The 70,290-nt window shown below is 50.8% G+C and overlaps 1 protein-coding gene across 1 annotated transcript; it reads right to left on the bottom strand.

The window, feature by feature from the left end:
* Positions 1-20,127: 20,127 nt before the first annotated feature.
* LOC110472627 (gamma-aminobutyric acid receptor subunit gamma-4) lies at positions 20,128-56,002 on the bottom strand. Its single transcript, XM_021534474.3, has 9 exons — positions 55,851-56,002; positions 50,585-50,733; positions 50,317-50,384; positions 32,815-33,035; positions 32,334-32,416; positions 30,607-30,744; positions 29,012-29,164; positions 26,118-26,320; positions 20,128-25,029 (listed from the first exon to the last, which is right to left on the bottom strand). Exons 1-9 carry the CDS (start codon positions 55,904-55,906, stop codon positions 24,736-24,738), a joined length of 1,365 nt encoding a protein of 454 aa, XP_021390149.1. The 5' UTR covers positions 55,907-56,002; the 3' UTR covers positions 20,128-24,735.
* Between the last annotated feature and the right edge of the window lie 14,288 nt (positions 56,003-70,290).

Genomic DNA, 70,290 nt, shown 5'->3' with positions numbered 1-70,290 from the left:
AGCTATTGATGATCCTGAGACTGTAGAAAGTCTCTGTCTGTCAGCCCCCTGCCAAAGCAGAAGCCAGAATTGGTCTGTGCTGGTTTCCAGGTTGTTTATTCTGTTTATCTCTCACATGTTCTGCTGCCCTGCCCAGCTCTGTCCTGCAGGGCAGCGTGTGGGGCTCTGCCCTCAGTGGGATGTGACAAACATTCAATACCAGAAACTCCCTGGGCTGGATTTACAAGAACGTGCCAATATCTGTCACCTACGTTGGACAGTGTGTCCCCAGCCTGAACCAACAGAAAAATGCCAACACCACAGTGAAACATGGAGGGCATGAAGAAGGAGAAAAAGGACAAGGCACACCCAATTTCCTCCATCTTGTCTCCTTTGGACCCCTAATCTATAATCCTGAAATTTTACTTTTGCACCCGTGCCACACTTAATTATTACTGATATCAAACACTCAGAGCTTGTAATTGATCCTGTAAGATTGAAAACTCTTTTCCATGGCCAGAGATCACAGCCAGTGTCTCTGGGGGCTCTGTCCAAGGGGTTCCTGACCCCTGCAGGGTCCCAGGGCAGCCAGAGGGAAGCCCTGGATTCCCACACTACTGCTAAGGTTAATGAACCTTCCTACATCTCGTGCTGTTTTGCATCACAGAACTTGAATGATGAGATTTTCTTTAGCTTTGCTGAGTGCTGCTGCTTTGTGCAGCCACTGGCCCAACTGGGAGGGTGGCAAGCCCTCATCTCTGGCCTCCACAGAGCTCTGAGGGGTTTAGTGCTGCCCCAAGGCAGTCCAGGGATGCTTGCCCAGCTCCTCTGTTGGGGTTTGGAGTCTCAAATAATGACGAGGTAAGGAAAGGACTGGAATAGGGAAGCAAAGACAGGTCCCTGCAGGTCTCTTCAGCCCTGCTGCATCCCCCAGGCACCAGAGATGTGGCAGGGCTGGGCTGGTGGGTCTGTGCTGGGGCTTGAGCAGCCACCCCTGTCCTGCCAAGCAGGCCCCTGCTCCTGGGGACAGCCTCCTGCTTTTCCATGGCTTTAACCCTGCTGCTGGGAAGGGCTCTTGTTAGTTTTCCCAGATTTTCAGAGATGGGGCCACTGAGAGGTGCTTTAAAAGATTTAATTCCTTTATCAGTCTTGATGAAGGGTAAAACATAAGAGATGTAAAACTAGATGCCATTCTATCAGAAGTCAACCCATTTCCTGCTTACAATACCTTATAAATGCTTTTCACCTTATTCGCTTTTGCTATACAAGGCTGTTAATTCTTCTAACAACACTCACCTATATTTTTACGCCATGTGTTCCTGCTACAATGCATCTTTCACAGTTCTAATTTCCCAAAATATCTGGTCTTTTTGCAAGGCCATATTTTGAAACTTGTTGAAACATTTTTCTAGTTCAATCTCTCTCTGAACAATGCCATCTCTATTCCTAAGTCAGCACACCTTATCTCGGTGTTTGCATACATATGTACAAAATGATGTAAACTTTCTATCAGATTTTAAAAATCCCTCATAAATCCATTTCTCACAGGCTGTGGCAGCTGCCTGCCGTGGCTGTGCTGGCCACAGGAATGCCTGGCACCACAGATGAGGTGGGTGCCACCAGGTGCCTTTCTCCTGCGGGCTCAGCAGGAACCTCTCGCTTTGGAATTAATTTCAGGATTATTTTTTATTCCCTTGCCGATTCATCTCTCGAGTTTTCTAGGCCAGCTGTCCTCCTTTATTATCCTCAAGCTATACCTATTTATCTCAGCCGTCCCCTCTCCTCCCCGCTTCCCTCCCCTTGCTTTGCCTGGCCGTGGCTGAGCTCCTGCCCGCCAGCAAAAACGAGGCATGGTGGCTTTGTGACAGCTCCCACTGGAGCCTCATCATCCCGACAGCGGGGTGGCTCAGTGGAGTCCCCTTGCTGTCCCCCTTGCTGTCCCCCCGTGTGGCACAAAGGTGCCCCAGTGTGGGGACGAAGGCGGTGACATCCCCGCCACCCCTGTGCTGGCCTGTCACGATCAGCGGGGTGTCATGATGGTTCCTTAGCCGTCCCCAAAGTGCAAAAGACAAACAGCAGGGGACTATCAGTTTAATCACAGCAAATGCACCTTTATTAGGGGCCAAAACAGTAAATGTGATAGTGTGGTCAGAAAAGAAATAAAAAGGATAGAGAGAGAGAGAGAGAAGGGGGGATGGGAATAGCTGCCAACACAGGTGAGGTCCTCACTGGTCCGAACCATGGGGATCCATCTTGTTGTGTTGGGGAGAGTCTCCAAAATCCTGCCCAACCCAGGGGTCCAGTTGTAGTCCACAGAGGGAAAAGGGGGGAACATGCAGAACAATGAGAGTCTACTGAAATTGCTGTGGGGGGAACAGGTGAATCTACTAAAAACCATCCAGGCAGGACAAACACAATGAAGAGTAAGTCCATTGGAGTTACTGGAGAAGAAGAGGTCATGTCATTCTCCCCCCCACTCCCTGTGGTAGGGGTCTCAGCCTCAGTCCTTGGGGACAGGGTTCTTGATCTCTGTCACAGTGGTAATGAGGCAAATGAGGGGTCTGCAGTGAGAGACCACCAGGGTCACCCCAAAAGTTCATTTGGCTTAAAGGTGGAGAGTGAAGTAGGCATTGCAGCAGCTGCCCTGTGCTGGGTCCGTGTTGGGTCGTCGCCAACTCCTTGCGAAGTTCTTGCCGGGCCTCGTTGGGAGCAGCTGCTGTGACGGTGCAGCGGCTGCACCTGCACTGTTGCCTTCTCCAAGCTGGAACTGCAGCGGGGGAAGGGAGTTCCTGCTCGTGGCAATCGGCAGGCAAATGAGTGAGGGTCTTCAGATGGCCTCTTACATGGCCTCAGCTCTGTCCCCACCCCTGCTGCCCCCCGCCCTCCTCTGACACCCCCCGGGCACAGCCAGGGCTGTGCTGGCCCCAGCAGAGCATCGCCCTGGATGTCCCTGCCTGTGGTCACTGCGCCGCTATGCATGGCTGTGGTGGGGACACAGCAACCTGTTTGCTTCTGACATGAATAATTCTAATGATAAAAACAACATTCTGCAGTTTTGTCTTCTTTTCTGGGCATCGTTTGTTCAGAGAGCTGAGTGGGATGGGGGAGATCAAAGTCCTGGCCAAGAGTGGCTGTGGATACAAAGCAGAGCCCAGGGGCTGATATATGGACAACCAACAGCAACAACAAAAAACTCAACCAAAAACAAATCAAACAAGCAAAAAAACAAACCGCAAAAGCCAGACCAAACCAACAAAAAAACACCCAAAAAATTCCCTTCAAAAAAACCAACAACAAAAAACCCAAACCCAGCCAAAAAGAATAATAAAATTAAAAAACAAACATACAAAAAAATCCCAAACCACCAAAAACTCAGTCTCTTGCAGCTGCAGGTATTACAAACACATCATTTACAGCACCCTGCTGTAACTTAACCCTTGTTTCCCCTTCTGCTGCCCTCCAGCCATGAACAAACCAGATGGAGCCTTCAGTCACAGGAGGACAATGGAAGTAGGTGTAGGAAACCCTGCACCAAAATACCCTGAGTATAATTTTATTCGCTCTTATCCCACATGCCAGCTCTATCCCACAGCAGAGCTCTCATCTGAAATCAGACCTGCTGAGCAGAAATAGCCTGATGCTTCAGAGCTGTGCCTGCAGAGCCTGGAGAGCAGCTAACCCTTCATTGCCCACAGCTGTAGGACACAGCTGTGCCTCAGCCTGGCCTTTCAGAGCCACGCTGGGCCTGTTTCAGAGCTTCTGGGGAGCTTCAGGCCTGCATGTGTACTGTGTGCCAAGGCAGCAGCACACACAGGTGCTGGCAAGGGCCAGAGGGCTGATGTAGGTGAGATGCTGTGGTACAGCTGAGTTACAAGCTCCAGGCCTCTGGGGCAGGGCTGTGCAAAGCCTCAGCTCTGCCTCCAAACCTGCAGAACATCGCCAAGCCCTCTGGCAAGGGGAGCAGCAAGGAAATTGAGATTGAACTGTACTTTCCCAGTCACACTGACTCCCTCCCCATCATTCTGGCACTGTCAAACCATGTCACGATCCTCCTGACAATGTTTTGGGGTAAAGGCAAGGAAAAGCAAGGAGTCAAATTTCTTTTAACTTCTGGAAGCAACAGGAAGGTGGCAGAGCCTTTGATGCCTTGCTCAGCTTAGCAGGCAGAGATGTTCCAAATGGCTCTGACTCAGCACAGCTGGAGAGCTTTATGAGCCACATGTGGAGTGCTCAGTGTGCCCTCAATGGCCAGCACAAAGGGCTGTGGGCAGTGTCCCACCTGCCTGGAGACAGAGAGGTACAGGAGGCTTAATCAGCATGAATCCCACTGTGGGGAACAAAAATCCACAAAAGCTGTTTGGCAAAGGCCCTGCCTGGTGGTTTGAAAATGTGGATGCCTGCCTTGGATGGGGCAGGGCAGGCATGGGAACACCTGAAGCATTTGGAGATATGAATTGTCCACCAAGAAAAGGACAGTCCAAGCCAAAAAGATCTGGAGAGGAAGCCAGCCTTGTTCTGCTGTGCTTCAATCTACTGTAGAGATTTAATTGTAGAGTAGACTGTAAATCTACTGGTAGAAGTAGAGAACAGAGTAACTGTGCTCCTTCTTCCCAAAATAGAAGTAAATTTGGGGTCTGGAGGGGGAGAGAAAGAGAGCTGGAGAGGCATTTCTGACAAGGAATAACCTTAAACTGAAGGAGGGTAGATTTAGATCAGATATTGGGAAGGAATTCTTCCCTGTGTGAGTGGTGAGGGCCTGGCACAGATTCCCAGAGAAGCTGTGGCTGCCCCTGGATCCCTGGAAGTGTCCAAGGCCAGGCTGGATGGGGCTTGGAGCAACCTGGGAGAGTGGGAAGTGTCCCTGCCCATGGCAGGGAAGTTGGACCAAATGGTCTTTAAGGTTCCTTCCAACCCAAACCATTCTCTAAATCCTTAGGTTAGGCTGTGCAATTGCAGTGAGCCATTCCAGTGGGTAAATTATCCAGTGTTCTTGTAGGACCTGATTTTATCTGGGGTGCTCCACAGGAGAGACAAAAGTTCAGGAGAAAAAAGTCAATGGAAAGTGTCTCAAGCAATGCAGAGAGCAGGACCTGCACCTTTTTATTGATGGAAGAAGGTGCCTCCATCTCTGCCCTCAGGGTCTAATTCCATCTCCAGAAAATAGGCTGAGTGCACCAATGAAGACATCATTTTTTAGGACCCTTGCACATGATGGCCTGCTAAAATTGCTTTTTTTAAGAGAGCCAAATTTTGGAGAGTGATTTAACAAATTTTACATTAGCAAGGGACTGCAGAGGCCGTGGGTGCCTGCACTGTTTGATGTCATTGTGCTCTGCTCGGGGCTGAGAGGGGCTGGCAACCTCTAGAAGGATTAGAAGGAACATGGAAAGGAAAACCCTGAATTTGGATTAAAGATGTTTGAAAGTCTCTTGTATCAGCAAGCTCTTTTCTCTGGGAGAGATTAGGAGTGCAGTTTCTCTCGACAGTTCTGTTAATCTGGTCTCCATGGAAACAGGATGATGTTAGTGCTGACACACTCCCCTGCATGGCTTCTCAGCACCAGTGTTAGGGGGGAGACTGCCTTTGGTTTGTCACCCAGATCTGGTTCGTTTGTCCCCTGGCAGTCCCTGGCAGCTGCTGCTGGGGGATTGTTTTTGCTGCTGGTTTTGTGCTGGTGGGACCTGCCCCAGTGCCCCCACGCTGCAGAGATTTTACTGGAGAATTCACAGGCTCAAGCCTCCACAGCGAGCCCAACCAGCCCAGAAGAAGCCACAGACTTCCACACAATCCCATTTTTCTGTGCTCCTCAACGGGGCAGGCTGGGGCTGTTTTGCAAATGTCTCCCACCCTCCTACACTGCAGGGTGACCGAGTGACCTCCTATGGTGAGGGGAGGACTCTGGGTCTGCTGCAGTGACCCACACCTGGACAAGGCATTGTGCTGGAAGTTGGGAAATTAGCCATGCTTTAAAGCAAGCCCAGCCTTGCCATGCCCAGCCAGCAACAACAGCTGTGCAGCTGTGCTCCGTGCCTGACTGTGCAGGGGACAGAAGGAAAGCCTGTCCCTGGGATTTGCCTCCAAATGCAACCTGGACATGCTGATGTGGCCATCCAGGCTGGGGGTGAAGCGGTGGGTGGCTTGTAAACGTTCCCTGCATCTTTGCAAATCCCTTTTCATCCTGAGTCACACGCAGAAGAGCGTGGGTGAGCGTGAGTAGGCAGAGGGAGAGGGGTGGTGGGGCTGCATGAATTTGGATATGCACATCAGCTATCAAACACAGTGCAAAATTGCTGTGAAAGCAATGAAAGAAGATAAATTTCGTGTCACAGTATTCAGAGGATGAGCTACTGCTGTTACTGCTTTCTGTGTTAGTGGAGTTGAAGTGGGACTTGCTTGTTGAGATTAGCAAGGAGTCTTCTGCACCTCTTCAATTCCCAACTCTTTCCTCTTTCTCTCCCCACTGCTCCACAGCTGTATTTCTCAGTGGATCTCAGCCAGGTGTGTGGGACTGCTGCTGCCTTTTGTCCTTTCAGATCAGTCATGGGCTTGGCTAAAGAAAGTTGAAACAAAGAAAACAAAGCCTAAATGACCTTTATGTCTGTCTGACTCCAGCTCATGCTTCAAAAACATTTTATGCCATCAGCTAATTCCACCTAGACCTGGCACTGTGTACTTATAAACATCATGAAAGTGAAGAATCGAGGCAGAGACTTTATCAGTGGTCCTGTTAGCCTCACTGTGTGCCCAGCCCTAAATCAGACCTCAGGGATTTTCATCCCAGAAACTTCACAGCAATCCCAGCTTCCCTCGCAGAGCAGCTCCCTGCCTTTCCTGGGGCACCTGGAATTGCACCAGAGCAAGTCCCTGGCTGTTCCCTGTAAATCCCATTGCTTTTTCAGCCCATGTGACAGTTTTCACAGAAAACAAGTATAGTCCAAAGAGCCACTTCAGATTTAATCTATGAATGATGATCTGAATTAAAACCAGCTACAGCAGTGTAACTAACACCAGGAAGCCTATGAAAGCCCTGGTCTGGCTGTGAGAAACTGGGCTCTGCACACCTGCCAGGGGGCCCTTTCCCAGCTGGAGAGCCCTGGGGAGGGGTCCTGCAGCCTCACGTATCATTTAAAGAGTCATTCTATTCCAGAAAGCAGGCAGCAGCTCCCGTGTGGGCTATACCTCAACAGTCATAATCCGTCCCAGTTTATAAATAAGATGCTTTTCCTGGACTGCCAGGTCCCAGTGACATCTACAAGGCAAGCTGTGATCTCTGTGGCCTGTGAATCATCTCTGATAATGGAGATCCTGCTGCTTGACTCCTGCTTTTTTCAGCTGTACAGAGTTTGTGGATGCACCCAGAGAGAGCTCCCTGGCACTATGGCAAAGGAAATGATTTCTTCCCTCTGGAGCAGAGCCCTGGTGGAGATCACCTGGGAGGGATGCTGTTGAGGACAGAACCAGGTGGTACTGTTCACCTTTGCTTTCCCTGAGAGGCATCCCTACCTCCCTGACCCAGCCTGGGGAAGATTCAGCCTTTTCTTCCCTCTCACCTCACACTCATGCCTTTTCCTAGCACCAGGGCCATAGCAAGTCTGAATTTTCCCCTCTCTTGCCCTTGGAACTGTTCAATGCCTGGCCCATGTGCAATAGCCTCCAGCAATAAGGGGAAAACTTGAGGTCTCAGCATCTACTTCTGCTTCTCCCTCTGGAGCATCAGCATCCTGGAATTGGTTCAGAACCCAGATAAATCTGCTTTGTGCACCACTGTCCTCTTTCCTGTGGTCAGTACTGTGGGAGTGTTGCCCTTTGGCAGAGTGAGGATGGCATCAAAAGCTGTGGGGATTAGCAATGGACATGAGCTACCCCCTGGAGGGTGGGAGCGTGTGCTGGGAGCAGCTCTCAGGGGATGGTGCTGGAGGCACTGCCTGGTGGGTGAAGTGTCTTGGTGCTCTGCCTGCCTCCCCCCGTCTGGCACAGCTGGCAGGGCGCTGCTTCCTCGCTCTGCATCTCCTTTGCAGCCAGGATAACAACACCTTGTGGGGTGAGGGTGGATGTTCCTTGGCATTTGTCACTGAACTGCCTGCAAGCACCCAGGGGGAGGCCTATAAATAAGTGAGGGGCTGTGATTCAGCAGCCACTGGAGGAGAAGCAGCTGCCACCGTGTCCATTTCATGATCACTTCAAAAACCTCGGTCCTTATTTGATTTGTGTTTTTGCATTACATGTGCAAGAGCCCCCTCCACAAGTGGAGCAGGGGAAGGGGACCTGCTGGGAGGGTGGGAAGGATGGTGGGGAAGGAGCCCTGTGTAACAATGCAGCCCCCGGGAGTGATTGCAGGCTCCAGCACAGCACCCTGCCTCCTTATTGACGTGCACCTGCTTTTATGTTTCTCTCCCCTCTGGTGGGTTTTCCTGATGCCTGTTATTGCTGGGCAGAGAGAGGCAGTAAAAGAAATTGTTCAGGCCAGGCTTGTGGAGAAACAAGCAGGTGTCCGGCTGTGTAATCGAGGTAACGACACTTTTGCATCTCAGTGATGGGACTAAAATGAGACTGAGTGATCGTTGCAAAAAGCACAACTGTGTTCACCTCCAGGCTCTGAGCAGCAAAATTGCAGCTTGGATTTAGTTCGGGTTGCTGAGCTTAACTTTACTCATTTAATTTGCCCAGTGCTTTGGGACCGTGTTGGCAGTCAGGCTTCCGTGGGGCTCTGTGGGGCTGCACCTGCTGGGACGTGCTGAGGTGAAGGTCCTCTCCCGTGTGTGTATGAACTTCTGGATGAAACGACAGGATTCTGTTTTCTGCAGGAATCTGTGGTCTGCCCTCTGCCCAGATAGCCTTAACGGAGGCTTTGGCTCTGTCTCTGGTTGGGAGGGAGGGTGTTTGTCTGTCCCTCGTGTCAGGGTGGGTTAAAATGTGCTGAGCAGGGTTGTCCGTTTCCTCACTGATGTTTTGTGGCAAGGGGAATGAGCTGGCCCACAGGGTGGTGAGCAGTAGCCACAGAAGCATGTCAGCTCTAGAAGATCCTACTGACTCCATGTGGGCTGAGCTCCACCGCTGGCTCAAAGCCACCTGAATGTCACTTCTGTGACATCTCTGCAGCTCGGTGGGTGACAAGCCCCTCTGTGCCCTGGGTGTGAATGTGCAAACAGTCACAGAGGCACCACAGGCTTCTTCTGAAGCACAGCCAGGGTGCAGGGAAGATCCCTGAGCCAGCTCACTCTGCAGCTCTCCCTGTTTCTCATGAAGTCTCATTCCTGACGGCCACTCAGCCCCTTCTGCTTTCAAGTCAACAAATTAAAAAAAAAAAAAAAAAAGACAAGTAAGAAGCAAAGAGGAGGGGGAAAAGACAGAATGATATATTTTTGTTCACTCTTCCTCTCCTTCTTCATTCCTTTGAGCCATTTTTAACCCAAGCTAATTCAGCCGGAAATATTAATAACCCCAGAAGGACGCCACCTCCTTGTAATGAAGTGTAAAGGTCACTTCTGCTCAAATCACACAACTCTTTCATTTTGTTCTCTGCAAGGAGCAGCTCCTCTCTTTAATTATTCAGTTTGCTTTTCTATTGCAGCTGCTGCTCTTGTCTCTAATCTCTGACACTTGCCCATTATGCAGGTCCCCAGGAGGCTGGACAGTGTCACCTGCGGGGTCAGCCCCAGGGCCGGGTGCTGGAGCAGCAGCTGGGGAGAGGCTGCATGTGGAGAAGAAGAGCTGGCTCCTGGGTTTCAGTGTTGTTTCTTTGATGGTGTGAGCTGGCTGGTGTTTCTTCAGAGTGTGGGCATTGCAAAAGATGTTAACTTTTGGTGGAGTTGAATCCTCGTGCACGAGGTGCCAGTTGATGGGATCGATAGGAGAGGGGCTGGAGGGGTTTGGAGCATTCCTGCCCTCCTGCTTTACCTGATGGAGGTGCAAGGCTGGGATGGGAAGTGACCTCTGTGTGGTCACTCCTCACTGAGGAAGGTAATTGCTTGTGAAGCCCTAAAATGAAACAAAACCTCTCAGATCAGTGCAATGCTCCCCATTCTCAGATGTCTCTTGGGCCATGATGTCCACAGCCAGGGAGAAGAGAGGGAGAAATCTGCAAATGTGAGCGCTGCGGGGACAGCCCCTGGGAGTCACCAGCACAGAAATGGGCAAAGGATTTGGGGAAGCCATCCTCTGGGGATGAATTTGGGGTCACAGGGAAGTTCTCCCCAGAGAAACGCCCAAGAGAGGGGGGGGGAGCAGGGCAGTAGGACCACGCTGGTCAGCCTGGAGAAGGGAAGCCTCAAGGGAGACTAAAGGGGCTCCAAAAGAGCTTGAGAGGGAATTTGAACAAGGATTTTTAGTGATGGGACAAGGGGTAATGGCTTTAAATAGAAGGAGGGTAGGTTTAGGTTAGATTTGAGAAAGGAATTCTTCCCTGTGAGCGTCGGAGGCCCTGGCACAGGGTGTCCAGAGAAGCTGTGGCTGCTCCATCCCTGGAAATGTTCAAGGCCAGGTTGGATGGGGCTTGGAACATCCTGGTCTGGTGAAAAGTGTCCCTGTCCATGACAGAGGGGTTGGACTAGATCATCTTTAAGGTCCCTCCCAGCCAAAATAATTCTGTGATTCTACAATTTCAGTGGCTGAGGTGATTATTGCACTAATTATTACTTATGTAACATCATAAATAATTAATAACCATAATTAATTGTATGGACCCAAGAGAGCAGAAATGACTTCTGTGGTGGCTGTAACCCCTCCCTCCCTCGAGCACTGCTCACTCCGGAACCTCTCTGCAGTGTTTTATCTCCCTGAATGTTTAAATGACTTGAGCAATTTGGGATTTCCTCTGTTTCCCCCTGGGATCCTCACTCTCTGCTCTGATGATAACACCACAGCAGCTGTTAATGCCCACAAACAAACACGGGTCCTCAGTAGCTGCAAGGAGTTAAGGTTTATATAATCAATCATGTGAAGATTTGAGAGCTGAAAAGCCTTTCTCTGTGTACTGCATTAATCATTTAAAAGGAGCCTGACTGATGATTTTTGCATGTGTGTGTGGTTGTTTCCTTTTTTCCCCTGTGGAGTCCAGCTGTTGCTGGCTACACGTGGTGTGCTCAGCACCAGCCAAAGCACTGCCAAAGCCACCACGGCCTCTGAAAATTCCTGTTCACCTCCATCTGGGCTTCATTCCTGCAGGACATGGGCTGTGCTGGCAGTGAAGAGACAGATCCAGCCTCTGGTGAGGATGTGCAGAGGTTGTGCTTAATGGTCAGATGTGTTCTGTGGTAGAAAAAGGCTCACACTGAAAGAACAGTGTTAGGGTTTTTTTTTTGTGTTCTTTTTTTTTTGTCATTGTTTTTGTTTTGTGGCATTTTTTTGTTGTTTTTTTTTTTTTTTTTTTGTCATTTGGTTCATTTTTTTGTTTGGTTTTTTTTTGGTTGAGATTGGGATTGAAGGTCTTTGAGATGACAGTTTGTGTTTAGATTTAGGTGCTTAGTATTTTTTATTTATAAGTTGTGAGTTTTATAGTATTTTACTAGTAAGTCATAAAATGGTTTACTATCTTTAGCAGGTTTTTAAAGGTTAAATTATTTAAGAAATTATACTTAAATTATCTTTATTTTTAATTTAATAATTAATTACCTAAAGTTTGTAATGTGGACTTTTTTGTTTAGTTACAAAATATTACTTAAAATTATGAAGAAGCAGGTGAAGAAGAAAGATTAGTTACTGCTTTAAAACTTTTATTTTAGTTTTATATATATTCATATATATTAAAACTTTAAGTTTTCTACTTTGTAATATTACACACTTTTAATTAACTACACACTTGTAATCTTAGTGTTATTAATTAATTTTGGAAGTTTTCTCTATGGTTTTAGTTCAAATGTAGTGTTTTCTTGGGAGTTAGAATTTGTTAGCACAGAAAATCTAAAATTCTCAACATTCAGAACTCCAACATCATGGAACTGACACGGTCATTTCCAAATTACAGCTGGCAAGTGAAGCACAGAGACATGGCAAGCCTGATCAGGAGCACAGCACTGCTCAGCTCTTTGGCCAAGCATGGAGAAATCCTTTTCCAAGCTGTGCCAGTGCCAGGGGCTTTCCCTCTCCCTGCCCCTCTTGGGCGTGCTTTGGAGCAATGGCATTGTGGCTAAATCAAGCCACAAAGGAAGCTCTGCAGCTGTTTTCTGTGTTGTTGCCTGAGCGCTGGGCAGCCATCCCTCACACAGCTGGCTCCAGAAGGAAACTGCTGTCCAGTTTTTGTGGCCCCATCATCCCTCCCTCCTCCCTCACCCTCTGTGACCACTCCAGAAGGAAACTGCTGTCCAGTTTTTGTGGCCCCATCATCCCTCCCTCCTCCCTCACCGTCTGTGACCACTCCAGAAGGAAACTGCTGTCCAGTTTTTGTGGCCCCATCATCCCTCCCTCCTCCCTCGCCCTCTGTGACACTGCAGTGGATCCTTAGCAGCAGTGCAATAGCAGGAGCACACACCAGACTGGGGCACGCTTTGCTCTCTGTGCAGCCACAGCTGTGGCTTGGTTCCAGCTGACAGGCTTATGCGACCTCATATCTATAAAACCTGATCTTAAAACATTCATTTGAAAAGCTCACACGGACATAAAACTCAGAGTTCAAAAGTCGCAACTTTTCAGACACAGGGGAGGGAAAAAATAGCTGTGAGTTTTTAGGTTAAAATGCAGAAACACTGGGCTGTGGCTCTGCAGATGTGATTTCCATGCGGCCACCATCAATGGTGGGGACAGTTCAGCACCTGCACTGCCACCATCCTCCTTCCAAGCCCCTCAAAGTAATGAGATTTAAGGATGTGAAGAAGTCCTGCCAGAGCTAAAGAAAGATAATCAGGGCTAGTGTGCTGACAGTGAGGGAAGAGGCTGAAAGTGGCAGGGGTGGTTGAAATTCCACTTTCCAGAGTCAACATTGAGGCAAATCAAGTCTTCTGGCTGAAGATGTGGCTGTTTTAATAATTAGAAAGGGGAGCTAAGACAAGGGGGCTTGCTGAGGTCTGTAGGTAGCAGTGCTGTGGGTGTTTGCTGTCCCAGACCTGTTTATTTGAAAGCATCTGTCTTGGTTTGAAAAGACAGGAGTCTGTGAAGGAAGGCAAGAGCCTCCTGTGAAATGGAAAAGGTAAAACCCCTCCCTACGAATTACCACAAGTTCAAAATTGAAAGGTTCTCAAGCAAAGATTGGGAATGGGAATAACAGTTCTTTACTAGGAGAAAAACTAAATAAAATTTTTTAAAATGTAATTAGTACAAACAAAACCAGTGATAGAGTCAGAAACCTGACACCCTGAGGAGTCAGGGTGTTGGGAATAGTCCAGTTAAATGGTGGCTGCTCCTCCTGGAGTGGCAGATGAAATGCTGCTGAAGAGGTGGTCTGTAGAAGGGCATAGTTTTCTCTGAAGGTCTGGTGATGGAATAGATGACCCTGGTCTTCCTCTGGGAATCCAGCAGAGAAGAAGCTGCTCCTCTGGGAATCCAGTGAAGGGCTGCTCTGATGTCCCAAAAAATGCTGATTTTATGCAGGTAGGGCTGCTTGGCTCCTCCCTGTGGGTGGAGCATCTCACCATGGGATGATGTAACTTTACCAGTCATGCAGTGAGCCATTCAATAGCCCATTAACAGAAGATATCTCCCCAGAGGGAGACTTTGTTCTTGGGAGAGACAAGAAAGCTGCCCAACCTCCAACAGACGGCAATAGAATACATGCTGATCTTACAAGTCAGGACAGCATCTCTGCAGATACCAGCAGGAACTCATTGGTAGCCACGTGTGCTGGAGCCTTCTGGCCCCAGCCAAAGGTGCTGCAATTAGGAAAAAAATGCTCCTGGCCTTCCTTCCCCTGCAGATGCCTGGTGCCTGCTGCACAGGGACAGCCCTCACCTGGTGCAGGCACTGAGCTGTGCCTTAGCTGCCTGCAGCCCGGGAACAGATGGCTCCCCTGACAAATGCACCTTTCCTGGACTGCCCTGCTCCTTTCCGCTGCAAACCGAGGCCTTAAAAAGGATTGATGGTGCTAACAACAACCTCATCTAGGAGGATTTTTGGAGGGATTAATGAGGAGTCGCTGGGGAAAGGTTTAATGGTCCAAAGAGATCAGCAGTCTCAAGCCAGTTTATTAATCAGCTAAGGCCATTACCACTTAAGGGCTCGGCCCGGGGGGAGGAGGAGGCGAGGGGTGGCAGTGATCCATCTCTGCAGAGAAACATGCCAGAGAAAGTGAGGAGATCCCTGGAATCCAGTGCACAAACTCACTGGGCTTCATTTGGTGTGGACTGGGATTTAGCAAGGAAATGCAAAGAGAAAAGGGAGCGATGGCCTTGCTTCATTTCCTTCTGATAACTGCAACCCATCTCATGCTCTTGTGGCTGCAGCCGCTCCTGAACAAGCCCAGGGGCTTCCAGCCAGACACCACACATCCCCAGATCCTGTGCTGTGGCCTGGGCAGTTGAGGACCACTGTTGTGAGAGGGAATTTATTTCCAACACCTTGTTCAGAGATCATTTTTCTGCCCTGGAGTGTGAAAACCAAGGTTCTTATTATTTTTATCACAGCAAGTCAAAGTGCAGAAGCTATTCTTATTCATATGAATGTCTAATCCTACTCTGATTCCTTCTGAGCTGTTGCATTTGCTGTGATTACTTTTTCCAGTTATAGCTAAGATAAAATGTGCAGTATAATAATCTGCCCATACAAGAAGCAATCCCTGAGATGAGGAGATGTGGGTCCTGCCAGGGACCTTCTCTTATTTCAGGGTTCAGGAAAAGCTTGGCTGTGTCCTGGCTGCCCTGGACTGAATAGAGGAAAAGCAAAGTGCCTCAGTCTATTTATTTCCTCTTCATGTGAGACCCCTTAGGGGTCATCTGTAGCTGGATGTCTGAATGCAGCATGAGTATAATGTCATTTTCTGGGGTCAGTGAGGGAGAACAGTAGGACTGCTGGGGAAGGAGACCTGTGTAGGGCCAGGCCTGGGTCTGGGAAATGTTACAGCAAGCTGCTATGGGTGGCTTGGGGTCAGGAGGCTTTTTAATTCCTTGAAAGGGAGGTGCTTTATCCTCACAGAGGCTGTTTTAGGCCACCAACAAAGAATCTGATCTTCTGAGGAGAGCTCTGGCTTTGCTCTAGAATCTGATCACAGTGAGAAGTTGTTTCTGTTCTGATACATTTTTAGGTGGCCGAAAATCTATATTATTTTTGGATATTTCCCCCCTCCCCCATGCTTGTTCCATCCAAAGTCATGAACTACATGTGAGGTCAGGTGCCTTACCTGCATTCATCAGCTGCCTTTTGGAGTAAAACTTCTCCTGAAGTCACATCCTGCTTTTCTTCCTTCTTCCTGCAAGCTCATGCATCAGCCAAATGAATTTCTGCTCCCTTGGGACAGTGCTCCTGGAGAGCCTGGACCTCTGGCTGGCCCAAGGTGGTAAAAGCCAGCATGGCCATATACTCCAGAGCTCCAGCACTCCAGGTCTCTCCTCCTGGCTTGGTATTTTCAAGACTCAGCAGAAAAACCACCCCCCCTGGAGAGGAGCTGGGACAATCAGCAGGTGAAAGCTGTCACTGCAAGAGGTACCTGGTGTCAAAAAGTGTTTTTGTGTCTGGATGTGGCTTAGGGAGCAAACAGGGTGATCAACCTCCTCTGTCTTTGGGTGGTTTTTGCACATCACTTAATACAGATTTTGCAGTTTGCAAGGACAGCAGCCTCAGTGTAAGGAGTCACAGAGCAGAAAGGAGGTGGCAGACTCCAGGGATGAGCTGAGTTCATCCCTTCTTACAGTGCCATGCCAAGACCTCACTTCTCTTCGTCCCTCTTTTCACAGGTGGGATGGTGTATGTGGACTCAGTTTTCTTCACTTTTGGATTCCAAGAGTTCCAAGCTAGAGATTTCTATTGCTTTAACTAATGAAAAATGGGGATAGTTTCAACCTGCCAAGGTTTTCCCTTACTATATACATGTACACTGGCAGCAAATTTGAATTCAGGCCCTGAATACTGTAGGAATGTTGGCCACCTATAGGTCCACAAGGAATGGTGACCCTATAACCCCTAAACCCAGCAACATTTATTAATGGCTTATCTGAAGTCTGTCGCAAACATTTCAGTCCCTTCAGCCAGGGAGAAGTGGGTTACTTTGTGAATATCAATGCAGATCAAATAAAAAGCATCTCAAGGACAAATGTATTTGTTCTGAAAATTTGACCAAAAAAATCATAAATGGTTCTTTAAAATACAGCAGCCTACAGCAAATTTTTATCTTTCTTTTTGAACAGTGAAAGTTGATGATCAAGCTATAATTTGAAATATATGGTAGGATACAGCAAAACCAATGCCACAGAAATTGCCTTGCAGTTTGAACACACAGAGCTGAAGATTTGACAAAAACATTTTCTTTGTTCTACAGACATGAGACCATTTTCCTGCCTTTTATGTGTAGCACCCCTGGATTGTTCTGCACTGATCACAACAGCTCTGGTGTTCTCTTTGATGAATCCATGTGTTTGGGTTGTTTCTTTTGTTGGTTTGGTGTTTCTTTTTTGGGGATGGTGGGTGGGTAAGCTCTTACTGGGCATGATGGGAAAGGGACAGTTAATTTATGTCATGGATTTGGCATAACTGGGCCATCAATCTCAGCAGAGCATGTACAAAGTGTCTGAACTAGAGAGACACAAAGATCCAGTTGCTGCTTTCTTCCTTCTCTTATGTGAAATGAAAGCAAAAAAAGCAGGAATGGTACCTTCTGGTTCCAGGCTTCATGGAGCAATCAGCAGTGCTGGGTCTATCAGCAGTGCTGCAAAAGGAGAGGGGAAGGAGGGAAGGAGGGAAGGAGAGAAGGAGGGAAGATGATGACTCACAAGACGTTTCCCTGTCTGTTATGATTTTGCTTCGTCGTTTTGTGTTCTCTGGATGACTTAGGGAGAGACGTTTTCCCCTCATCTCTAATTTGCTGCCAGATTAATATATTGAGTAGCAGGATATTGAGAAGTCACGGGAAACTAATGAGAAATGCCTGAGTGAACTCAGCATGTTCCTCCACTCGGCTGTTAGGCTTTAATATCCCAGTGGTGCTGGGCAGAGGGGCTACAGGGGCTGTGCAGTTCCTTCTGCTCTTTGGCTTAGTGCCAAAATGGGACAAGGAGTAATGGCTTTAAACTAAAAGATGGTAAGTTCAGCCTGGACACAAGGACAATTTTTTTTTTTAATATAATGAGAGTGGTGAAAACCTGGCATAGGCTGCTCAGGTAGAAGCCCCATCTCTGAGAAATCCAAGGTCAGGTTCTGAGGCTCTGAGCAATCTGATCTAGATGAACATTTCCCTGCTCATTGCAGGGAGGTTGGATTAGATTGAATTCAAAGATTCCTCCTAACCCAAACTATTCTTCAGTTCTGTGTTCCTACCTCTTTGGCCAATGTGTGATCATACTCAAGAAATTCAGTCACCTAGAATTGTTATTGTACCTGTTATTTTGAGTTGTGACAGTTCTGGCTCACTACAAATCCTTAGTACAGCTTTTCCTTCTCACAGGTTGTCTTGACTTCCTTTCCTGAGCTCCTGATCTCTGTTGGATGCTGGGGAGGTCTGGCTGTGACAGAGGGGCTGGTTGGTGAAGGATGTCCTCATGGAATGTCCTCATGGCAAGGACCACAGCAGATACTGAGCATTTTCAAGATGCTGACTGTAAACTCTTGGGCAGAGATTCCCTATCTTTCTGGCCTGGTGAGGCTCTGCTGATATATATATATATATATATATATATATATATATATATATATATTCTTTGAGGTTAGAGGTTACTGGGATTTTCTGTGGCTAGTATGGGAGGACACTATAGGCCCCTTTCTGCCTTAAAATATGTTTCAGAGCTGCCTGAACCTGGTCCAGCAGTCTATATGGCAAAGGACTTTTTCCTTTGTGATGGGCACAGCTGAGAGTGTGGCTGCCAGCAGGCCTGGGCTGCATCATCTTGAAAACCAGATTGCAGTTGAAGATTCAGTCCTTGAAGTGAAGCACTGAATTCAGTCCTTGCAGTGAAGGACTGAATTGCTGCCACGGGTATTTTTTGACCAGACCTAAAGTTATTTCTCCAGGAATAGGGATGTATAGCAGGAAACTGGTACTCCAGTCCCAGATGGGCAGTTCTGCCTTCAGCTCATCTCTGATTCAGGTAGTGTTTTACCCTGAGGAGATGAGAACACCCAGAGAAGCAGAATAATGTGAGGGAGACATCTGTGTTTCACCACACATTTGGCAAGGGGAGGTGGCAGCAAAAGTTCCCGAGGAGGTTTGTCAAGGTCAGTAACACTCCAGAGATGCAAATCAGCCCAATGGCAGCCTGGCAATGACTCAACCTTTCCCTGCAGCCTGTTTTTGCCTATGTGTGTGATAAAGGCGGCTGCAAAGATGGGTTTCATTTTTACAGACTTATCACCTTCCTTGGGCCTTTCATGCAGCAGAATGATGAAAGGCAGGAACCTTATGGCAGCTGAATAAAAGTCATATCCCAGGAGCTGTGAAAATGTCCCTGCCTTCTTTTCCTGAGGAGTCCATGAAAGAGCATGGTGACACCCATGGCTGCCACCTCCTGTCCACCTTCTCTTGGGGATCTTCAGACATTCATGGCATGTGCATCATCCCAAAACCTCACCCAGGGGCACCCAGCACACGCCCTGTGGGTTTCACACCACATTCAACTGGTGTTGATAAGATGGGTCTGTGCCTCTTGAGCCCAGCAAAGGTGGTGTGAACACAGGAGAGAGGCTGCAGAGCCATTCAGCAGCCAGGGTAGGGTAGGGCCCTTCCCTCAAAAATGGCTCTGCCATCTGATTTCAAAGTTGCCTGCCTTGACACACAGTATGCTGTGCCTTGTGAAGGGGGTAGTCAAGAGCCTTGAGTTCTCTTAGATAAAGGGCTCAGCTCAGAGCACTGTGGCTTGATGTTCCTGAAGCTTCTAATCCTAATTAACAGGCTTTTTCTGAGTCCCTTTCATACCACTCCAGCAGCCCAAGTGGGCTTTAAAGCGGATGGAAATTACCCCATGGAGCGCTCTCCCTGGAGATGTTGCTATGCCGACCTGTGCAGAGCAGCTGCTGAGGCTGCCCAGCTCCTCCATCCTGCATTGTTCTCACTGTCACAGAAGTGTGGCTGGGACAGAGAGGGCCCAGACTCTAGTATTTGCTTTTTCTGAAGATGTGGGTAGAAAGGGAAAAAAACAAGTAGAGAGGGGCAAAACCGTGTCAAGCATCAACAGCAACAGAAAACCAACCTGAAAGGCCTGAGAATCCTTCTGACAGAAATTGAGTCAATTTTCTCATGCACAATCCTTTAAAAAAAAAAACTTTTTTCTTTTTTTTTTTTTTTTTCACAATTGGAGGTCTGCAGGCAATTGTGTATTTCCCCTGGGTTTCCTCACCCCTTTGATTGATGGCAAGGCTGGGAACGAGGCGTGTTCCACCCCAGCCCTTCAGAGCAGGGACCTCCTGCCCCGCACGGGCTGCCAGAGGCTGTGGGTGCCTCTGGGTGATGGGGAGGCAGCTCCTCTCCCATCCCATGCAGGCAGAAATGTTCCTGTCTCCCTGAGGCACACAGCTTGGAACATTTCTAGCCACTCTCATTCTCCTTAAATTCAATCTTCCCAAGGCCTACAAATCCGATGCATTAAGAGGAAGACAAATTATAATGAATGTATATTAGGAATATAAAAAGTAACTACTTAATATAACTTTCCCTTCTCCCCTTCCCTCCCCCTTCATGACCTCATGTTTTTAACATTTTGGGCGCTGCTAAATCTTGGAGGGACACACGGTGTGCCAGGGAGAGGTGGAGGTGCTCCATTTGTGGGCTGGTGCCGAGCCAGGGGCTCTGCCCCAGGGCACTCAGAAAGCAGCACCTTCCCCCTGTGCCTCAGTGGTAAATAACATCACCTCCACTGGCACTCAAAAGTGGGGAACAAAGGGGGATAAAATGATTAAAAGGTTAAAGTGCTGCAGATGTGGCTGTGTGGGCTCAGGGACAAGAGGGCGGCTCTTGAGCGAGGCCTTCTCCAGAGCTGGGGCTGTCCTTTGGGTTATGATAGCTCCAAAAGTCACCAGCATGAATGGAAATATAGAAATAAACTCCACCAAATATTAATGCCAAACCCCCTCCACCCCAAGACACTGGGGGAAACATCAGTTATTTTATTTACAATGCCAGCAGACTGAGGGGAACAAGCAAGGCTTTCTGCTTTACAAATACTGACTTTAAATGGCAGAGACTGCTCCTGAGCAGCACTGACTTGAAGCAACTTCTGTCTTTCTTAAGGAAAAACAATAAACCCAAAACTACCCACCACCCATCAAAAATATCAGTGACATTTTTCCCTACTTTCCAACAAGATAGTTTTCTCTGGAAATAAATAAATTAACCAGCTCCAGTAACCCCATCATGAGAGGGGCAGGGGACAATTTTTACCCTTCTTACAAGGTGTAGCTAGACAGTGGTAAGGATGGGCAGTGTATAATGTTGTTTATTATGTATAATAAGAAGCATCCAGAAATGTCAGTTAAGGACCAAGCCCCAGAGTGCCAGCCCCTGTACAAACACACAGTAACAAAAACCCCTGTCCTGAAGAGCATACAGGCTAAAAATGGTTCCTTATGCGGCATAATTTGGAGGGGAAGAATAGGAATTTGAGGCAGAGAAATGAAAAATCAACCTTTTTCCTGATTTCCTTTTATATTCCAAACAAAGGCCACAAGACATGAATGCTGAGATCATAATTTCCAGTCCCCATCATTAGATATGAGGTTAGTGGAGTGATAGAATCACAGATCACTTAGGTTGGAAAAGACCTTTTATGATCATTGTGTCCAAATGTAAATCTAACACTGCCAAGAACTCCATTAAACCATCTCCCCAGGTGCCATATCTCCACATCTTTTAAACAGCCCCAGGGATGGTGACTCCACCACTTCCCTGGGCAGCCTGTTCCACAGCCTGCCCACCCTTCCAATGAAGTTTTCCCCAATATCCAACCTAAACCTGCCCTGGCACAACTAGAGTATGTTTTCTCTTATCCTGTTTCTTGTCATCTGGGAGAAGACACCGACCCACGCCACATCACACCCCCCTGTCAGGGAGTTGTAGAGCAGTAAGGTCTCCCCTGAGCCTCCCTTTCTCCAGGCTGAGCCCCTTTCCCAGCTCCCTCAGCTTCCCCTCATCAGGCTTGTGCTCCAGCCCCTTCCAAAGCTGACCCCAGGAGCTGAGGAGTGGCCTCACAGTGCCCAGCACAGAGGGACAGGTCACTGCCCCAGTCCTGCTGCCCTGGGGTGTGTTTGCCTTCACCAGGCAAGGGGATGTGCAGGGCTGGGAATGGGACTTCTGGTCCCTGGGAAGGGGAGGCAGGAGGTGAGGGATGCCCAGTGCCCACGTGGCTGGTGAGGCTGGCAGCATAAATCTCCTCCATCAAATTCCTGGGAAGGGGAGGTGTTGAAACCTCCATGAGAGGAGGAGGCAGCACAGCACGGAGTGCTTTGCAGCAGCCCTGGTGCCGCTGTCCTCCCTGCCCAGAGCAGCACAGCTCAGCCCCATGGCTTGATCCGTGTCTAATGCCAGCCTAGGAGGGCATGGAAGGGCTCCACTCCCAGGGCCATGCTGAGCAGGGCAGCTCACAACTACTGGACATCTCTGAGCTCCCTCCTGACAGCTGGAAAACCATTTTACAAGTAAGCTGGAGCCTTGCAAAGTAATTCCAAAAGAATGGCAGATTTTTCTTTTTGGCTTTTCTTAGCTTACCCCTTTTTTTTTTTTTTTTTTTGATACTATAGAAAATTAAAAACATGATTGAATATGTGCATGCCTTTATTTATTGTGCTATGGATGATGGGCACAGACTTCCCTAAGCCAAAAAGCCCCCTCCCTCCTCCTTCCCCAGCCTTAGTAATAAGCTTCCTTGTGCTGCAGCCCACGCTAGACTATTTTCCTCTGTCAAATCCTCCATCATTGGTTAAATTACCTAGGTGTGTGTTGGCTTTATCTTTTTTTTTGGTGAAATCTTACAATCTTTCAAGTCTACTTTGTCCTCTTAGGTTTTCGTACACCCTGTTTCTCTCCTGGCTGATTTTGTAAAAGGTCTAATTTCAACAAGTTGCTGCTCTGGGGGCTGAAGTCTGTTCTCCAGTGCCCATGACAATCATATGTGTTCACCGAGAGCTTTGAAGCTACAGCAGATTGCAGCTGTTGGGGCTCCATTGCGCAGGGCTGTTCATTTTTCCCTTCCACCCTCCCTTTCTCAGCTGCTCCCCTTCCACATTTTGCTCCCTGTGCTCAGCGCAGCCTGCACACCTTTCAAGCCACCATCCTGTCGAGGAGGCATCTGGCATAGACCCTGGCTTGCCACCGGGGCGTCCCCTCCCACACAGCCCCGACAGCTCCTTCCCAAATGCGAGGCCGTGCTTCACTCAGTCTCTAGTGTGAGCCACTTTTAATCTAAGATGCACTTTCCTTTTGGCTCCCCAAAGAGATCACAGGACCCTGTTTAATCCAGCTCCCTGTCGGTGTAGGGCTGAGTCATAGGAGGTTTTTCTGTTGCTACATCTAATAACACTTTGCTACTGGGAGCAGAACATCAGCCAGCTTGGCTGGGAGTCGGCACTGTCACCCAGCAGCTTCCCTTGTCTGCAAGTTGTTTTGATTCTTTTCTTAGACTTCTCCCTCTCTGTGTCTTTCTCTCTAAACATTAATTTCCTCTAATTAGAGCCTCCTTAACAATTCTTCCCCCCCCCCAGTTAATTTCCTCTAATTAGAACCTCCTTAATAATTCTTTTGCTAAATCAATTTCCTCAGTTAGAACCGCCCGCCACAATTTCTTTCCTCCCTTTCAAAAGCTGTCGGAGGAGCTAAGCAAATTATGCTTCTGAGTAACCTTTATCTCTTCCTTGGTATTTTAAAAGAACTGTAACAGGTTAGACAGGCACAATTTCCCCGTTCAGAGCTCTGCTGGTCTGACCCCATTAGGTTATACTTAGCTGAGTGTTGTACTATTGTATACTTAATAAGATGCTCTAGCTGTTCATCTGGAACCCAGGTAAGGCTGCATTTGGGAATGAATTAAACATGACACTTCATTATTCAGATCAGATTTAACAATGTCAAAATCGGTCTTTAAACCAGACCAAATTGCTCTCCAAGAATACGTAAAACCTCCTGCCTCTGTTAGCTGTTCTGTGAGCCAGCTTTTCCTAACTTTTCCTCTGCAGCCATGCCGGCTTTCTTCTCCCGACAAGCCTTTAAAGTCCTAATTTTTTTCTAAAACATGCTGTTTTTAAAAAAAGATCTTTTTTGTTTCTAATTTACACAGTAAGTAACTATTAATGGCCCACTGCTTTTCACAGTCATGCTGTGGGCTGCATCAGCAGCTGGTGTAAATGGGGAGGCAGCCAGTTGACACATTATGGACCTTGGGCCTGAGTTTCCTCTTCTTTATCAAGCAGTTTCTCCCCAGCTGAAACTGTGTTATGCATTTCTCCATCTCTTTAAGATGGGACCATCTCACTACATTTGTCCTTCTTAAAATCCATCAAGGACACCTCACTCCACGTCCCGATTTTGTGAGGAAACAGGCCAAGTGATGATGGCAACCGGGAGGGGTCATCACTTAGAGTGAAAACTCTTGTTTTCTGCAATTATGGGAAAAATAAAGAAGGGAACACATCTGAGCTGCAGGAATGCACTGGAAGCTGTGTGTTCCCTTTCCTACACCCCTTCCGCAGGTTGGCACCGACCACCCAACACTGATCTGATGGCATCAACGAGTGTCACTGCATGGGACAGCACTGTCCCGCTGTGATTCACAGCCCATGTGAGACAGGCCAAAGAGAACTGCCTCACAACAGGCTCAGGAGGCTTCTTCTGGCCCTTCTCACAGGGTCTTCCCCCTTCTTTTGGCTATGCCCAACTGCAAAGCCTGCTCCGAGTCCTGGTCACACAGCAGAAGTGTCACTGTGGGCCCTGAAGAGTCTGCTCTGGAAGGCAGGAGGGCCCTTCCAGCCTGGGAAGTGCTCCTCATCGCCGTGGGACGGGAGTCAGCAGTGCCTCAGTGGGTGGCTGTCCTGGAGTGATCCGTGAGGAATGCTTCTGAGACACTCTGCAGGGAGCTGGGGGCGGCTTGCAGCAACTCCATCCTCCTCAGTGCCACCATCAGATGTCTGGGCAGGCCCAAAATGTTTCAGCCAAACCCAGCTACTGTGGGAAAAGCTGCACTGCTGTCCTTTTCCACACTATTTCCTTCTGACCTTTCCGAGCTTCTAGCAGTCCACAAAGTCTGCTCTGGTTGAAGTGGTGCAGAAGTCGTAAGATAAATTTTATTTCTTTGCAGTCTTAATAACTGTGCAGAAAACTCCCATTTGCCATCACTTCCCTTGAAATTTTGAAGTAGGATGGAAAAATGAAATGCATTAAGGTTTGTTTCTTTTTTTGACAAAATCCCTAATGCTTGAGATGGGAATAGGATGTTTTTGGGTAATCTTACAAGGAGTACAATGCTGGTGGTGTTGGAGAGAGGGTTGACTGGGGAAGGGTAGATTCTCTAAAAAGATATGTTAGAAGGCTAAAAAAAAAAGCTGTTTTGTTCTTCTCAGAAGAGATGAGAGAGCAGAAGAGGGAATCACCATGTCGGGTTGCTCAGACTGACAGCTGACTACAACAGGAGAGATGCTGTTCTCTGTGCTCCTTGAGAAGCCCCTCTTGCTGGTGCCCTGTCCATTCCAGCTGAGGATGAAGAAGGGCTAGAGATAGAGATAGGCGATCCAGTAGACGATGTTGAAGAGCAGGAAGGCGGTGGGGAAGAAGACACGGGAGTAGGAGTCCAGGCGGGATATGTGGATGCGGACCCTCCCCTCCCGCCACATTCCTGTCTGACAGTCCTCGATGCAGCAGAAGAACCTCTCACACTCTTTCCCCTCCAGGCACGGGGAGCCAGGCTCGTCATCCTCATCCTCCTCTATCTCCGGGGGCCAGTGCATGATGTGGTTGATGTTGATGGTGGTGAAGGTTGGCATCACCTGTGCACCTGCAGGTGGCTGCGAGGGGAGAGGCAGGCAGGTTAAAGGGGAGGAAAAGGCAACAAAACATGTTCTGGACACCTGCCCCCACCCAGCTGGCAAGAGATCAGATCATGATCTGATGTGCAGTTCAGTGGAGGGGTATGACTGATCATCCCCAGTCTCTGCACCTGGTTGTGAATCACCATGTTTGGGGAACTGGCAGCTCCCTGCATGACTGTGAGTGTTCTCCCTGGCACCCCAGGGCACAGCCCTGCTCAGCAAAGGTCTGATTGCACTGATTGCCCATCTGTGCCAATAACAGTCAGTGCAGAAACACGACCTGCTGGATCTGTTCTGGCCTCTTCCCTCGTTTCCCTGAGCTCAGCTGAAGACACAGCACACAGCCCAGACGTGTCTGCTGCCTGCTGCCTGTTACTGGAGAAGAGCTGGGGAGAGGCTGTATGTGGCCCATCATGAGCCTCATGGAAGAGCTCTGTCCACCCTGGGATAGGAGGGTGGGGGGGATGTGCTGGGAAATGAGCCTGGCCCAGAAGAGATATGTCTTTTTCTGTTTCGGTTCTGCCCCAGGTCAGAGGCCTCTTTCAGCTCATGTGTCAGAAGTACCTGCCAAGAGCTAGGGCAGATCTCATGATAAAGGATGAGGATTAAGAGAATGATGACCACCGTGGGCTCACTATCCTCACACTCAGGAGGTCTTCTGAGACTACAAAGAAAAGTCAGTTTCTGCATCTCTGTGACCTAAGATACTTCTGTAATCCAGAGATCAAACTGATACAAGTGTCTTAAAGTGGCATTTACATTCAGTCATGTGAGTCATCCCAAACTGTTCTGATAAGCTCTGCAGCAATTCTGAAGAGAGCTTATCAGAACAGGACACCTGGCTCTGACAGGAGCTTCCTTGTTTGGAGGGAGCCTCAGCTGCTTTTTCTGGTTGTGTCTCACCTCTCAGACCCAGCACACAGAGTGGTCTGAAGACTGGGTGAACTCAGTGTGGGTCAGGCCCTAAAACCACATCAGCAGTTTCCAATGCAGGCTCAGGAAGGATATCTCTATATAGTTTGGGGTTGTAACAGCACCCACCTCTGCTGGCCCCTCTGACCTACCAGCCTGGCTCTCCTGTGGCTGTGCTCCAGTGGTTTCTTGTTTCCCACCAGATAGTTGAGCGTGGCGTACTCCATGAGAGCAGCGAAGACGAAGATGAAGCACACAGAGACAAAGAGGTCCATGGCTGTGATGTAGGAAACACGGGGGAGGTGCTTGCGGGAAATGGTGCTCAGGGTGGTCATGGTGAGCACAGTTGTGATACCTAAGAGAGAAGACAGCTGGCTCAAGTTCTGACAAGGAATACATCTGTCTTCTACACACATCCACGCCTCAGAACACCCCATTTTCCCTCTGCTCTGATTTCCTGGCCCCATTTTGGCTCTACTCAGACTCTGGTCTTGAGGAACCCTTTGACAACGCTCTATGAAAAAGATGTTCAAAAGTGTGTGATCACACAGATCATCAATGTGGACTGGTAAACGAGCAGGAAACTCAAGACTCTACATGAGGCTGGGTTGGTCAGGCAGGGCTTCCCTCACCTCCTGTCCTCCATGTGCCTCATCACACCTTCTAGAAGGATCTGTTCCATGATCTTCCCAGGCACAGAGGTCTGACAGGTCTGTAGTTCCTGGGGTCCTCCTTTCTACCCTTTGAAAAAATGGGTGCAATGTTTCCCCTTTTCTGGTTACTACCATGACTTTTCAAGTATCATGGAGAGTGGCTTGGAAACCACATCAAACATGCACTGAGATCTATCTTGTTAGGTCCCATAGACTTATGGATGTTTGGGTTCTTCAAGTGGTCTCAAAGCTGATCTTCTCTTGCAATGAGAGGGACTTTGCTGCTCCAGTCCCTGTCTTGCAGTCCACCCACTGTGGAATGTGGGGAGAGAGGCTGCCAGTGAAGACTGAGGCAAAAAAGTACCTCAGCCTCCTTCTCATCCTTGTTTAACTAGTTTGCCAGTTGTATTCAACTTGCTTTGATCTTCCTTTCCCGGCTGGCAAACCCGGAGAAGCCTGTGTTAGTATCTTCTGCATCCCGAGCCCCATCCCTACACAACTGGGCAGTGTCCCTGTACTCCTTCCAGGATATCTGCCCTGCTTCCACTGCCTGTGCATTTCCTTTCCACCCTTTAGTCTGACCAGAAGCTCTTGACACACCCATGCTGGTCTCTTGCCTTCCTTTCCTGATTTCTTACACCTGGGTATTGAGAGCCCTTGTGCTCTTTGGAAAATGTCCTGAAAAATCTGCCAGTGCTGTTCTGCTCCCTGGTCATCAGCTGTCCTGCAGTAGATACCAATCCCAAGGTTCCCTTTATTTCCATGGTCTGATTCCATAAACTTTCAATCTGCTCCTGGCTATTCTTCAGAGACAATCAGATTCTTCAGTTCACAATCTATGCATTCCTTGATGCAGAGGGCAAGTGCGTAGGAGGTGATAAGGAATTTCTTTTGACACGAGTGGGGCTTGGAATTGTTTTTGCAGGAGCAGCAATGCTCGTGTTTCTGCTTCCAGAGATGAAGTGTCAGGAGCCAACAAAGGATCAGCTACAGGACTTGGTACTGTGATCTCACCCACTGATTTTCAGGATGTGGGGAAGAAGCAGAAGTCCACCTGTTTCTCCTCTAGCATCCACCTACATCCACCTACCACCCTTGTCTGAGGTCACCTCAGTGGCTCTGGGGGTGAGCGTGGCAAAAGATTTCCATGCTTTCCCATTGTATTTGCATTAGCAGGTGTGATGTGGCTTCCCATGTTTTTGAAGTGCCAGTGGAACTGGTCCAGTTTATACCTCCCTAATGTAGGCTGGCAGGTTCAAAATGTGCTGGGGATCATTTCTATTAAGTACAACAGGGGCTGTGGAGAGAATCCATTATTGTTCATGGGCTGTAGTCCCTTCTCATAGAGAGGGGCCCCTCTCCTAGGGAAACTTGCCTTTGTTTTTTGAGACAGTCACTAGAGCCATGCACATTTTCCTCTTGCTGTTCATTTATTTACCAGCCACAGACTATGGCAAACCTTCACCTTCATTGGAAATGACGCCCTCCTCCTCCCTCCATGAGCACCAAACTAATTAATTTTGAGAGGGAGTTGGGGAGACATGGCCATCATGGATGGGCTCTGAATAGCTGATGTCCCCTCCTCTCCTCTCCATCCCCACAGAGACCTGCAGGCAGGGCTGGGAATGCTACCTCCAATTAAATGCAAAGTCAGCAGGGCTGATAGGAAGGACAGTGCTGGTAATCACAGCTTGCTGCAAAATGCAGATACAGCCAAAAAGAACTAAAGACTGCAAAGATGTCCCCAGCACCCATCAGAGCAACATTCAATCATCAGAAGCGTTTCTCCTGCCTCAAGAAGCCACTCCAGTTTGCTGAGAAAATCTAAACAATAGGCAGAGCTGTTGTCACTCTGGGTCCTGTGGGGTGACTGACAGAAAAAGGCTGTACTTACAGAACTTTCAGCTTCTGCCAGAGCCTGGAGCTCTGTGGATGCAGCCAAGCAACTTTGCCCATTAACCCTACAACCTTCCTGTCAGCAGCCCTACCCAGAAGCCTTGAAAAGTTGTGAGGAAACATGGAAAATGTGCATGTGACAGGAACCCTTTGGGCAGCACTGTAATGCCACAGCTCAGTCCTTCTCTCTCCCTTTTGGTACATGAGGACATCCCATTGTCAGCTTGGAAGCAGCTGTGCTTGGGTTTCAGATGAAGCTATGAGAGTGAGGTGCTCTCCTGAGGTAAGCCAGCAACCCAAGCCAGCACAGCTGGAGATTTGGTTGAGCTGTAGAGTGTTGCACACACAGGAAGCTGGAGGAGTGGCATGCTCTCTCGTAAGCTCAAAAATGCTGGAAAATGGCAAAGTGCTTCAGGAGATTTTGTAGTCCGACACTGCCAGTCTGCTTGCCTGGCAGAGTTTGACAAGCATCAGACATGCATCATCCTGTCTCTTACCCAGAGATGTCCTGGCTGGCGTAGAGTCTCTCTTGATCCAGAAGGAAACCCAGGAAAGAACAACAGTCAGGATGCAGGGAATGTAGGTCTGAATGGCAAAGTAACCCATACGTCTGCTTAGGTCAAAAGAAACTGTCATCACCATATACTCCCCTAGGAAAAATCAAAAGACATTGGCATCACAATGTGAGGTTTCCTAAAGCACAAAAATCAGCAAAATTTCAGAATCTGGAGTTTTTGATGAGGTTTTTTCATTGCTTTAAGTGCCTGTCCATCTGGTTTGGTAGCTGCCCAGATTGTTAACTTCACACAGCTGGCTGAGTAGGTTTGGTGACTCACTGGTTTTCTTACTAGTGGATTCTGTGGCTACATGGCTGGCTCTGTAGCTGTCCCGCTTGATGTCTTTGTGACTAATTTTAAGAGCTGACTTTGTGGTTGCCCAGCTGGCTGTTTGCCTGGCTGTCCATATGGCCACCAGGCTGCATTCGTACTGGCCTGGCTAAGGACACTGAAAAGCACACAGTTTGGAAAAGTTTCAGGGAAGGAACTGCAGACAGCATTTATCTTCAGCTGATTGCTGCCAGGCTTTCTTTTCTATAGAAGCTCTTTGGCTGGAACAGGCTGCATGGCCTGGCTTGCTAACAAGCTACCTGAGCTGTGACAAAGGAGGTGTCCTTCAATCACTTCCACTGAGAGTCTGGTTCTGCCTCTGGAAAAGGCATGTGGTGTTGTACATCCTAATTGCTCATTTGGCAACTTACAGTGATGGTTCTTTCTTCTTTCAGGGGCTCACAGTGAGTATTGGAAGAAAGCCACCTGACAGCTCTGGGGTTAAGATGGAGCTTGCAAGCAATTACCAAAAAAAAGAGAATTACAAACATCAGAGGGCCACTGGTGCATTCAAGACACTTTCACTTCTTGTCCCAGTTTGTGCTGCCTTTCTACCCTGGCTGCCACTTTTGAGAGCAGCAGCTTCCTGCAGAGTGGAATAAGCACTGCTCCCTGCTGTTTCAGAGGGCTTAAAAGTATGAGCTCAGCCCACCTTCAGGAATCCAGAGGCTTTCCTCAGTTGTCTGTGGGAAGGAAAGGGGATGTGAGCTATTATGAGGAGGAGGAAGAGCTGAAGGGCTTCCATTATTTAATTTCTTCACACATGCAGCCTTGTCCCTGTCTCTTAAAGCACAGTTCAGGTGTTCATCAGCCTGACATGAGCTTACAGAAGGAAAGATCGAGACCTGCAAGTTCTGATTTTTCCAGCCCCCGTTCCAATCATAAGCATCACCCAGAGGTTGCACAGCATGCACACACTGCAACAAGAAGGGATTTAAGTTGCCTCTCCTCTCCCTCCTGACCTTTCAGTTAGGGATAGCTTCATTCACATCAGCATTGTCACCCCACAGTTCACAGATGTCAGTGGTTCTGGTCTCTCCTTACTCCATCTTCCTCTCACCCTTCATCCCTATCACTTCTGCAGCCTCTAGCCAAGGTCCATCCCTTCATTTTTAGCTTGATTGTCTGACCGTGCTGCTGTAACTTTCCTTCCCCACTGCTCTGCCTCCCACCAGGTCTCCAGCACAGTGGTGCTCCTGCCTCACCTGCCCCAGTCCTGAGGACTTCCGAGGTGTTCCTCAGCCCCGTGAAGTCGAACTGGTAGAGCCTCCAGGTGCGCTGGTCAGAGACCTCGATGGAGTAGCGTCTCCAGCGATAGACAATCTCCTCCCGAGGGTATCCATCTGGGAAAATCCAGCCATGGCCATCAGTGGAACAGTATGCCATGCACCCCCACCTTGGGCACCACCCTGACTGCAAAAGCATGGGCACCTCAACAGAGCTGTTCTGCAAAAACCCTTCAGGCAGGTGTTTTGGTGTCTTCTCAGATTCCCTGAGGCATTCCCACATGGAATGGGAGTAGGGACTGCATCTCCCCTCGTGGGCTGCTTCAGATCCTGGGGATGGGGAAGGCAGTGCCAGAAAGAAAGCACTGCCAGAAACAGAGCCTTTCTAAGGACTGCACTCTGGGAATGAGATGTGGGCTGGTCCAAGAGGGCTCTGCTGCTTTGAGGAAGAACTCATTTGAGGGTGGCAGGGCAATGGAACAGGGTGCCCAGGGAGGTTGTGGAGTCTCCCTCCCATGATTCTGGAGTCAAAACTCTGTATTCAAACCCCCACCTGGCTGCATTCCTGTGTAACCTGCTCTAGGTGATGCTGCCTGCCAGTGGGACTGTTCTAGAAGATCTCCAAAGGCCCCTTCCAGCCCTGACTCTTCCTTGATTCTGTGATTCCACCAGCCTGAAATCTTTAAGGGTTTTAGCTCTCTGGGGCAGCTGGCACCTCACGAGTGCCATCCCAGCCATGAGTACACTGGGAATACAAAGCTGCCAGCATGGCTCTGGCTGCTCTGTGTGCTCCCTGTACCTCTTGCCCTGGGAGCCCATCTTGGAAAGGAAGGGGTGCACTTTGCATGGAGAAGAAAACCTGGCCCTGCAGGCTGCAGCACAGCTTCTCCTGCCTCTGGCTTTCTTGATAAAGAAACAAGCCTGCTGTGAAGCAGGGACCTAGGAGAAAGTCCCTTGGAGGAGGATGGAGTAAGAGCTTGGCAGCTAACTAACAGTGTGTTTCTAATTATCAAGCATGTATGGCATGCACCACTAATTAGCAAAGATGAGGAGTGGTGGGAGATGAAGGGATGAGATCTCCCCAGCATGCTGCCTCCTTCTGAAGCACCTCAGAGCTCTGAGCTGCATCTCTTCAGTGGCAGGGGAAGCAGGAGAACCCGAGCTCAGATGATTAAATCAGATTGCCCACCCACGCACGAGGACAGGGATCTCTTGGTGCAGAAATGCTGCCTGCAAAATTACCAGAGGAGATGTGATAACATCAGAAGGCCTCTCTGCTGAAGAGTCTGGATGAGTAGTGACTGAGAGGGGAGGTCTGAGTAACCGTCCTTTGGAGGAGAACTTTTCCAGACCTCTCTCAGAGAGTGGGAGAAGGGGGAAGATGCAAGGCAGGACGGGTGCCATTTGTCCCCCAGAATTTATCCATGTTCTGTCTGGAGTGACCAGAAGGTCAGTGAAATAATCTCCTCCAACCATCCACCCAAATTAAGGAGAAACTCAGAGATGTTGTGAACCTCTGACGACCCCTGCTAGCCCAGGAGTGGGAGATTCTTCAGGTCACGAAGGGTAATGGCTCAGGAAGGGTGCCTTAGAAATTAGATGAAAAAATGTAGCTAAAAGGGAGGGTGGTTTCCCCAGAAAAGTATCACTGTACTAAGGTTTCCCTGCTTGCCTTCCAAAGCTATCTTTGCAATATGTATACTTACAACTGGAAAAAACCAGAGGGCAGGAGTGAGTGTCCATTGGGAAATTCTGCAGCTGGAGCAGACATTCAGCCTCGATTGTCAGCCTGAGACATGGGGAGAGAGAGAAAGAGATTTTGAGCTGGTGAAGATGGTTTGATTCCAACACCTAAATGTGACAGAGGCATTCTCACTTCCTTGAGAACTAATTTGCTGAAGATCAGCCTGTTTGCAGGAACATTCCAAACCAAAAATATCTATTTGGATATTTTCAAGGTGAGGAAAAACATATAAGTTTCACCTTCAAAAAGCCCTTCTGTTTAGTCAACTTTTAAGATCCATTTATGAAAGTGAGAAGTTATAGGAACAAAGAGCCCATAAAAGAAATAAACAAATGTTTATTAACAGAATAAAACAGCTGGACTGACCAAGACAACACGTTAAAGGATTTTAGTTTAGAGAACCGCTTGACCATCTCTTTGTTCCATCCCCCTGCTGGATGTACCTGAGAGTGTAGAGCACTTTCCCATCGTTCCAGATGCGGAGGAGCTGGTTGGGAGTGGTTATCCAGTGGGAATCAGCCCGTTTGGAGTTCCTGAAGAAGGTGTCAGGGATCCAGATGCGGCTCACCATGTTGGTGTTCAGCGTCAGCGCCTTCAGGGTGCTGTTGAACCGCAGGCGCCGGTCGTACCACGTCTGGGCAAAGAAGATGTCAATGGTGTATTCCTGGGAAGGACGAGGAAGAATGGGATGTTCTGAGAGGGATTCAGGCCAAGCAAAGCCTGCTCCTCGGGTCTGCAGGCAGGCCCAGCCACAACATTTATTTTCTCAGTCTGGGAGCAGGTGTTGGTGGGCTCTGACACCTCTCCAGGCTCACCATTAGCTCACGGCCAGGACATCCATGGCACACTTAGGGAGAGTCAAAGACTTTGTGTTTGCTGCTGGGCTGAGCCTGACCCTTGCCTGGAAAACCAGGACCACACAAACAAGACCTTGGGCTTCCTCTTGGCAGACAGCTCAATACTCCTTTTAAGCACAGGCGTGAAGGGGTAGTGTGCACGTTGGCTGAATCCAGCCTCAAGTTCAGCTCCACCTTTCAATCACAGGCAGGGAAAGCTGCTCACCAGCTCAGCAGAGAAGGTAAGCAAACAGCTCTTTCTGTTATTTATTGGGGTACAGCCCAGCCCTGTTCCACACACCTGATTGGTACAGAGAGCAATAATAGTGCTGTGCATAAATCCCTTGCTACAGGACTTACACTGCAAAGGGTTCATATGAAAACTCAGAGCACTCTGGGTCCTTGGGTGGATACTCCTTGCTGGAGATTAGGAAAGAAAGCAGGGGCTGCATGGTCCCAGCTCTGGGTGCAACCAGTTAAAAATCCTGAGACTTTCACTGACAGAAAAGATATTTTCCACCACAATAAGGACCTCCAGTTTTGGAAAGAGAGTGTGTCCTAGCTCATGGATAACTGGCAGTTCTGAGAGGCAGCTCCTGCCTGGATTGGACTGGCAGTAGCCCACACCATTAGCCCACCACTCTGCTGCTCACTGCTGCAATTCACTTTGCTCCTTAAACTCTTTTTCAGCCTGCCTGAGAAGGTGCTAATTAATGCCATGCAGGAACAAGTCTGGCAGTCAGCAGCTGTCTGAAGCAGACCCCAGCTCCAGTTCCACCAGTGCACGCTGCAGTCAGTCACCTGCTCCTGGTAGCTCCTGACGTGACTTTTGGTCCCTTTCACTTCTGTTGAACCCGCATGACCCCCATTGCCTCCCCCTCTTTTGTGTGCGGAGATGAAGAAAGTCTGACTTTGCCATCCCTCCCTCTCACTCTCCTCCTCCCTCTATTGATTTATCTCGGTGGAATTTTTATGACTGCAGCACATCCCCCCGCGCTGCCCTCGCTGCTGGTTCCGAGCTGGCTCCTGCAGTGCTGCTGGAGTAGCTGCAGCACTGCCTCGGACAGCGGGTCCCCAGCGTGTCCCTGGCATTGGCATGGGATGCTGAGGGAAGAGCTTTTGCCATCAGGCAGCCGGGGCACTCTCTGGTGCCTCAGCCTGGTTGGACACGGGGATGAGCAAAGGTGACAGGGACAGGCTCCTCAGGGACGTCTAAGTGGATGATGGGGATGGGTGCAGCACGATCAGAGGGGTGGCTCTGCCTCCAGAGTTCATTTGAAGCAGACACAAGCAGGCACAGAGGTAAGGACAGCAGCAGCCCTCATGGCCAAGTGCACGGGCATGGCCACCACCCAGACCCTGGGGTTGGGAGAGCCCATCCCAGCACCTGAATGTGCTGGATCACACCGGGTACTGCTTGGACATAGGGTGTGTGGTGATGGAGACATGTAAAAGTGTGAAATAAAAGTAGCACTGGTGCAGCGTTGGGGTCAAAACAGCAAAATATTTGCTATATTCTCCCCCATCACTGCACACCCCATTTGAGTTCATGTGAGTTTACACAGCTCCTCCTAAGTAATATCTCTGGTGTAGGAGAAAGCAACAAAACCTGCAGTGATAAACTAATGTTTGATGTCACTATCAGTGTTTAACTCCCAACTGGAGTCACTGGTGACATCTCACTTCTGGGTGGTTGCTCAGTTGTGTCCTGCCTTTAAGTTCAGCACTCAAGTCTGGGATAATCAATGCTAACACTCTGGAAGAGTGGAGGGTCAGCTATCCCAGGGGTTTAGCATTTGTTGTCAAGCCCAGATTTTCAGGAGGGATCAGCATTAAAGAGCTCCTCTTGTGCCATTCACAGTCAGCCTTTGCAAAAGGTGTGGTGCACAAGTCATTCAGCTCTTCTAAAAAGTCTGAGCTGTTATTGTCACTGTCCTGTGGTTTGATCTCATTCCAGTGGCTATTATTAGCACAGCTACTCACGAGGCAGAACTCAGGAGCTGAGCTGGCTCCCTTGCCTCTCTGTAGGGAGCCCATTGGGAAATTCTGGCATTTACAAATGTATTTTCTTTCAGAATTAATCTGAGACAAGATTTATACAAAACTGCTCTGGCCTTTGGGAGGAGTTTCACCCGTCCAGCTTCCTCCTCCATGCTGCCAAGTGAGTGAGCAGCTGTGTGGCTGAGCTGCCCACCGGGGTTAAACCACAACAGCTCCTGAGGAATTCAGCACCCATTCCCATCAGGAATGCCCAGTGGTGCTGAGGAACCTTGCATGGCTGAGGTTCTGCACTGATCAGCTGTGGGATGGTGCTCAGACCCCTCTCTGGGCATTACTGAGATCCCACTTAGCTGTAGGCATCTGGTGGTTAAACAGGAGGTGTTTGACCATGAGTTTCCTACAGCCTTTAGTGGGGGGGTTAGGGACTTCTGGAGGGGGATCTCAATATGAAGCAGTCCAAGTTGTGTCCTGGAAATGCCTCTCACTCTTCCTGACCTTGGGAGAGTCCACTATCAAAGCTGAGTAGCTGGACTTCAGCAGGATGAGCTCAGCCCCTAAAATTCAGGGCACTGTTTCTCCACCTCCTGCACCCCTGTAGCTTTTCCCTGCCCCTGACACTCAGCCATCAGAAAGAGGCTTCTCAATGCCTCGATTTCCCCATGTGGAAAAGGGTTATTGTAAAATACGCCTCCACCATTACTGCACCATCTGCTGTGCAGCACATGGAGGTTGTTAACTTCTCTGTGAAGGCACAGGCATTTTTAGTGCTTTTAACAGAAGGAGCTAACGAAGGAAGGAGGAATTGCTTTAACAGTTTGGCCACACCATTTGGATCACACGTGGGGTAGCACACACATGTTGGCACACATGCAATATTACGTCAAATTTCAGTCATGAAATAATAAATCAAACTCCCCATGAGGCAAACCCAGAGGGCTGCCTACCCTAAATACTGTCCCATGAGTTTTTCCCGTGCTCAGGGATGCCCTGCAGGGCTGCCTCTGCTGGCTCAGTGTGTCCAAGTCCCTTGGGCACTGTCACCACCTGGAACTGCAGCACATCCCTGATCAGCCCAGGCTTGCCTCACCTGGGCAGCACAGACACTGCTGGAAACACAGTTCCAGAGAATGGCATGACCTGAAAACATTTAATGGAAAGAATGGTGTGCGGTAAAAGAGCATTTGTGAGAAATAAAAGGACGGGGAGCTGATAGGGATATTTCGTATTGGAAGAAAAAAAAACAACAAAAAGATTTTATTGCGCTCTCAAACCCTTTCGCTTTTCAAAAGCTATGACCTTGCTGTGTGAAAAGTAATTTCTAAGAAAACCCCAAACATTTCCAATCCAAAAGAAAAGTGATTTGTTCAGAAATCAGCCTGTCCCCAGCACAGGAGAGCTGGGAGCTGGCCTGGTGTCCTACCCTGAGGCTTGCTCCTTGGGTTATCTCTGCTGCTCTGCCCTCACAGATGGGGAATCAGCCCATATTTCCTGTCAGATTTGGCTTTAGGAACTCTGCTCTGGACCAAGTTCCACCCTGGGTTCAGAGCAAATGTAATTTAGGGCTACTGAGTTTCAGAACAACAGCTTAAACTCACAGGGTTTGCGTGACAAGATTTGAAGCGAACAGTGCATGTTTTCAGGTTACCTTACACACCAAATAAACACAGCTGGGCTCTGCCAAAGCATCCTTTTCAAATGGCTTTTATCAAGCTTGTGTGTTCAGTTCAGCTGACCCCTCTCAAGAGTACAATTAGTGGGATTCAGAGGGGCTGAGACCCTGTGGTTCCTCTGTTCCATTTATGAGCTTTTTCTGTGTTAAGAGCTCAGCTTTCTGCCAAATGCCAAAGAGAGGAGCAAATCCATGAGATGAACATGTCATAGATGGCCTCCTAAATTAGGATAAAATGAAGTATTTAAACGTGGTTTTTGCAACTTCACTTGTATTCAACAGCAACAAGAAAACCTCTGAACAGAGGGCTCAGAGACCTGGAAACATCTTCCTCAGTTTTCCTCTGCTGCAGAGATAGTTTAGTCTTTTCCAGCTCAGAATATTCTGTGAAAAATCCTAAATAACAGTGGGGCTGAGAGATTAAGATCTTAGACAGTCACTTTCTAGCTTTCATTGTTCTGATATTTGTTTTTACTCATAGGGCTCCCTTCCCTCTTCACCTCCACGCAAATCCCTTGCTGCAGTCCAATAGAGCAGGCTGCTTTCCTGGGAAGCAGGGACAGCATTTCAGGTGCTCTGACGTGACTGTGATGTGTCCCTGCTGTCAGTCACACAGCCAAGCCAAGCAAATGTCACAGGCTTAGGGATGCTGCAATTCAGGAAATTCTCAGAAGTTCTTTCTTGGAGGAGACCCAGAAATGGGGTGGTTTTTTTTCAAGGGTTGTTAGGACACTGTGTGCTCACCATGTCCACACCCCAACAGCCCTGCCCAGATGAGAATTTTCCTCTCCAGGACACCCCACACACCCTCCCAGCCTGCAAACATCTCAGACAAATCCTGGGTTGTACCACACGTGTCTCCACGTCCCAGGGAACACATTCAACAACAGTAAAAAGTCTGGAGATGCCTTCAGGACTAAATAAATCACCTAAATGAGATAACTGTATCTTAGAATAATCTTGGCATCTGAATGCACCACTTCTTGTCCCCACAGCTGGCGGGCAGGAAGGTGCTGCTGGGCATGACACAGGGGAGCACTCGGGGCAGCCAGCAGAGGGGACAGGTACCAGCAGCACGGGCTGTGCCTGGCACCCACCACTGAGGGACTGGCTGGCAGTGCCAGGCTTCTCCCAGCTCTGCCATTAGCAGTGTGGGACACCTCACTTGTGGCCACCTCCATGGCCCTGCTCTGGGCAAGATCTCTCTCTCCAACACAAAGACAAAAAGAATGCAAATATGAATTTAATTCCACATCCAAGGTCCTCTTCTCTAGAAATCAGACCCCAGAGAGATTTCTGGACATGATGCTGGGGTGACCAGGGGAGCTCTCAAGGACAGCAGGAGCAGAGCTGTGATGATCTGTGTTTTCAAGGTGACACACTGAACTTCCCATCTGTTTCACTTCTGCAGCAACACTGGCAGAGTTGTCCTTGCCTGAATGTCTTTCACCTCTGTCCAGGGATTCTCAGTTGAAACAGGGTTCTTTTTATAATACAAACATGCTATTAAAAACCATCTCCATGTCCTGTGCTCGTGCCAGGAGCTGTCAAACAAGTCATGCTATAAATGCTGCTCTGTCGACTGCAAAGTCCCCCAGTCACGGCTTGCTCACCCCTGGAGCTGGCAGATGGGAACTGGACAGGGCTTTCAAAATTGTGCTGCCTTCTGAGAGCCCCATCTGCCTGTTCCCCCACACCTCTGCTCCTTCCTGCTGCCATGGATGTGCAGGTGGGGACATCTGAAAGGCAGGTTTTACACTCCTGACAGCCAAGCACCCCAAAATCTTTCTTCAGAGATGTTCCTTTGTGCCATCCTTCCTGCCCTGCAGTGATATTATCTCCTCCCATGCAGCCCCAGGGTGCCCATTCTGCTTTCCATGGGAACATGGGCTGGCACAGGGCACAAGACCTACATGTGTGTGTTTTAGCATCTGTTAGAAGCCATTGCCCAGAGGACTGAGGAAAGTCCTTGAGGCGAGACATGACATCAGCCAGACTCTGCTTTGCAGAAGCACAAGTCTGTCTGCACTGTCCCTGATGAGGTTATTACAGAAAAGGCAGAGATGTGGACACGGGATGCTCTATGCAGGTGGGGCAGAATTGATTAAAGGGGAAGGTAATGGACACTTCACTGAAATATTATGCAAAGCACCTCAAGGAAGGAGCCACCTCCTTTTAGCTTGATTTTTTTCCTCCACTCTCAGGAGGACTTTCCTGGGTGGAAAGTCACTTGGAAGCACTTTCTGATGCAAATAAAGATGCAGCCCAGTTTCCACAATCTCTGGAAAATACCTGGGCAAAGCAAAGCCAGGTTTGTCCAAAGTCTTGTCTTCATGCCACACATCACTGCTAAATACTTAACTGCTCCCTACAATGTTAAAGGAACTTTGTGCAGATGAAGAAAGTAGGTGGGGAAAGAGAAGAGGTGAGAATGGAAGCACATAGGATAATTGGAGGAGAATATTTTGCACTCTGGCTCAAGGGGTGTCTGAGGAGACAAAAGGAAATTTCCTTGGGAAGGGCTTGAAGGCAAATCTTCTGACTGCATATTAACAACTCCCCGGGATTGCTCCCCCAGAACAGCTTGACAAGATTCAGATGAGAAGCTGGAATTTCTTTAATTGTATCTCCCATTCCTGTGCCACCCACTGTGACTAAAATGAAACTCTGGGCTGGGCAGTGCAGTACTGCCCAGGACTGGGGGAGCAGCTGCTGCAGCCCTGCTCTGGCAGAAGCACTGAGCTCTGTCAAACCTCCTCTGCTGGCAGCACTTGAGAGCATGGAGGATCCAGCAGAGCCCAGAACTGGGTCTGAGAAAGCACAGTGCATCCAAGTCCCTGGGATGCCCTCATGCAGGAAATGCCTGCACTGGCCCGGAGAAAAAACACCTGTATAAATCCCTGTCTAATTCTCACCCTCAAGGTGAAAAAAGGACATTCAAAACATCTGAGAAAGTTCTGGTTTCACCAAAGGGGAGCAGTTTGTGCCCTCTGCAGAGATCCTCACTCCTGACCCTGCTCTCTCCCGGCCCCAGGTGAAGAAGGAGATGGGAACAGTATACTCTGCTCCACCAACTCTTTCAAGGAAATCTGTTTCACGCTGTCTCTCATGCCCCCTTGCTGTGCTTTAGCACCTCTCTCTTCCTGCCCTGCCAGTTCCTTGATATTCCTTCTCTCTGCCTCATTTTGTTTTTCCTTTTGCAGCTCTTCTTTTCAAGCCTCCACACAATCACAGCCCAGCCCTAATGAGATTTCAAGGGAGCAACCAGGCTGTGGAAAGCAGTTGGGAGAAACGAATCAGGTTACAAAAAAAGAACAATTTCTCTCTGCCTCCCCTGTTGGGTACCGGGAGGGCAAAGCAGGGGAGTGCAGTTGCAGCAGGGTTACCAGGCCAGCTGATTCCCCTCTCCAGGCACACTTGAGGCCAGGGGAGGAGGCCACTTGGCACTCAGGTCACCACCCCTGGCTGCTGAGCTCTGCTCCTGGGGGCTGCTCACTTCCCCTGGCACCTGCTGCGTGCAAACCACTCTCCTCAGAAACCAGGGAAGAATTCCCAGCCTTTTTTTCCAGCTCCCAACTGTTTTGTACAGTCTCTGCCTGCTGTAGATGCCTCCTTTGAGACTCAACCACTTGACTTCCCCAGTTCCCCTCAATGACTTCAGAACATCTTTGGGAAGTGGTGAAAAAGGCAAAGGCTCAGTTTTCTACACAGCGGTGTAAGAAATACTCTGATGTATCTTGTATATCCCAGAATCATACACAGAAAGAAAGCAAACAATTTGGGATCTTTGGCTTAGTCCAAAGTTCCCAGGAGCTGGACAGCACATCTTTAACTGCTCCCTACCAAATGCCAGCACCTGGACTTGGCTTTGGCTTTTTGTGAGAGCAGCAATACCAAGGTATTTCATCCCTCCTCCTGCTGACCCAGAGAGAGGAACCAGGTCATGGCAGGAAATGGTTTATCTTGAATGTTACAGGTCTCTCTGCCTTCAGCTTTTCTTTTCAAGAACCAAATGAAGATCACCCAGTTATCATCTTAACTTCAGTCCTATGGCTGTAGCAACAACCAGCCTTACTCCCTGAAGCTTTTCCCAACTCCTCTACCCTGCTGCTCTGCTTCCTCTCCTTGCCTTTACAACACCACCAAGGTGCCTTTGGGTGACTGGAGGAGAATGACAGACTAAAGGCCACAGTCTGGTGTGGGAGGCATCACAGGTGGCAGATTTGGAGGGAGAGAGAAGCTGATTGAGGGGAACTGTCAGAAACAAAGCTTCCAACATTTGGAGAATCCCCACTCTGACCTCCCCTACTCCCCAGCCACATGGAGACAAGGTGTTCCCCCGCCCACACTCCCAAGTGTTTTGGTTCACACCTCCCACGGGCATCTGCCTGGGGGAGCCTTTACCACCACCTGCAATTCCCCTGGTGAACAAAGCTGATCAGATGGTTGGAGCCATTCCTGGCCAACTGCAGGTCGGGGAACAAACACACAAATCCTCACCACGAAGCTCTCTGGGCGTGGAGATGGGCACACAAGGCTTATGCCAGGGTCTCCAGCCACCATGCCCTTTATTCCCCCACCCCCAGTGCCCCAAGCAGCCAGCAGGATCCCTGTGGGCTGTGGGAACTGGGGACTGGGAGCTGGTGGGGCGGTGCTGGTGTGAAGTGGCTGCAGTGCCCACCTGCCCACTCACTGACCATGTCCCACCCAGCTGCAGCCACAGGCACACCCAGGCAATCTGAAAAGATGTGAGAAGCAAAGCCCCAGGAAGAGTCACACTGGCTTCTCACTTCCAATTTGCACCACGGGCAATTAAACCCTTCCTGTGTGTGGAGATGGCATGCAATAATGAGAATATTCTGCTTTCAGCACCGAGGCATGAAGAGGTCCTTCAAACATATTGATTGTGGTCACCCACAACCACCGAATTCTCAGAAATGGTCTCCATTTTGTGACACATTTATAGCAGGCAGATTTCACAACAGCCTTTTAAGGGAAATGGTAGGATGGTTTCATCTGGGAATGCAGGAAATAAATAGAGCTGATTTCTACTGGGAAAAAAAAAAAAGGTGTTTTTCTCAAAATAAATTAAAATTGTCAAATCCTAAAATGAATTACCTCAACCTTATAGTTTCATTCAAAAACTTAATTTTTCTTCAGTGAGCTAACACAGTATTTCGTTTTACCCTTATCTAGTTGATGCACTTCACTTTGACGTTTATTTCCAAATACTCATTTTCTTGCTTTACTTATGCAGGACAGAATTTATCACCATATGAAGAGCAAATCAAAACAATCTGATGAAACTAAATGTAAATGTTTTGATTGTCCCTGTACCCATTTCTCCTTGGAAATGCTGAAGAATTCTGGCTATTTGTCCCAAGTGGGAGGGGAGAATGAGCCTATCTCTCCTATGATGCTGCTGTTTGCCCTAGACCAGAAACCCTGGCCTCAAACCCTGGCCTTTGACCATCTCTTGGACTTGATTCTCCCACACCTGAAATATCCCATCCCTTCCTGCAGGGACATCTAAGGCCTTCAGTTCAGATAAATCAACTCTGCCTTAAAAATCACTCAGCCCACCGAGTGACAACTATTGGTACAGCTCAGAGTCCATATATCTTTCAAATCTGACACAGCAGCACTCTCCCTTTGACTTGGAAGAATCAATGCAATGAGGGTCAGAGCACAGATCAGCAGCTGCATCCCACCCAGGCCCTGCCCTGTCCATGGGCACAGCTTGGGGCTGTGCAGGGCAGCTCCTGTGGGTGCTGTGCTGTAACCAGCCGTGCTGTGCATCCCCTCCAGTGCAGCTGTAACCAGCCGTGCTGTGCATCCCCTCCAGTGCAGTGGGCATGCACCAACGCAGCCTCCGGATCACAGCAGAGCCTCTCTTAACGCCCTGCCAAGCTGCGAGCCAGCAGCTAGGGTGGCCAGGGCAGGGACACCCCTCCAGCCTGGGGCAGACCCCAGTGAGGACACCCTGCTCACTGAAAAGTGTCACTGTGCCCTCTAACAAGCAGGAAGCCCTGGAAAGGGGGACAGGGTGCAGCTGCTGTGACCCCAGACTGTAGGAAGGCTTTTCTGTGGGTAAGGGTGAGGAACTGATGCTCTCAGGCCAAGTACAGCGAGCACAGCGGCTCCTTGGGAAGCACCCACTGGAAGCATCCTTCCCAAGCTGCCTGCAAAGGTTCCCGGCGAACAAATCCCTTCTGCATTCAGCCCAGCTGAAGAAATGCGAGTTTTCTCCAAAGGCTGGCACGGAATGAATGAGGGATTGAGTCATTCCTGCCAGCAGAAGGGCGGAAATGGGAGGAAATGTGAAGGGATTGACAAGAGCCGATTACTTCATTATGGATGTTGATTTATCCCGTGCTGCCCCAGGGCAGAGGCTGCCCCAGCTGCGGCTGCGGGAGGCACCTGGGTGCCAGGGCTGAGCCTGCGGTTTAAGAAACCTTTAAGTACAGCCACATTCCCCATTTAGCACCAGGCTGCCAGCACAGATGTTAATTAACTTTAGGGCTTTGCTCTCCAGAAATGTCTCCGAGGAAAAGCACTTTCCCTGCCCCCAGGAGGCCACTGTCCAGATTTCATGTTTTATTTAGCTCCAAATTTCAGATGCAAACCTCCAGCTTTTCACTCGTCTTCCCTGATAACAGACTCCTTGAGTTTTCTGCACAGCCTGTAAATAAAATACCAACAGGGATGTCACACAGAAAATATCTGGAGGGGATTCGTGTATGTTCTGGATAATAAAAGGAGCTGGCTGAATTATTCATCGTGAATAAGTCAGCTCTTTTCCATTTTGGAAGCAAACTTTGACGATTCTGGAAGCTCTTGGGTTATGTTTAGGATGGGAGCAACTTATTATTTCATTAGACCTTTTGTTGCAGCCCGTAGTTTGTCCCACAAGTCACACGTGGTTGGTGTCATTTCTCAGTGGCCCGGGGGGGTTTCATAGGGAAAGACAAACTTTTCATGAGGAGAGCTGCTGCCCTTCCTGTACCTGACCTCACTGCTGTGTGAGCACCAGCGTGAGGGACACTGACTGCTCCTGAACACCAGGGAATCAGGAGATGTGAGCACTCTCCAGGCACATGAGCATTTGTGCATTTGCAATAAATGCAGCACCGGCTCCGGCAGCTCTGAGCCATCACTCAGCCATGGAAAATAACAGCCAGAAAAAGTGCTGGGGCTGTTAGTGAACAATACCCATTTCCCAAGACTTTACAATTCCGTGATACCCGTGGTTATCAGGGACCAACAGGCAGCCCAGCCCATGAGTGTGTCCTGCAGGAGCTCAGCAGGGCCATGCCGATGGCCAGGCCAAGGGGAGCGTGCCACCCCTGGCAGAGCACTGCAGTGTGCTTTAGGCACTGCAATCCACCCTACAGTGGGTGCATCTGGGCTACTGCCTCCCAGACAGATGATTTGTGAAGGATTTTTAAGTCCTTTCAGTTGAGAAGTGCTGTGCAACTGCTGGAACCTATTATTATCAGGAAAGGAGGGGGGAGGTAGCAAATTCCCTTTACCTATAGGCTTATCTTGTGCTCCAGAGGAACACAGTCGGGCATTTTAAACAGCGTGCCATTTTCAATTCATTTCCTTCCTACTTATTCCAAAGCAGCCAAAGCTAAGTATAATCAAGACTTAAGTGCTCCTCAGAGCCAGACAATTATTACTGGTCTTGGTTTCCCCGTCTTGTAGGGAGAAAGGAGGGAATTAACCCAAGCCTTGCAGCGGGACGGCGGGGCTGTCACAGCAGCTGCCTCCCAACAGAGAGCACTTTTTGGGATGTGGCTGAGCTTCCCCAGCCTCCAGCTGGCCCAGGGCTCTCAGCAAGGGTGGCTCAGCTCCTGCAGAGCCCTGCTGGCCTCTCGGGGGTCTCTGCTGCTGCTGCTGGGGGAGCTGAGCCGCTCTCAGGCAGCCGCTGAGGCAGGGACTGCGCTGCAGACCCGCGACCCGGCGCTCAGCCGCCCCAGCAATCCCTGGAGAAGGGCTCTGCACACACCCGCTGCCTCCCTGACCCACCCAGCCATCTCCCCACGAGCCGAGATGAAGTGCCCGAGGTCCCCAAGCTCCTTCTGTCACATCAGCCCCCTTCCTAAGCGCTGCCCCTTGTCAGCTTTAACTTTGAAAGCCAAGCCTCCCTCCCTGCCTCCTCGGGATTGACATGAAAGGAGTCAGTGGGGGGTTCTCTTCATTCATGCTGGGCTTATACTTCTAAATTATAAAGTGTGTCAAATGAGGATTTAATTTATATTTAACAAGACAATGTTTGTAAATTAATTATTCATCAGCTGATAGCGAATAGACATTTCCCTCTTCCCTCCCTCCCCCTTTTTCACAGGATTTCCACAAATGAACCCGACGTACAAATCTATTAAATGCTTTCTGCAGTAGTCCAGATGTGGGAAAATACATGCTTCAACCTCAATTTCGTGAGTGTGTTGCACGGTAACTAATGTAGCCAAGCACAGCATTATGAATTTCACAGCGTGCAGCTTCTCCTTCCTAGAGAGGCAAGGGGGCAAAAGCCAACACTTGTATTTGGACATATCACCTTCTTCAGGTTCCAGCCCCCCACTCACAGGCAGAGATAAGAAAACAATTGGCTGTAACAATTGAGATAGGAGCTCAGAAACCCCGCTGGAAATCACAGGCATTTCTGAGGCAGCAGAATTTAGCCCCTGGTGAACGATGGAGGCCAATTTTGCTCTTTCCATCTTTATTATCATTAAGTAATGAGATTGAGGTGGTGTACAACACCAGCAGAAGAGCTGTCATTCTGTTTTGCTGCAAAATTTGGCACACAAGGGCATCTCCTCACACACAGCAAAGAGAGGACGAGTCCTCAGCACCCAAACCAGAGCCCTTCAGCCTCTGATCCCAGACACCTGAAGCAGGTGACCAAGGCACGTCCCTGGATGACTGAAATGTCTCCATTCACCTCTGGCAGGAGGCAACCACAGTGTCTGGACCGTGCTCTCAGTCTCTGGCTCCTCGAGCATCACGCCTGGTTTTGTGTAAGAAAGGAAGAAAAGAACATTCAGCTCTGGGCTCTGGGGGAGTCTGAGAAGCTCTGGGTGAGCCTTGCTCCATCCCTGAGCTCAGAACATAAGCACTTCTGCCCCTCTCACTCATGCTGTCCCCCATGGACACTCAGGGACATCCTCAGAACTGAAAGACACTCAGCGCCAATAGCTGGCACCCACTTACTTCTACAGCACCATTTCCTGAGAGTTAGGCATCCCTAAAGGAAGGTGATCCCGAGCTCTAGGTGCCCTTGACACCAGTTAAAGCTATAATCTATAACAATAAAGCCATTACAAAACAAAACCAGGAGTAAATCCCTCCAGCAAACAACCAGTCAGTGAAAAATTTGAACCCAAAGTCTCCTCCCTGGCACCTCTTCCCACAAACATGCTTGGAGAAGGAAGGTGGGTCTTTGCATCAGGCTGAGCTTCTGATAAAGCAGGGACACCTCAACACTGTGTGAATGGGAATCCAATTTTGCATCCAGCTCCAGCCACAGCTGGGGAAGCTGCAGCACTATGGGTGATAACTCCTTTGGCACCAGGGGCTGCTGGCCAGTGCTCAGTGGCAGCCAGAGCTCTGGAGGGCCTCATGTCCAGTGCATCCTTCCCCTGAAGGTGTAAGCACAGGTTTCCACCACTCTGAGAAGTGCCAAGTGCCCCAATCCCACCCAAAGATTCATGGCCTTGGGGAGGAAATCCCAGTCCATGCAGCGATTGGCATAAAGAGCTGTGGGACCTGATGGTCCCACTCTTCCCCCTGTCCCACCTCCTATCCTTGAACCATCTTCTAGCTCTGCTTCTGGTCACTGCCACGTTTTGCTTGGAGAGCACAGAGAATCCTTGCCCAGGGAAGAGAGGATAAAATCTGAATAGAATATTCTGAATATTTTTCAGAATAAAATCTGCTCAGCCACCTAAACTGGAGACAAGACTGCCATTCTGGTGTACAAAAGAGATCAGGAAATCACTTTACATTTCTTCCCGCTCCAAAGCTGCCCACCTTCTGCTGACTCCTGAATGTTAATGTTATTTGTGACAAGTGATTGATGAGGCAGACGCAGAATTCACACCCAGCACAGGGCATTTTCAAATCACCTATTCATTTTTAAGGACTGGAATCAGTTTTGCATCCTGACATGATTTGTCATTTGGAGGCTGGGCAGTGGCTACCCAGGGCCAGCTTCCAATCCCTGACAGAGCACCAGCAGGATGAGGACAGCAGGGAGACATTAACCCTTTGAGAGCAAGCAGGGGCTCACAGGATTTAAACCAGATGCTGAAGTTGGAGCCTTCTACTCCAGCAGCATGTCAGGCCATGCTGCAGCCTTCAGCTGCAGATTTATAGGCCACAGTGGTCCAAGCTAACAACCACAGTAGTGCTGCTGTGTCTCTTAAAAGTGAACTTTGTTTTTTGTCTTCTACACAGCCGATGTGAGAGAGAAATATTTACGTAAGGCACTGTCATGGCAATGCACCTAAAAGAGATCAATGGGACATTTCCCCTCCAGTGGACCTTCCAGCCTACACAAGCCTCTGTGTCTGTGGCAGAGTGAAATGTCACCACAGGCTCAAGAGAGATCTAGCTCTGAGACAAATTCTAACTCCCTTCCCCTGGAAATGTGCATTTCCTCAGGTTGTGTATGGGAAAAAGGCAAGATGAGGCACGTGGGCTGGGCCTGGCAGCTGGGAGAGGGCAGAGGTTCTCAGGCTGGGAGAAGCTGCTTCAACAGGGACAGAGTTGGAATGGCATGTCCCAGCAAAGACCATCCATCATGTGTTTGGTGCCAGCCTGCCAGGGGCTGGCACGACCCACAGAATGACTTAATTCACTTCAGCAGCATGGAAAAGCAAACAAACACCAACAACTGGGTGAAGCAGCCAAGTCTAGAGGTGACACTGTGGCAGCTTTGCCACTACCCTTTCCTCTTGCTTCAGGAGACCACGGAGCAGGATGCAGCCTCTCCCATGAGCAGGGAAAGTACACAGGGTACAGACAGCAGAAATCTGAAGCTTTGAGACCTTGGTCTAGCTGCCCTCAGTACCTTTAATATTACCTCAATCTCATGGGAAAAGGTTTCAAAGTTCAAGGGCATCACAGGTTCAAGGTTAAGAATTTACTTAAGGGAACAAAGAAGGAGAGTTATCCCTGGAGAGTCTACCTGGGTGTCATACGGAGGAGTCTCAACATCACAGGTGACTGCTGGGACCCTGCAGGAACCCCTGGACTGGCAGCACCAAGGCACTTCAGAGGGACAGCACAGCCAGTTGTGACTGATGCACCCCTCAAAACTGTCCACACTGAGCCGGTTCCTCCCTGCCCGAGCAGCTCCTGGCCGTTCCCACAAACAGCAATCCTTCCTCAGGTGGGAGGGCTGCAGAGGGGTGGAGCAGCCCCATGGCTGCAGCTTCCCCAGCACAGCCCTGCAGGTGCTGGCAGCTCCAAGTGCCAGCCACCCCAGGGGTCCTGTGCACGTGTGGGGCCCCGTTTCACAAAGAGAAAAAGCTTCTGCTGACTCTTAGAAAGAGCTAACACATGGGTTGAGCTCCCCTACATGATTTCCTGGTTTCTAGTAAGGGCTGAGTTCACACAACAGCTTTTCCCTTTGGTGGGGGTGGCTGTTGTCACTGCCTGGCATCTTGTTTTCCCAAAAATACCAGAGATACTGAATGTGCTTGAAGCTCTTGTACCTGCAGCCATTTATGGCTGGTGCTAGCCCAGCAGATCCAAAATCCTGAAAGGCTGGGATGGACGTACGTACGTTCCCACATCCCCATCACCATGGCATAAGCTGTGTTTCTTAGGAAACCAGCCTAGCAGCAGTATCCCTGTTTAGGAGGAAAGATGAACTCTGGATGTAGACTGGATTTTAGAAGCCACTCTCTGCTGCTAGCACCTGCATGGCTCTGCAGGGCTCCCGTGACAGCGAGGGGAGCAGAGCCTCCAGCAGGGCTGGAAAAGGGTGCTGGGAAGAAATGAGAGGGAAAGAGAAGGATGAGAAGGATGAGAAAGAATCCTTTATTCTGAAGGATGCTCTGGGTTTTGTCTGGGTCCTTGGGCAGTGCAAAGCAGGTGGAGCAGCCAGCTGTAACAGGAGCCTGGTGCTCTCCCTGCAGGCTCACCTGGAGGTGAGCACACCCAGCTGCTGCTCCCGTGTCACTTTGGCCTCACGCCCCGTGGGCTGCAGGGGCTTGTGGCAGGGGGTGACACCCACACAGCTCGGGCTGTGGCTCTTCTCCTCCAGGCCAGGCATGCTGGAGCAATGCAAGGAAATTCTGAGCCTCGAGGCCGTCCCTGCTGGCTCCTGCTGGTGCCCTCACGGTGCCCATCTGGTGGCTGCTGAGCAGGAGCTGCCTGGGGGCACATCCACCATGTCCTCGGTGGTGGCCAGAAGGGCTGCTTCCAAATGCTCCTTGGAGTGGAACCGGTACCTCAGCTACTGTACCACCCCTCCATCCCCAGAGGGATTTGTCCCTTGGAAATTTTGTACTTGGGAAAGTAAAAATAACTTGCCCATCCTAGGAACTTGGGTTTTTGGGTTTTTTTTCCCCAGTTTAGGGAGGCTGTTTTTGTTCCTGCTGTGTTTTGCATTGGGAGAAATAAAAAAACCCCAGATTGTCCAGGCTGTATCTTGCCTTTGTCCCCTTGATCTCACTGCCCAGTGGGCTTGAGAAGTCTTTCAAAACCTGACAGAAGTCAGGTTTGTTCCTTGCTGGAAAAGGGAAAAAAGATGGCCTTGCAGGGAAAATAATAATAATAATAATAAAGGAAGTTTCCTGTGAAAATTAAACAGTCAACAGTTGCTCTCCTGATCAAAGTGTCTCTGTTAAGTGTTTTCACAGCTCTTGGTACAGAGGGGTACTGCTGGGTCCTGAGCCATGAGCAGAAATTGCCACAGTCCTGGAGGCATCTCTCTAAGGTGCTACACTATGAAGAAGAAACATTGGAGCTGAAGCTCCCCTTGCTCAGCACTACAGGCCTGGGTACCCGAGTTTCACACTGCCATGGAAACCATCTCCAGGTACCTCTCTCAGTCCTCCTTCACAGTGCCCTGGTTCCACCTTGTCCTAAGTACCCTGGTGCCCACACACTCCCAGGGGAGGAGAGGGCAAAGCCACCAGGCAGAAGGGTCTGCCCCCCTTGCCAGCAGAGAGCAAAGAGCAGCATCACCCCACAGCAGAGGGGCTGTGAGCTCACCCAGGGCCCTCGAGAACCTCACTCCTCACCAGGGATGGTGCTCAGGTCTTTTTGCAGCTCCCAGCAGGCCAGAGCACCTCCCACCAAGGGAAAGGAAACTCCACTCATGCCAGCAGCACCCTCCCAGCAGGTGCAGGCAGCGTGACACAAGTGGCATGGCCCCGGGCAGGGAGGGGACAGCGTGCCCTGCAGCCAGCAGCACTCACCATCTGGATGACAGACACCGGCCCGATGCTGTTCACGTAGATATCCACATCGATGAACGTGGGCTTGACTGGGAAGACAAGAAAAAGGCACCATCAGCTGGGCCAGGAGCATTGGCAGAGGGGTGAAGACAAGGGGAATGTCTGGGATGAGCGTGGCTCTGCTGCAACAAAAATCCCACCCCCAGCAGGCACCAAAGCACGGAAAACACAAGACATGGCCAGGCCAGGTCACCACCTGTGGCCACAGGGAGCTTCAGGGGACACTTACTGCCAATGTCAGGCCTCAGCTTGTTGTCATAGTTCTTGAGCAGCGAGTTGAGGATCTGCGTGGCATCGGTCTCCTGTGCCTTGGGTGTGAGGACCCAGGTTTTATTGATGCTGAGGTAATCGTAATCGTATTCCTCTGTGCTCTCACACCTGGAGAGGAGAGACAAAGGGCAGGACATGGCTGTGGCAGCTCTCTGGCACTCCCTGGGAGCGGGGGCACAGCTGTGTTTCAGAGATACCAAAGGAGGAGGATGCAGCACAGCTAAAAGGCAGAGCATGAGGAGCTCAGGGATCTCCTCTGAGCCACACTGCTAATAAGACACAACTCACCTGTCACCTTTGCTCACTTCAGGGTCACCAGACATGCAGGGGCCTTGCCACCAGGGGGAAAGACTAGCATGGAGTGCTTCACCTCCTCCTTAGCTCCCTTTGGAGGCACACTGCTCATCCCTGAGGTGTGGGAGGCAGTCCCTGCTTTCCCTGCCTTCCTGCTCATCCCACCCAGCAGCTCCTGCTGCCAGAGCTGCCTGTTAACCTCAGATACCTCCACTACTCTGCCTGCTGCTGACACCTGAAGCAGGCTTCCTCTGAGGAAAGAGACAGTGACAAAACAGTGGTTTTGGGGAGCAAGCCATTTGCAATAAATGCATTTCAGAGAAAAGAGTTCCTAATCTACTGTGCAGGCATCCTGCACGTCCGGCATGCCAGGAAGCCAGCCATCTGCCCTGCACAGATCCCTGGAAATTAAAGCCTTATGCAAACTCCTCTGCCTCCAGGCCAAGACCTGCCACAACCCATTCCCTACACTCGCCAACCCTTCCTCCCCAGCCTGTGGTGTGAGCTCCCCTTTAAGGATGTCCCATCTTCCCAATCTCCCAGTTCCAAGCCAGGCAAGGGAAGCTCATATCCATCCTCCTTTGGACATGATCCACTTAGCAACAGCTTCTCTCGCTGCCTTTCAAACCTGCCCTCTCTAAACCTTTCGCACTCCTCCCTTTTCCTAGGGGAGTTTTCCTAAACCGTCTAATTAGATTAGGTCCACACGGTCACCCGGGGAATTCTCACCACCTGCCGCGGCTCTGGGCAGCTCATTCACGAGGCCGTCCCCGGAATGCCACAGCCGTATGTGGGAGAGATGCTCCCACTGCCGGCACAGCCCCTCGACGTCCGCCGTGCCAGCGTGTCACCTCTCCAGCGACAGGGAGGGTGTCTCAGCGGGAGCTGGCACCGTGCTGACCCTTCCCGGCCGGAGCCTCCAGCTCCGAGGTGCAGTCGGGCACCGCGCATCCCCATCTCCCTCCCGCGCCGGGGGAGGCACTCGGAGGGGGCCAAAAAGCATTACTCAATTGACACGCTGCGATCTGTCTTCCAAAACCCCGGGCAAAAGTGGCTTTCACAATGGCTGTGGAAGCCTCGGCGCGCCCGCGGCTCTGCGGGCCGGGTGCGCGCAGTGCCCGCCTGCCGCCGCGCAGCGGGCGCCGCTCCGTCAGCGCGCAGCTCCGTCTGACCGCGCTGCCTCCAGCCCTGCCGGAGCAGCGAGCGCTGAGCAGCGCCGGCAGGATGCGCTCCCCGTCCCGCAGCGAGCTCGGCAGCGCCAGCGGGCTCAGGGCACCGCCGGGAGCCCACCCGGACTGGCACAGGGCTCAGAGCAGCGGCCGGCCCCGCTCCTGCCAGGAACAAAGAGGGACAGGCGCCCACAGCGCAGCTCAGCGCGAGGGAAGCAATCCAACGAGCAATCCGAACTGCTTTCCCTCGCTGCCAGAGCTTTGGGGGAAGGAGGCTGCCTCGGGCAAAGTGCGAGCAGCTACACTGAGATGTTTTCTCCGTGTTCCCCTGACCTTACTTGAAGTCACCTGCCAGCACTGAACTCTGCACATTCCCCTGCCCTGCCAAAAATCCTGGTCCTCTGAGAAACTGTAAGGCTACAGCAGAGTCTGAAACATCCCTTTGGGGACTGAGAAAACCCTCCCTGAGCTAACCCTGCTCAGACTTCTGGTTTCCCCACATTTAGTGTCACTGATTAACACACCATGGCTGGGGTAGCATTTCCAGGGAGTCACATCCCTATTACAGAAGCAGGGACACCACCAAAAATATGCTTTTTGCTAATGCAGCTAATCCGAGTCTACTAAACCATACTAAACCATCTTAGCATAAGCAAGCCAGCTTTTGCTGGAGAAAATATGCTTTTTCTGAGTGCCTGTGCACACACACACACATCAGCCCTTGCTGGTCAAGAGTGCAACTCTCATGCCACCCCATGCAAGCCACTACCTCCTCCTTGGTCTCTCTTCTTGGTGGCCCCACTTCAAACAGAGAAGGGAAGAGGCCGAGATGTATTGCAGAGAAGAGGTGTTAAGGTGACATGGGCATGCCCCCTCCAGCTGCTAATGGAAATGTCACACTGCAGCCCTGCAGAGATCCCCACCGTGCTGTGAGCACTCGCTGGCCTGGCAGCACATCTCCTGGCTTGCTGACAGGGGACAGCCAGCTCTCATATGTCTCTGTGCAGCCAGGGGGAAAGGCAGAGCCGTGTCTCCTCACCTCTGCACGTCGAGATGCCACAACACTCTCCTCAGAGCAGGGCCATGGGGCTGGGACACAGCCACAGTGTGAGAGGAGGTGGGCAGGGGCTGACAGCAGGGCAGAACTGGGGGCGTTGCAAGGAGAGATCCCTGGTCTTGACAGAGGACTGGGGCCATGGCAGCTCCTGCTGGTGCCCCGAGCAGGAGGCTGGCACGGCAGGGAGGTGTCCTTTCGGATGTGCTCACATGTATAGATGAGGTTGGACAATTCTCCCTGGGCAGCCCGTGGCATTCCAGCAGGACAGAGCCGGCTCCTAATTCCCTCTTACTCAAGCAGACACCTGTTTGGCTGAGGGACCGAACACGCCCTGCTGGGGAAAGTCACCTGAAGAGCTGGTGCCTGGCTCCCTCCCCCAGTGCCCAAGCTGTCTGCCAAGGTGTTCCCTTGGCAGGAGGAGGGAATGAGCAACGAGAGCCACAAACCCTTGAAGACACTTCTGCTCCTGCCTGCTGGGGCAGCTGGTGGTGCTTGGCTGGGATGCACAGCCACTGTTGCTCACTGCTGGTGGTGGCCCCGAGGCAGGACCCTCCCAGCACAGGTGCAGATCCCCAGGCTGTATCCAGCCCTGCTGCAAACACAGCTGAAAGCCTTCCCTGCTCCCAAGGAAAAGGGAGCAGCAAAATGCAGGAATAACATTTCCCTTGGTTGAAAAGCTGTGGTCAATTCTAATTACCACATGCTAATGTGTCCTTCTAGTCACCCATCCCAATGCCTCCTAGGGTTGTAGGCACTGGGGTGTCGAGGCAGATGGCTCTGAATTAGATGTAGGCAGAGGATTTAAGGATGGAGGGCTCTAACTGCCCCCTACCCATTTCACGTGTCTTCCTACCTCTGACAACAACTCCATGAAGCCCCAGTGGTCTGGTTTCAAACACCTGCCAAGCCCAGCCTCTGGTGTGATGCTGTGCAGGGATCCTGCCTTCAGGGCTCAGAGCTGGCTGCCCTGGTCCCAGCCGAGGCAGTGCCCTGGGAAAGGCTGGTGAAGGAGTCTCTGTGCTGGGGCACCCTCTGGGGAGTGCTGAATCACCTGGCAAAAAGCATCCAGCCCGCTCCAGGGCCAGAGGAAGGGTCTTGCTGCTTGTACCGGGAGAAGAGCTCTCAGACACAGCTCTGTTCACAGAGCTCCTCACCCCAGCACCCACCGTGAGGAAAAGGGAAGAGGAGATTCACCCTCCACAACTGCATCCAGGAAAAATGCAGCAGTCCCCTGATATAACTTGCTCCTTTTTCTCCTCTCACAGGATTCCTCTCCCACTCTATCATGCCCACCCCCCAACATCCACTGCCACTGCTCCTGGCAAAGCAGGGCTCAGGGTGGAGGCAGACTTGAGGCACTGGGCAGAAGAGAGGCCAGGCCAGCTAAGGGGTGAACATTCCTGCTCAAGGGTATGTGAATACATGATTTAATTACTCCTCCATGTGATCTTGCAGCTTACAAGTCATCCTCTCGAAATGCAGGGCTCATGGCAATGCACTGCAGGGACCGTGGGGCACAGGAACCGGGACCAGCACGGATCCATCCCCCTCTCAGCCCTCCAATGCCCCCTGGCACCTGCACGGATCTGCTCCCGGAGGTTTTGTGTCAGGGCACGGCAGAGGATGGTGTCAGGGCACGAGCAGTGGGGCAGCTCTTGCTCCTCGACCCTGGGAAGGCCAAGCCAGGCAGGACCATGGCAGGGATGGACTTTGTGCCTAGCCCCGGGCTCGGGAAGCATTGGCAGGGCAGACCATTAGTAGCAGGATTCATGCTCCCTGTCCCTGACTGCATCTGTAATGGGATTTGATCGGCTTTAAGGCGGCTTATTCTGCCAATTAGCTTCAGCCAGTAAAATCCCTCTTCCCCCAAGCCCTGGGGGTAACAATCTGCTGACAACATGTTCTTTCCCCATCTAGCCATTAAACTCATCAGCAGGGATAGGAATTGTAAAAAAAAAAAAAAAAAAAAAAGAAAAAAAAAGGAAAAAGAAACTTGAAACCCCCTTGTGCGTGGGCCCTTTCATCGCTGTTTACAGAAAAGCGCTACGAACGGCTGGCCCTGGGAGAGCACCGCCACCTGCCCGCCCCTGCCTCCGCTCGCTCCTCGCCCAGCGCGCCGGGGGCACCGGGCAGGCACCGGGCAGGCACCGGGCTGGCACCGGGCTGGCACCGGCACCCAGAGCCGCGACCTGCGGCCAACCTGTAGAGCAGGGCAGGGCAGGAGCCCGCGTTGCCCTCCGCTGCCAGGCTGCACACCCTGCGGGGCTTGGGGGCCCCGGGATGGAGCGCAAGGAAGGGGACGCAAGCTCCTTCCCAGCCAGCCCGACTGCACGTGGAAACGCCCCGCTGATGGACGGGGCTCCCCGGAGGTGCCGAGCTCCCTCCGGTCCTGCTCCGGGCACCCCCGGGAGGGGCTCGCTCCCCGGCAGGGTTAGCCAGGGGGCGATGGCAGGGTGGGAAACGGGATGTCCTCTCCATTCCGGCTTGCGGGAGGGAGCCCGGGGCGCAGAGGACATGCAGGCGCGACGGGACCCGCTGGAAGGAGCAGCTGGGGGCACGGAGGTGCCAAATCCCCGCTGGAGCCGGGCTGGCGAGCGCGGGGAGAGGCGCTGCGACTCCAACGCCCTCCCCTCCCATTGCCCCGACGGGTAAACTGAGGCGGGGAGGGGGCGTCCCGGGTGGCGGGGGTGGCGGGGGGGACTCACCTGGCGCGCAGGAGCGGCCCGAGGGCCAGGCAGAGCAGCAGCACGGTCCCGGGCATCTCTGCGAGGCGCGGCCGCGCGGCCGCCCGGCGGGGCTCAGCGCGGGGCCGGGCCGGGGGCGGCCCCCGGGCCCCCCCGCTGCCCGCCGCGCCGCGCTCCGGCCCCGCCGCGCCGCCGGCCGCGCTCCGCAAACTTGGGCATCTCTCCTGCGGCCCGCGGCGGGGAGGGGCCGGCAGCCGCCGCTGCCGCCCCGCGCAGGGCCGGCCTCCCCCGCAGCCCGGGGCTGAGCGCCGGGGGGGCGCGGGAGGCACCCGCGCATCTGCCGGAGCCGCGCTGCCGGGGAGCGAGCATCGTCAGCTGCTGCCAGCAGCTCCCGCTCCCCCTCTGCGTAACAAGGCGTTCGATTTCTCTTAATACTCGCCTTTTTTTTTTTTTTTTTTTCCCTTCCCATGCACAACAGTTGGGGTGTTTGTCTAAAAAAAGAAAGAGTGGGTAATTATTGCTAAATTACGCAAGGCGGCAGGCCCCGCTGGGCTGAGCTGCCGGCGAGATGCAGCCCGGAGAGGGTCCTTTCCCACCTGTTGGGGCTGCTGCCCACAAAAAGAGCCGGGAGGGTGCGTGGGATGGCTGGGGATCGCGGGTGGGCTCCCAGCCTGTCGCTCTTTGCCTTCAGGCTTCGCCAAGCTGCACTCGGGCATTTCTTCACTGACATCCGAGCGGCAAACAGGAGGAGCAGATTCCTTCCTGGGGAGCTTTGGGTGAGAGCTGCTCAGAACAAAGTTTGTCAGACCCACACGAGGTACCAAGAATTGTCCCTTGTTTATTTACAGGCTGAGGTGCAGCAGCTGGCCCCCAGAGAGGCCTGGCCCTGCATCTCCCGGAGCTCTGGTGATTCTGATGGCAAATCCAGCTCCTCTGGGCTGGAGCGGGACCATCCCTTTTGCTGAGAGCTCTCTCCTCTCACTCCTGGGCCTGTCTCACGAGCAGGGGAAGATCACTGCTCCGCTCCCCGGCTGCAGCGCTGTGGTGCTGCTGCCTCCTTTGCTCAGGTGGGACATTCCCGTTCCCCGGGCACACCCGCAGCCAGGGGCAGTCCGGGTGGCGATGGAGGTGCCAGAGGGGCACAAGCAGCAGTAGCAGCGGCACACCTGGGTGCTTTTCCGAGGCTCTCTCCCTTGCTGATTGCTGCAATGATCACCTGAAGCCCTCGAGCGTGAGATCTGAGCGGCCCCAAAGCCACGAGAGGCAGCTGCAGCCATCAGGGCCCCGAGATGGCATTTCCCTGGAATGAAGCAGCTACAGATGATGTTGCCTTTACTTCAGGCAAAGAAGCCAGCTCTGGATGGCAGAGTTTACAGGAAACACGTGTCAAAAGAGTAAATAATGAATATCAAAGCAGTAGTGAAGGTGGAAAGAGCTCTTTAAGCTTCAAAGTCATGGATTGTTCCAGAAGTTTTTCAGGGATCCAGATGAAGCTGAAGTTGGGAAAGGTGCAAGAATAGCTACAGGGAAGATGGAGCTGTCAAGGATTCTGGTTGTGAGCAGATCACAGAAAATCCAGGGGTTCATATATGTGCTCTCAGCTCCCCCTCAAGACGCAGGATGTGAAGTGGTATGTGGGGAAATTCACAGGACTGATTTCTTTTGACTGCCCCGTTTGCTGCTTGAGGACTGAGCGATCCGGGAGGGCTGTGCTCGGAGCAGAGGGGATGGGCTGGGAAATGTTAGGCAGTCACAGCATCCCCTCATTCTGCTGTGCTGGGGACACCTTCCAGGCAGATTTTGTGCACCAGGAGCTTCCAAGCAATTCTTCTCTCTGGTCTTCTTCGTTTCCAGGGGATTCATTTAGTAACTGGTGCTGAGTCTTTCCCTGGAACCAAGGACAAGAATGAAGCCTGTTGATGGTGTTGGAGAGCAAGGGCACTGCTTTTCAAGCAAACACCTTATTTGTCAGCAGCACAGGCCCAGCAGGGAGAAATCCATTTCAAATTCACCGTGATTGGTTCTGACCAGGAAAACCACCCTCAGTCCAGATGCTGAGAAGGACAAAATGTCCTACTCTTATGTTTTGGGAGGGAGCAGGCCCTATTTTCCACTTTGAAGAGACATTTGTTTTGAGGTCTACTGTCATGGGATTTGAAACTTAAACAGGAGATGCAATGTTTTATTCAAGATGTTTCTTATCCTTTCTGGTATTTCAGTTTAACTGGCAAACTAATAAAACCTATTCTTTACAGAGTCCTCATGAGCCCAGAGCCTGGGGGGCCAAGCTGCCACAGCAAATGAGGGTTTGGTTGTGCAGCCCTCACTGCAGGATTTAGCTCTGGGAGACAAGGAGGCAATTCCAGCCCTGGCCCAAGGATCCCAAACCTTGCAAGGATGGCAGAGCTCTCGGAGGGATGAGCTTGGGCACATCTGCAGCCCTTTCCAAACCCCTCAGTGCTCTCTCAGAGCCCCTTTCTGGGGTGTGTGCTGCCTGCTCCTGCACTGGGGGTGTGTTTGGGGCTCAGGCTGGAGCAGCAGGGGAAGGTAGGAGGCAAAGCTCTGCCACCTCTTGCCCATGCAGAGTGCTGGTCACTGCTTGCCTCAGGAGACTGCTCTTCTTCTGGGCTACATCAGAGGGAAAACTGATACAATTGGGGAAAATTATTATTATCCCAGAGTGCTCAGGAGCTCGTTTCTGAGAAGGCTCTTGGCACTTGCACGATCTCCCTCAGACAGATCTCTCTCTCCCAAGGGTGGAGAAGCACCTGCAGCAGGAGGAGGACCCCAGGCAGGGCAGGTCCCACGGGGCTCTGCAGGAACAAGTCAGGTCCGAGAGCACTGCTGGCAGGGCTGGGCACCCCGGGACAAGGAGCTGCCAGGGCGCTGGCAGGCAGCAGTGCCAGGGCCATGCAGCAGACTGCTCTGAAGGGCTGCATGGAGGTGAACTCGCCCTCCCCTCCTCCCTCACTCTCCACGTCATCTGGCTGAGGACAGAGCACAGCTAGAGCCACTGTCCTTGATGTCCTCTGTCCTCCTGGCACTGAACTGGTCCTTGAGCTGTCCCCGAGCCAGAGCGTGCCCTGGGGGCAGCGCAGGTCAGGCCAAGCCCTGTCCCCTCGGCCAGGGACAGGCACAGGGCAGGGCTGGTCACTCTCCTGCAGCAGTACCCGTGAGGATGAGCACTCTGACAGACCTGCATGAGGTGGGGAAGGACAGCTGAGGATCCCTCTGCAAACCTCGGAGGATGGAAACCTTGCATAAGGCTTGACCCTGCTCCCTGGCTTGGGGCATGTCCTGCACAGGAGAAACATTTGTTTACTCTACCAGGGCATTTGTTCAACATAACCCTGGTGTTGTCTTTTTCAGGCTCGCCAGGCACAGCAGCAGATGCTGTATCTGGGCTCACATGACATCAATAAGAGCTGGGCTCTGCCTCTCCACCTTTATGGACAGCAATGATAGATGAAGCAGACAGGGCACAGTTCGGTTTTTAGGTGCTGGAGTGAACTTGCAGTGCTGACAGATTAAAAAAATGTGTTTGGAGCCTGAACAAATGTGACGTGAATATTTTCCAAGGAGAGTGAAGGGTGTGGGAGGACAGCCCAGGCCGTAGCAGGAGCTGGTGCAAGCTGTCCCGGGGGTGCTGAGAGCGTTGACGGGAGCGAGAACTTTACCTTCATCCTCTGCTGCTGTGCCAGGCCTGAAGGAGTCTCTACTTCCTTCCATTGCAGGCAGTCCCTCTTCAAAATTAGTTTCTTAGTGGAAAGAGATCACCAAAGCTAGGTGATCTGATCCTGTGTGTCAGAAGAGCTCTTGCTGTCACCCTGGGGATGGGAAAGGTGCCATTTCCTGTGCTTTTATGGATCTGCTTTTCTGAAACCCTCCCCAGTGCAGGGCTTAGCATATTACAGTTCTCCTAGGGATGGAAATACAAAAAGAGAAAATGTACATGGGAAAGGTTGGGAAGGGGAAGAGAACTGGCAGCATTTGGCAGAAAAAAGGGAAAAATCTCAGCAAACTGAGCACCAGGTATTTCAATACTTTTTTCAAGTTGAATTTGCATGTGTACATCTGATGTGATATGTCCAGCACAGGACCATGAGCTGGTAGTTTAGACCCCAGAATAACTCCCATCCTTATTTTAAATACTGTGCAACTGCTGACACAAACTTTGGGGACATGCAGCTGCAGGAACAGGAACAGCTGCTTCTCTCCACTGTAGAAACGTGGCTGCTTCTGGATGGAGATCCACTGTTCCTTGTGACCCCATGCCACAATGGTTCAGGGAAGGGGAAAAACAGCTGGGAAGATCATGGATCCAACAAAATCCGCCATTGGGATGCAAACTGTTCTTGGCACAGTGATTCCAGGGCTGCTCAACAGCTGGGAAAACCTTGGGGCTCTCCAGAGGACAGGCTGGGACTCAGAGCAGGGTGGAAGGTGGTGCTGACCACCAAGACCCCACAATGGCTCTGCTGGCCCTGCCCTGCTGCAGCCTGGGGCACAGCTGGGGCAGCAGCGCCCGCTGGCCCGAGGGGCTGGAGGCAAGGGGACAGGAGGCACAGCTGCCTCTTGCTGTTAATACCTGCCGGCATTTCCACCCGGGGGCGTGGGGATTTCAATGCCTTTTCTCTCCACCGGCTCAGGGGTGTTTATACACCGGTAAATAATGGGAGCTGCTCATCTGTGTCCGAGTGTGGATGTTCAATTACAGCCCTCTCCCGCAGCTGATGCAGCCCGGCGCTGCGGTTTGACATTTTGTCAGCCTGGGGATAATGCAGGACTGTTGACAAGCGGAGAAACCAGGGAAAGGAGCTTTCCTCCCCGAGCTGAGGCACGCACAGTCCCTCCTGTGGCAGGTGCTGCCTGATCTGGGGTCCCAGGAGCTGTTCTGAGCTGTCTGTGATGGGACTGACTCTGAAGCTCTGTGATGGTTGCCTGCAGCAAGCCCAGTTTTTCACGCCTCTTTCCTTCTTGGGAGCTCTTAGGCATTTTCCAGGCTTTTTAAATTTCTCCTGCATGAAGCTCCAGTGTCTCCTGTGCAAAAGAGGGAGATGTCCTCCTCTCTCAAATGGTAGAACTCGAGGGACACATTTTAGAGTGGCTGTTTTTTGTTGTTTTCAGGGAGGCAGTGCTTGGGACCATGGCACTGTGGGCCCTGAGTGCCGCCCCAACAGGGCTTCATCAGCAAGAGCTCAGCAGGGAGGTGACCAGCTGAGGACAGGCTTGGCAGACCCAGAGGCACTTTGCCCATCCAGCGTGTGGGCTCCCAGCACACCTGGCTCAGGGCAGGGGCAGTGGCTTCTCTTTCTCTGGAGCAGCTTGGCAGAGCCTCTTGCACCCCTGCCCCAAAGCATCATCCGTGCAGGAAGAAGGGAGCACGTGCTGTGCTGCTGTTACCCACTCCCAGATGGGGGGATCGGTGGGACTGCCTCTCCTCCTGTGCCCTCTTAGCCCAGGTGGGACACAGCAGCACAGCTGAACCCACAGCAGCCCCCATGGTCCTGCCAGCAGCGTGTGGTCCCACTCCCACCCTGTGTGCGTGGCAGAGCAGAGCTGCCCCCAGCCCAGAGCCCATCCAGCTGCTCTGTGTCCACTGCTGGCACTGCCATCTGCACCCTTTCCCCCAGCACTGCGCCCCTGCTGCTCCTCAGCCCAGGCTCACAGGAGTTCATGGGGAAATGCCAGCACTGCTCTGTTCCTCAGCTCTAGGATCCCCCGTGAAACACTGACCTACATCAACCCTGTGCTGCACGGGGCTGTGCTGTGTGGCTGCTGGGCACAGCCACCCTCACCCAGGCACCTGCTCCGGGATTTTCCTTTCCAAAAGTGTGCAAACCCAGACCCCATCCACCACCAGGCAGTGCTGCCGTGTCCAGCACCCACCTTCCCTCTCCCCTCTGGCTGCCAGCTCCATCCCAGCCCCTCTGCCAGCAGCAATCAGTGGTGGCTGAAGTGCAGAGATGCCAACACCGGGTGCTGCCCTGCAGCTCCTGCGCTTCCAGAGGCACCGGAGCAGAAACCCCTGCACACAGAGCCTCTCCAGGAGAGGGATGCTGGCACCAGGATCTGGCAACTGCCAGCACGTCAGGGAAGGAGAGATCGTCTCCTAATACTCTCTAAGCTCCAATCTTAATCTTGTTCATTGCTGTTAAGTCTCAGAGAAATCGGGCCGATGCGTTGAAAGGAGGCAAAATAAAAAGATTCAAGAGGAGGCTGAAGGCTCTTCAGAAAATTGAAGAGAAATAATCTTCAAAGGTTCCCACGAGCCTGTGCTCCCTAGCCTGGAAAAGCAGAACAGATAAACACTGAGCCTTGCTGGAGTTGTTTTTCAGTCTGGTATTTTCTAGGAGGAGACAGAAGTGTTAAGGCTGGAATATCAGAGAGCAGTTATGGGATCTCAGCACACAGGGTTTGACTCCTTCCCTGCGGTCTCTTGGCCTGGCAAGCTCAGGTCCCCAAGGCAGAGCCTGGTTCCCATTTCCCCGTGGGGGTGAGGGTCAGACAGAGCACAGGAGGGGCTCCAGGTGGGTCTGCAGCCCCTTTCCACTGCCCCACCTGCAAAAAGGAGCCAGTTGAGTGGGAACACCTGCAGAGAAACTACCTGTCCTGGGGAGATGGAAGGGGTTACCTGATGGCCTCTGCCTAGGTGCCATCATCAGGGCAAGGAGCCAGGGCAGAGCAGCCCCTTGTTCCCTGGCGGGGCTGCCTCACCCCTCTGCAGCCCACTGCCTTGCAGCATCCCCAAAGCCCCATGCCAGCACCCTCTCATCCCCAAACAAGGGACATCCATGGAGGGGTCTCCCCTCCCCTCATATCCCCCCCTAAGGCCTGGGAGGGTCCTACAGTGGGAGCTGCTTTCAGACTCTGCACTTGTCACTGCAGGCTGAGCTGCTGCTGCTGAATCCCCTCCTCCAAACTCCCTTTTAGCCCCCCTGACAGCCCAAGGCAACGGCCCAAGGCCATTTAAAAAGGCCTTGCTGGGAAAGGTGCTGCCTTTTCACCTTGCAAAAAACGCTCGTGTTTGGAGGAGGACAAGGTTCATCCATGGCACGCTCCAAATACACCCCAGTGCAGGAAACAGGGCACACAGGCACACACTGCAGAGGGACATGCCCAGCCCCGGGGATGAGGTGAGCTGAGCAAGCAGGGGCTGTGCAGGCAGGGTGGGGTGTAAAGAAGGTGCTGCAGGCTGGGGGACAGTCTGTCTGCAGGCTCCTGGCCAGAGCCTGTGTCAGGGAGGCAGAGCGCTGACTCCCCAGGCAGCTCTGCCAGCTCCAGCCTTTGCAGCAAATTTTGCCTTTGTCATTGCCCATGTGCTTGGTGGACAGGGGACTCCTGTCTTCCAGGAGGATGTTAGAAAATGCCTTTCAACTGCAGTAAAATTCACCCTTCTTTCTCCCCTCCAACCCAAAAAAAAAAAAAAAAAAGAGTAAGCCATAATTACACCCACGCAGCTCTCCACACTGCTTCACCCCCCTCTCAGAGAGGCACCCGCGTCTACAGAGTGGATATGTTGATTAAAAGTCCCCCAAAACGAATAGATCAAGAAAAATCTTCCATGCCCCTGCAGCAAGGGTGAAGTGCTTTTTAATTAAGGACAAAGACATGCAAATGTCCTGAATCATCACAAGCAAATAGCAAAATAGCACCTGTCAGAATATTAAAAAACAAGCACTCAGCATTCCCTTGTGATCAGCTTGAAGGAGGCCTTGAGTTAAAAAAAAAAAAAAAAATCCACTGAGAGTTGAAAAACGTAATAGACTGGGAATGAGCAAAGAATACGGCTCAAAAAATCCAAGTGGGGATGACTTGGTGGTGGTTTGGGCTGGGGAATGTGACCAACAGGAGGGTCTGCTCCATCCCTAGCCCCAGTACAGCCTGGGAGGCTGGGATGGGTGACACAGGGCACCGCTGACCTGCCTGCCCATCATCAGCCAAGCCCCTTTTCTCCCAGGTGCCAAGTCCTTGCCACTACCCAGCAAAATCTGCAATTATGAGCACTCAAATAACCCCAGTCAGCTGGGCAAACACAACGTAATGCATTCTGAAGGGTTTGCTGGAGGAGCAGCCTCAGGGTCTGCTCCTCTGCCGTCCCCTCGCCCCTGTCAGACCTGCCCGTGCTGAGGGAGGGGATTTCAGCCCGTGTGGGTAATGGAGGTGACAGGCCCTGAGCATCCCAGCGCCCTGTGCCAGCACCCCGCTCTCCTCGTGTGCAGCTGTTTGTGTGGCAGCCCGGGAGCGTGTGGGAAGAGCCCTGGCTGTGCTCAGAATCTTTATTATTAGGACTGATTCCAGGGAAAACTGGCTGGAACGGGTGCCTGGGTGCCAGGGCTGCTGGGCAGAGCAGGCAGGTCCTCTCAGGCTGTCAGGGCAGGAAATAGATTCCTCAAATAGGGTTAAACAGGGAGGTTTGAGGAATTCTTTGGCGTTTTGGGTGGTTTTATTGCTATCATTGCAGGTGTGTGCTTAGGTTGAAAGCCCAGCTGGGGCAGGACGTGGTGCTGTGGTGCTCCCCTCTGGCCTGCAGCTCTTGGCTGCACCCCTTGGCTCGGTGACACGGCCGAGGCCACCGCTGTCCCCAGGGCTGTCCCAGAGCCAGCATGCAGGAGGAGTGTGGCAAGCACATTTCTCTCCCTCTCAGGATTTTCATAGAGGTGCACAGAGAGAAATGAAAGAGAAAACAATTTCTATTTCTGCTCCTTGTTTTTCCCATGTGGAATGTGTTTGGAGAATTGTTTAACTGGGGTGATGGCTTGGTTGGATTCCGGTGAGGATTGTTTGAGCCTGATGGCCAATCCAATCCAATCCAATCCAATCCAATCCAATCCAATCCAATCCAATCCAACCCAATCCAATCCAATCCAATCCAACCCAATCCAACCCAATCCAATCCAATCCAATCCAATCCAATCCAACCCAATCCAATCCAATCCAATCCAACCCACCTGGGGCTGGGCTCTCAAAGAGGGTCACAAGTTGTGTTAGAGTCAGAGAAAGTAGTGTGTAGTTTTAGTATCCTCCTTTTATATAGTATATTGATGTATTTTAGCATAGTTATAATAAAGAAATAATTCAGCCTTCTGAATTGAGTCAGACATCCTCATTTCTTCCCATTGGGCTCGCCTGCATTTCCAACAGAGGAGTGGAAGAGGCAATGAAAGGAAGGAGTGTTGGGAAGCACAGCGAGAGCCAGCAGAGCCCAGCAGCAGCCACAAAGGGCTGTGAAGGGAAGGCAGAGTGAGAGGGAAATGCCTGGAATAATAAGTGCCGGACGGATGCCTTTGAAGGGGACTGGGATATCTTGGGTCTCCCGCTTGACCTACTTAAAACCGGTGTAATCTGATGAAGGAGCAGCCCCCAGCTCTAAATATAATTTGTCTCCTCTTGATTTAAATTCCTTCCCTCTGCCACCCCGGGGTGGGGCTGTGGTTGGCAGCTGGAGGCTCGGTGTGAATCCCGGGCACCTTTTCTGCCCTTTTCTTGTGAGAAAAACCAGAGGGTTTTTCTCTGGTCACGCTGGCCATGCGTGCTTCTGCAAGTTGTGAACAGCAGCAGAACTGCCCTGGAGACTGGCAGGAGGAACAACCAAAAAAACCTTGCACATTAGGAGTCAGAAGTCAGGGAACCTTCATTAACTCCTTGTATACACATGATTTGCGTGCAAAGATTTTTCATTTTGAATGAACCACAAATCTGGTGCACAACAGAGCCCCAGAGCATCAAATTAATTGGTAAATATAGGCAGAATTTGGCAATTAGTTTAAATGAGAAGGAAAACAAATGAAACCACAGTCCAAGCAAAACCAGCTGCAATCAAAGTACTTTTTTTCTACCTGTTTTGAAATAAAATCTTTTGCTTAAGAATGCCAAAATGTTTCATTGATCCATGTTCCAAATTAAATGTTTCAAGTTTTTCCACTTCAGCACACCATTGTTCATTTAAAGCCTCACTTTCTTTAAATAAAAGAATAGAAAAAGAACCACTGTTTTGGTTTGAACAACATACTGAAATGACAAGATGAATTTTTTTCATTTTCCTCTTTCACTGGAAAGCCATATTAAGAAAAAAAAAATGATTCTATATGAACCAAATTTAATCCATTCCTCACTTTGCTCCAAAGCAATTTCCCTATCTGCAATGTGTATTTCAGGACATACCTGGGGTTTCTGGGGCTCCAGGTCTTCCCGTTGCCATGTGGGGAGCAAGGTGGCTTTGGTGGGAATTCCCAGCAGATCAGGGAAAGATTCAATCTGGTTTTATCAAGGGCTTTTGTCAAGCCCTCAAGGCTCCCTAAGGACATAAAATTTCCAGCTCATAGACTCTGGGACTGAATTAGCTGTTTATGAACCTTCCTATGCTTTATTCAACTTCCTCACTAAATGGCAAAAATGTATGTGGGATTAGGAAAGAAAGACAATTAAATTAAAAACAAAGTCATTACCCAAAGCCAGCGAGTCTCTCAGTACCCCCATCAGAAGGAGATGAGTTTTCTCTCTTTGTGGAGATAGGCCCCGTTAATTTTCTTGGCAGGATCTCCCATGTTAAAGCAACAAGGCAAATGTTTACTCTGACTTCTCAACAGCCCTGGAGGGGCTAAAAAATAGAGAGAGAGAGAGAGAGAGAGAGAGAGAGAGAGAGAGAGAGAGAGATAAATTCTCTTAATCTGAAATGCTCTACATGTTAATTTTTGCAAAGCTCAGATTTAGGGTCAAATTCAAACTGACAGAGTCTCCTTGAAGTAGGAGGAGGAGCAGGAGATAATATTGGGTGAAGAGAAGAGAAAGATGAGACCGGCAAAGTGGATTTTTTATTTTTTTATTTTTTTTAAGCTTGCAGGGAGATACTAAGCCCAATAATCAGACAAGAAAGGCAACGAGCAGCTATCAAAGCAGCAGCCGTTTTAAGAGCTGTGCTCATCTGAAAGCCACTCTCAGTTCTTGAGAAAACTGCCGCCTTAACAGCTGTCCCAATTAGAGGCAGCCGGAAATTTCCCAATAAACCCATGGTTTTGCCAGAAAATAATTCGCTGAGTCTGAAATGCTCCGAGCTGGCTGAACTTTTGTTGAATGGGAAAAGCAGGGCTCCAACTGGGTCCGGTGCTCAGCTGCCAGGTTTGTGCTCCGAGCGGCAGCGCTGATGGAAAAGTCAATTTTGCTGAGCAGCTGCAGGCACCAGGAAGAGCCTGGTTGCCATAATTTGTGTTTGGGATTTGGTTGGAGTTGGAAGAGGGGGGTAAAAAAAAAAAAAAAAAAAGATAAAAAGGCAACTGAGTTTCTTATAAATTTGAGCTCGAGCCAGCCGGATTTGCTCATGCCATGATCCCATATGCCTGACCTGTTTTAGGATCTTGGCGGCTGGAGCTGCGAGGGAAAAAATAAATCAACCCCAGAGTGCTGTGGAGAGGCCAAAGCTGGAAATGGCAGCAGTGCTGACATCCCTGTGCCAGGGCAGGAGCTCATGGCTGTGCCCATGGCTGCAGGACAACGAGGGCACTGGGTCTCCTGGGGTCTCTCCTTCCCTAGCAGAAACATCTGATGCCACCTTCCTTCTCTTGGCTTTATCTTGGGTTTACATTTCAATTATGGCAAAAGCAGTAGCTACAGTTACTTGGGTTTTTTTCAGCTATGTCTTTGGGAACTGATGTGTTGCCACTGGATGCATCAGCAGAGCTCCTTTTTTATTTTTTTTTCAGCTGTTTCACTTTTCACTGCATCAGAAACTTATTAAAGAAGGAAAAAGTCAAAAGTCAACAAGCCTTAGTCTTGGACGATCTGTGTGACACTTCTCATGGAGAGAATTTCGCTACCCTTATTTAAATTGTGTTAAAAAAGAAGAAGTTACCAGGCAGGACAACAACCCAGGCTCCTCTCGACCACCTTCCAAGGGGCTGTGAGGATCCAAGGCAGCTGCCAAGGCCAGAAGAATCCCTGAATCAAGCTGGAGCTGTGTTTGCAGAGCTCCAGCTCTGTGTGACTCCTGACCAGCAGAGAAAATCCTTTCTGTGAGTGGTGATGATTAATTACTAATGATAATTAACCTACAACAACAGTGGCACTCAGAAACTAAAGCAAAGGCACACATCCCATCATGTGCAGCTCTGAATGAAAGCAGAGCCTCTGCCCCAGGGGATTTCTTTTTTAAAATGCCTAGAAATGATGAGTGACATAACTGGAGCTTTTCCTCTTCGGAGCGCTCGCCAGGCGGGTGCAGAGCCCTGTGCAGGTGCCACCCTCCCTGCCCGTGCTGCTGCCCTGGCTCATGGAGGGGCTCTGCTGCTTCAGCAGCCACCTCCGAGGGCATTTTGGGGTTTCCTGTGCTCAAGGCTGCCCAAACCCAGGTCTGCATCCCCAGTCCCATCTGAGTCCATCCCATCGCCTGCAGAAGTAGTGCCGACACTCCCCAGAGTGCTGCCACTTAGCTCCACAGAGGAGCAGGGGCACGGAGCTTGAAATCCGCCCCTTTGGGTGCCTAAAGCGATGCTAAGGGCCCTCTGAAGCTGGGGGAGAGGAAAAAAAAGCATCTGCCACATTCTTGATTTCATCTGGTGAGCCGTGAGATCCCACCCCTCTCACTGCCTACCCCTGAACGGGCTGGAGCTCCGTGATCAAAGTCATTTGCATCGACTTCCATGGCCTGCTTATCCTGGCCCTGGGGCTGCTGTGCCCCTCTGGAGCAGGAGCTCGGCTTCGATGCCTCTTTGGGGTTTTGCTGTGTCCCTGTTTGCTCCCCAGAGGAAGGGAACCCGCTTGGTGCTGCAGGGTCAGGGATCCAGGCTTGGTCCCAGGCTCCTGGCAGAGCTGCATGTTTCCCCACGCAATTTCCCAGCCAGTTTCTCCTCTCTGCTCCCTCCCAGGTGACACTGGCAGCTCACCCATCCCTGGGCTGTGTCCCGCCAGGCAGGACTCACTCAGCACCCTGCTCGTGTCCCCTTGGAACGTCTCAGACAAAAAGCTCAGCCCCCAGTGGGTGGCAGCTGGTGTCCCCAGCCCAGTCACTCTCCACAGGGCTGCCTCTGCTCTCTGTCCTGCTCACACAGGGGCTGGAGCAGCATCCTGCACTCTGGGAGGAAAGGAGGTCTCCATGGCAGCTAGCACGACAGGAAGACTGTGCAAGAAACATGATTTTTTTTCCCCCTTACAGAAAAAGCTTCTATTTTTGACAAAAGGCCTTTTTGAGGTATGAAACCTCTTACGAAACTTCTCCCACATCAGTGCTTTACATAAACTATTTTGCTGTAGTTGTGTTATTCGTTGCACACATCTTACACCAGCATGAACCAGTTTTTCTCCAGAGAGTGGAAAGCAGAGCCTGGCGCTGGGGCAGGGCACCCTGGAAGCCACATCCTCTGCAGGTCACCTCATCCAAGCCATGCCCATCACAAGCAGCATTCCTGCCCACTGTGACTCCTCCAAAGAAGGCAGAGCCAGGAAAAAAGGGTCTGACAGCATGAACAACAACTTCAGCCACATGTTAAGAGTGGAACAGAGTGTTAATGGGCCAGGAGCATCCCACAGATGCAGCCCAGGTCACAGCCCCTGCCAAGGTGAGTGGCACTCACCGGGTCCCAAAGAGCCTGTAGCCTCATAAGGATTTACAGGGGGAACAGTCCATTCACTGCACTGGACTCTCAAATAGTTATTTTATTTTCCTCTGAGCCTGAGATGTCAGGGCTGATAGCAGACAGTTTGTTTCACAACAAATGTATAGTGATAGGTCAGGGGAACAAGTGAAAATGCCACCTTTGAGGGGGATCAGATCATTAAAATGTCACAGCAGTAGCTTGGGAAGCCAACTGGAGATTCCAGCTACAGTTTCTTGTTCCCTCTGCTAGGAAAAATAAATAACACCTGCCAAGCGAGACCAGGCCTTGGTTTTATAGAGATTACTATTTTTTGAGTCACCATTGTTTCACACCAGTCTGCCAGCAAGAAAGTAATGATCTCATTTTACATTGACACCAAGTCTGATTTTGGGGAGGTAAAGTAATGATCTCATTTTACATTGACACCAAGTCTGATTTTGGGAAGGTAAAAGCTTTTCTCCTAACCTGGCCTAAAGAATAGAGTGCTCTGGGAACAGTAGCACAGAAGGGAAACCTATGGACCACTCAGCCTCCCAGCACATCTAATAAACATTAAATTAATGACAGTGACTTGACTGAGTGGGTTTTTCTGTTCCCCTCCATGCTGCTATTTCTTGCCATCCAGGTGCCCTAGAGATTTTCAGCCTCTCATCCCATCATGAGAAGCAGCATTTTCCATTCAGAAATGTCGTGGTCTAGGGCTGTTTGCAGCTCTGAACTGTCTTGATTGGAGCCTGCGGGGGATTTCTCAGTGCTCAGCTCCCCAGCCGTGTAATGGAAGGAATAATCCTTATCTCCATCATGTGCCCTTAGCACCAAGGAACCCTGCACTGCTCTCGTCAGCCATTGTCCTCCTCAGAAATTTCCTTCCC

The sequence above is a fragment of the Lonchura striata genome, chromosome 4A, assembly GCF_050655825.1.
Source record: "Lonchura striata isolate lonStrDom1 chromosome 4A, ASM5065582v1, whole genome shotgun sequence".
NCBI classification, from domain to species: Eukaryota; Metazoa; Chordata; class Aves; order Passeriformes; family Estrildidae; genus Lonchura; species Lonchura striata.
Note: the sequence above shows the minus strand (reverse complement) of the source record. Positions and strands in the feature narration are given on the sequence as shown.

Excerpts from the sequence above, each read along its gene's own strand:
- LOC110472627 (XM_021534474.3), bottom strand. The coding sequence starts at position 55,906 with ATGCCCGGGACCGTGCTGCTGCTCTGCCTGGCCCTCGGGCCGCTCCTG. Across the intron at positions 29,165-30,606 it reads AGTCCTCAGGACTGGGGCAG|GGGAGTATATGGTGATGACA; the intron begins GTGAGGCAGGAG and ends GATTTTTCCTAG. Across the intron at positions 25,030-26,117 it reads GCCACAGGAGAGCCAGGCTG|CCACCTGCAGGTGCACAGGT; the intron begins GTAGGTCAGAGG and ends CTCCCCTCGCAG.